This window comes from Furipterus horrens, unplaced genomic scaffold (genome assembly GCF_987537825.1).
Source record: "Furipterus horrens unplaced genomic scaffold, mFurHor1.1.pri manual_scaffold_9, whole genome shotgun sequence".
Taxonomy (NCBI): Eukaryota; Metazoa; Chordata; class Mammalia; order Chiroptera; family Furipteridae; genus Furipterus; species Furipterus horrens.
The window spans coordinates 78,725,499-78,797,587 of record NW_028327179.1 but is presented as its reverse complement, the minus strand read 5'-3'; the positions used below and the strand labels follow the sequence as shown (position 1 = coordinate 78,797,587).

General features: G+C 36.3%; 3 pseudogenes; all 3 read right to left on the bottom strand.

Moving 5' to 3' along the window:
• Positions 1-25,879: 25,879 nt before the first annotated feature.
• Positions 25,880-26,817, bottom strand: LOC150001993 (developmental pluripotency-associated protein 2-like; annotated as a pseudogene).
• A 16,145-nt stretch (positions 26,818-42,962) lies between these two features.
• On the bottom strand, positions 42,963-51,121 carry LOC150001992 (peptidylprolyl isomerase domain and WD repeat-containing protein 1 pseudogene; annotated as a pseudogene).
• A 3,242-nt stretch (positions 51,122-54,363) lies between these two features.
• On the bottom strand, positions 54,364-54,988 carry LOC150001991 (rho-related GTP-binding protein RhoN pseudogene; annotated as a pseudogene).
• Between the last annotated feature and the right edge of the window lie 17,101 nt (positions 54,989-72,089).

Below are 72,089 nucleotides of genomic sequence, written 5' to 3'. Positions count from 1 at the left end.
GTAAAGTAAGGTTAATTAACAAAATTTCAGGATTTTTTACATAAAATATTTGACTATACCAGTTTTTCAATTTTATAATAAAAGGATTGAGCATTAAAAATTGGGAGAGTTCAACATCTAAAAATTCCCACAAGAATAAAACTATTTCATATTCTTTAATAAATGTTGTTAAAAACACTTTCACAGAACTTAAAGATATTTAAGCAAGTCCCAAAATTTGCATGTAATAAAATATGGATATTAACATTAAAATGCCCTAAATTCCTTAAGCTAGCTTTATTATAAGTTTAATATCTGAAGATAGCCTTCCAAACTAAATAATGACATTTACAAGTTTTGGAAAAAATAAGGGAGGGGAAGCTGAAGATCTTGAGATAAGGGAAGCAAAACACATGCATAAAATAGTCCAGACTCATGGTTCTGTTACTGAGGAAAATATCATGGCAATAGTGTTCATATGGGTGACCATAAGAACTATAACATACTTTTAATAGTCTATTAGTGTTCATGGTTGCATCAACAAAGAGTAGTTGCCTTCCTGCCCACTCAGGAATCATTCTTTGACTTGACTCGGTGTTAATGAACTCAGTCTAAAGGAATAAATCATAATTGAAACCAGTCATAACCTTCTCGTCTAATTTTGTGAATAACTGTTCTAAGAGCTGGCATAGGACTTGATCTCAGTAAACAGGACAAACTGGGACATCTGCTGAGAACTTCTGCTCCATGACAAGAGAGGTATGGGAGTCATCATCCTGTCTCATTGCAGAACCTACTAACAACGCATATTTATTGAATACTTAACTATGCCATTAAGAAAAGAAGTAATTATCATGTTATAAACCAAAGGCAAATCTGGGGAATATTTTATGAAATGCAATACTCTACAGCAGTAATCTCAAGGTTTGACCTAAATTAGAACCACTTGTTAAGGACTTGCTAAAATACATGTTACTGGGTTTCACTGTCAAAAATTCCAAATCAGATCAAGGGTTGGTCCCCATAATTTGCATTTCTAACAAGTTCCTCAATGATGATGATAAAAATGTTGATGTTGGTCCAAGGACAACTATCAGTTAACAAACTTTTCCTGTTAAGGACAAGATAGTAAACATTTTAAGTTTGTGGATCATATGACTCTGTAACAACTTATCAACTTTGCCATTGTAGCTCAAAAGTAGACATATGCAATATATAGACAGATGAGAATGGCTGTGGTCCAATAAAAAGTTGCTTAAAAAATCAGTTGTGAAACTGGATTTGGCCCATGGCTATAGATTGCCAAACCCTTCTCTGGAGCAAAGTTTTTCAAGCTCATCACCAATGACATTGTGAATTGGAATAATTATTTGCTGTGGGGGCTGTTCTGTTCATTGTAGGATCTTTAGCATCATTCTCAGCCTCTCACCTCTAGATTCCCAAAATGCTCCCAGAATGTCCTCATACTTTGTTAAAGGTCTCTGGATAGGCAAAATCGCACTAAAGTTATTTATAATACACTGCCTTTTTACCATTATGTTAAGTGATTAACAAACCACCATATTACTTTACTAAGTATTCTGAATTGAAATATATTTACTTTTACCAGTGGGTTTTTATTTTATAGTTTTTATATTACTAATTAACATATTTTCACTTCAGCTTGAGGAACTTCATTCAGTGGGTCTAGTGGTGATAACTCCTTCAGCTTTTGTTAGTGTGAAAAAGTCTTTATCTCTCCTTCATTTCTGAAGGACAACTTTGTCAGGTGAAATATTTTTGGTGGGCAGTTTTTGCTTTTAGTAATCTGAATATATTACGCTCTCTACTGGCCTGGCAGTTTTCTGCTAAGAAACTTTCTGATAGCCTTATGGGGACTCTCTTGTATGAAAATGACATTTTTTTTTCTTCTTGCTTTTAAGATTTTTTTGTCTTAAGATTTAGAAAGTTGTATTATAAGGTGTTTGGGAAAAGGTATTTTGGGGTTGAAATTTTGGGGTAACTAATAAGCTTTATGGTCTTATATATTCATATTCTCCCCAGATTTCAGAAGTTTTCAGCCATTAATTCTTTAAGGAAGCTTTTTGTCACTTTTATCCTTTCTTCTCCTTCTGTGACTCTAATAATGTGCAGATCATTTCTCTTAATAATATCCAATAATTCACACAGGCTTTCTTCACTCTCATTCTTATTTCTCTGTTCTCCTCAGACTAATTTTAAATAACTTGTCTTCTACTTTACAGATTCTTTCTTCTGCTTGATTAAGTTAGTTATTGATGCAGTCTACTGCATTTCTTTCATTTCATTTATTGTATTCTTCAGCTTCAGAACAATACAATAAATTGTTATTTATATAATTTTTGTTTGGTTCTTTTATATAATTTTTGTATCTATGTTGAACTTTTGTGTGTGTGTGTTTATTGTCTTCCTAATATCATTAAATTTTCTCTCTTTTTTTTTTGTAGTTCATTGAACTCTCTAAAACAGCTATTTTGAAATCTTTATTTAGAAAATCAGAGATCTACATTTTTGGGGGGTTACTGAAAAATGATTGTGTTTCCTTGATGGTGTAATGCTCCCTTGATATTTATCTTATTCCTTAAAGTCTTGAATTGCTGTCTTTGTTTATTGTTTTTTGTTTTTTAACTTTTAAGGTACTTTATTTTTAAAACAGGTCACAACACAAAGCTTCTATCCTGTTCTGCCAATGTACAAACTATAAATGCTTCCTTGGCAGCTGAGGGACACTCTTTAGTAGGGTTTGAAAACTGAATAAAAATCCATATTAAACAAATATTCAAAGAGTTTTCACAGACGCTGTGACCCCCATCTCCTAGTCTTTTATAATGCTACATCTTTGCCAACCCTACTTACAAAGACATTTCCAAACTAACAATAATTGAGTTAAGTGGGCCCTGTGGAGAGCAGGACCAATAAAATGACATTGGTCCAATCAAGGTAGCACAAAGTATATAAAACAAAGTGAAGTCACTCATGTCAACTAAAATGACTTTCAGTGTGTCATGATACTTTGGTTCAAGAGTAAGACTGCTAAAGTCACTCTAAGACACATCTGGTAAGAGGACTAGGTATTCTATTTGCTTCTTGGATTCAAGAATCTAGCTCTTTACATAGGTTTGGGAATTCCGCATCATCTATTTTTTTGAATAGGCTCTATGTTCCCTTTCTCTCTTCTTCTGGTACACCTAATATTCTTATATTGCTCTTTCTGATGGAGTCAGATAATTCTCAAAGAGCTCTTTTATTTATTTATTTTATTCTGAAGTCTCTCTCTTCTTCCCTCTCTATCATCTTTAGATTTGTATATTTGAAATCACTAACCCTTTACTCCATCTGGCCTGCTCTATTACCTATGCTGGTTAGTTCATTCTTAATCTCTTTATTGAGTTCATCTCCAGAATTTCTATTTGGTTCTTTAAAAAATTATTTTTTTACAGATTTAATTTCCTTGGTAAAGTACACATATTGTCCATTGATTTGTTTTCTTAGCTCATTAAACTGCATGACTGTACTTTCTTTCATCTTGTTGAGTTTTTCCAGAACTGCAACCTTGAATTCTCAGGCATTTATGTTATATATTTCCAGGTCTTTAAGGGTGCTTTTTGGAGACTTTTCATTTTCTTTCTGAGCTGCTTCAATACCTTGGTTATTCAAGATATTTTATGGATTTCTTCTATGTCTAGGCATCTATGTATGAGTGGCACTTCTTTCGCAGATTAATATGAAGTCCTCTGTATTGTTTTCATATTCATGACACTGAATTACAAGTTTTTTTTTTCTTTTTTTTACTTCTGTGAAATTCCAGTGTGGTCCCACTGCAGCAGACACTGCTGCCAGGGTAACCATGACGCATGAAGGTGGGGTGGGCTGGGGAAACCTCTCAGCCTTCTGTTTTGTTTTGCTCTTGCCTTTCTAGTAATGATAACTTTGAAATTTAGTGGGGTCTCCCCTGTGCCAAACCCTGAGACCATCACAAATGTACCCTTTTCTCAGAGAAATAAGTGATTCTGCAGTACCAGTTCTCAGGCTTGCAGATAAAGTGACCTGGAATCCAACACTAAAGGTGAAGGTAGGTGAGCACTGGGAGGCCACAGGAGGCCCAGGATTTGTGGTTTTGTTTCTCTGTCTGGAATGCCAACTGCCAATGGCCACAATCACATACCCATGCAATGTCCCTTCCGTGGTTTCTGGTCTTAGCCACAGCTAGTACTGCTAACTCACACAGAAATACTCAATGCATCTCTACTATTTCCAGCTGAAGGGTGATCCAGCCACAACCTGCTGCCTCCCCTCTCCAAGTTGAACCCTGCTATGATTTACCTGCTGCATGGCTTCATCCATGGTTCAGCTCAGCTTTTCTTCCTTCTTGCCTTCCCCATTCATTTCCACTTGCCCCTTTAGATGTTTCATTATGTAGATCTCTCAGGCATGTTTGTGCACTGAGCAGGGAATCTTTTGTTGAGTTATAGCTGTTCAAATTGTTGAAAATTCAAGAGGAGAGACTGAAAGGTTCTCTTATACTTCCATTCATCTGATATCACTCTTTAATACATATTTTAGATTTTCTGGTGTGACTTGAGTAGTGCAGAATAAAGAAGGTATGCTGAGAGTAAATATTCATGAAAGCAGTGAAGCTCAGGTGTATTCTGGGCCCCAAGGGCAATCCATAGGTGATCCAAAAAAGAGAGATGGGTGTTGTTAGAAGGTCAGTCCTCATCTAGAGGCACCAGTCCTATACAAAGTGCGAGAAGTGCCTGGAAAAGGGTTGAGTGCTGAGCAAGCAGCATTGTTTCATTTCAGACCCCTCCCCCACAAACAGCGCCATGATGTGTGAAACTGGTCACCCTGTACTGATGAATCCATAAGGCTCCACCCCTTCCAACCTAACAGGAGTGACAGCTCTACCTAAGACACAGAGGCAAACAAACACAGGAGCTTGTCAAGATGAGGAGACAGAGAAGTATGGCCCAAAAGAGGGAATGGGTCAAGGTTCCAGTGGGAGAACTACATGACAAGGAGATAGCCAACCTAAGAGATGCAGAGTTCAAAACACCGGTGATAAAAATGCTCACAGTTTGACAGATATGCTTGAGTATGGCAGATGCATAAGGGAAGAAGTGAAGGCTATGCTAAGTGAAACAAAGGAAAATCCTCACAAAACCAATGGTGAAGGGACTGAAACCATGGTTCAAATCAATGATTTGGAACATAAGGAAGAAAAAAACAGTCAACCAGTACGGAATGAGGAAATAAGAATTGAAAAAAAAATGAGGAGTGGTCTAGGAACTTCTGGGACAACTTTAAACATACCAACATCCAAATCATAAGGGTGTCAGAAGGAGAAGAGGAAGAGCAAAAAATTGAAAACTTATGTGAGAAAATAAGGAAGGAAAACTCCCCAAATTTGGGGAAGGAAATAGACATATAAGTCCAGGAAGTACATAGAGTCCCAAACAAGCTAGACCTAAAAAGGACCACACCAACGTACATCATAATTAAAATGCCAAAGGTTAAAGATAAAGAGAGAATCTTTGAAGCAGCAAGAAAAAAGCAGAGCATTTCCCTCAAAGGGGTACCTATAAGACTATCAACTGATTTCTCAAAAGAAACTTTACAGGCAAGAAGGGACTGGCAAGAAGTATTCAAGGTGATGAAAAGCAAGAACTTACAACCAAGATTACTCTATCCAGAAAAGCTATCATTTAGAATGGAAGGGCAGATAAAGTGCTTCCCAGACAAGGTAAAGCTAAAGGAGTTCATCATCACCAAGCTATTATTATATGAAATGTCGAAGGGACTTACTTAAGAAAAAGATCAAAATTATGAACATTAAAGTGACAAGAAACAACTATCAACAACTGGATCTAAAAAAAAAAAAATCCAACTAAGCAAACCAGAATAGGGACAGAATCATAGGTATGGGAATCATTTGAAGGGTTATCAGCTGGGAGGGAGAAGTGGGAGAAATGGGGAAATGGTGTAGGGATTAAGAAGCATAACTGTTTGGTACAAAATAGACAGGGGGAAGTTAAGAATAATATAGGAAAGAGTGAAGCCAAAGAACTCATATGCATGACCATGGACATGAACTAAGTGGGGTGGGATTGTTGGAGGGAATGGGGGGTACTGGGAAGAGGGGAGTAAAGGGGAAAAAAGTGGGATACTGTAACAAAATCATCAATAAAATATACTTAAAAAAAAAAGTTGCCTTCTGTATGCACCATGACTAGGGATCAAGCCTGCAGCCTAGGTATGTGCCATGACCAAGAACTGAACCCTCAAATTTTTGGTTCATAGGATGACACTCCAAAAAACTGCACCACCCAGGCAGGGCAGGGCTCAATATAATTTTTAAGCTATCAATTTTTTAATGGGTTAGATGATAAGAACGTTTTATTACTGATATTTCTTGTTAGAAAACTAACTTTAAGGGCTACTTGCACTGTTATTTGCTCACTGTTTTCTTGTCTGGGAGATAATGACATAAAATCAATGAAGTGTTGGTTTTAGTTGCCAAAAGCCTAATGTGAGGGAATAAAATCTACTTTGTATAAAGTTGGCCCTTTTTCTGTTGTGGAGCTTTTATTTTTAAGCCATGTTATATATCTATGAGAGAAAAATCTAGTTTTGAAGAAGAATACAATGAGATTCTGTTTCCAAGTACTTATTAATATGAAAACGGTTATATAGAAAAATTAATATTTTTGCAAGAAACACATAAATAGGGATATTTTGATAAATTAACAGTCAAGAAAACTAAACAATTATAAAAAATGAGAGGTCTTCAAACATTTATGGCTAAAATTTTAAATTTCAATTCAGATAATTCAAACTAAGCCTTTAATTTTAAATTTCTTTTACAAAAAAGAAACAAAACATCTTCAATGTCCATTATTTTTATTACATATTTAGAAATACTAAATAGCACTTAAAAAGATAACAAATCATCAATAAATATCTTTATCTGCAATATACATAATAGTAACAAATAGAAAAGCAAATTATATTTTAAACTTTATTATTGTCCTGAAGATTTTTAAGCAGTAAAAATAAGAAAGAGAAATCACACAGAAAAAAAAATCTGTAAAGTTAGAGAACAGTCCCCAAGATCACACCTGCTCTTACTTCTCAGAAAAAAATGCAAGTGTAGGGAGCACCATGATTGCTCTCAGGTTTTAGAATTTGCTAAAAAAAGTCAGAGATCACTGAAAGCTGTCACACTTATGGTTACAATTTGTTGCAGTGAAAGGACACAGATAAAAATAAGCCAATGGAAGAGACACGTGAGGCAAAGTCTAGGAAAGTTTCATATGTGGAACTTCCAATTGTCCTCTCTGCATGATATCATGGACAATGATAAATTTCCATCGATTATGTGTGATGATGCATATGGACTATTGCCAAGCAGTGAAGTACATCAGAACCCAGATTCTAGTTTAACTGGGGCTTGGTCTTCAAAAATAGTTGGCCACCTACATGGCCAACCTCAATCTCTAGCCTTTACCATAAATCACACTGTTTCACTGTCTGACATGGTCTAAAGGTCCCAGGTGAACAAAATCAGTCCCATTAAGCATAAGATTCCAACAGATTAGAGATCATCTTCCAGGATCCAAGGACCTCTCTTTGGATAAGCTTAAATTTTTTACCACAGATATAATTTTTCTAATACTACACAAGTTCTGTATTTTGATTATTGCAAAACAAGGTCATATTCCAACTCTATTAATGTTTATCCAGTTTTATGCTCTTCTTTCTTCCTTCTCTAATAGCCCACATACATGCACAACTCAAAATGGAATACTTGCTTCTAACTGCTAATTTGATATTTAAAAGCTCATGTCTATTTTAAAAATATATGTTTGCCATTCATAGTACTCCCACTGTGCTAGAAGTTCACATCTATTCAGAAAAAGTGAATTTGAAAATATGTTCAGGTGTAAATTCCCTAGTCAGATACACAATGTCTCAAAACACTGTTGTTCAGCCATGTGGACATCAATGTAATGAGATAAAATATTCAAAATACATACTTTTAATACTCATCTAATCTTGAGAGTGGGCCTTTTAAATATTAAGCCAAGCTCTAACTGAGAGTAAATACTATTATAATAAGACTATGTGAAAATATTTTGGAAAACTTACCTTTTCATCAGTTGATTCAGACAATGTTTTTAAAGTTAAAGGAAATAAATAAGCAGGAAAAAGATAAATGATCCAAGTCCAGGAGCAACAAAGGTAGTGAGACAAAATATAATTGTTCCTATCTGTAAAAATTTCTGTATGAAATAAAGTGAAGCAGAGTTGTAACATATTGGGTACACAGTGTCCAAATGTTTTTGTTTGAGATGATTTGTCAAGTCATAAATATAAGTCACAACCAAGACTTGGAATAAATTCAATCAGTGGAAAGTGTTAGATGATTTATTTCACAATTATAAACTCAATTCTAAGTTTAAAAACTTTAGAATGATTCATGAAATATACTGTTCTTTTTGTAATGGGTATTACTTTGATAAAATGATGTTGAGCAGCACTTTTTCTAGTTAACCAAAGTTATTTCCTTTTCATTTTGAATATTTCTAAGCCTCAGGCAAAGATCCCATTGGTAATGACTGCTGTATGTCACATTCTACACTGATTTTGTGGACAAGTTTAGAATAAAAAAGAGAACCATTTGTCTCCTTTGAACTTAATTGCTTCAATTTTTCTTTCCTAAAAGGTGTCATTTGATAGCTCTGATAGCCTGTGCTGAGAGGTAATCATACAAAATTTCTTTCTTTTATAACAATTGAAAGAGTAAAATTGTTTACATTTCATTAAATGGTTAAAATTGTCTTATAAATAAGTTTATTTCACTTAATTTTTGCCATAAAACATTATTTAAGTTTTCGCTCTCCATTTGAAAGCAATACAATTGATGGTTAAGATCATCACTATGATAATATTACTGAGCATGTGTTATAGGCCAGACTTTATTCTAGGTACTTTATACATATTATGTCTTTTAATTCACATGATAGTCCTATAGTAAATGTCATGGTTATCCTTATTTTACAGATTGTGATATTGAAAAACTGAGTGTTTAATAAACTTGAGACTTAGGTAGTAAATGATGAGTCCAGAATCTGAATCTAGGTGTCCTCCTTCAGAACTTATGTTGTAAGTCAATACACTGCACTACAATACCTTAGTAATAAAAATGTACTATTTTTAATTTGCACTCTCCTCTTCTTTTTCAACTAGTTTTAAAAAATAAAAGTTCTAGTGATTTTTTCAATGTGAAGAGAATATTTATATAAGAATTAATAGTAGTAAATTGATTCAAATAACAGTGTACCCTCACTGTCTTCCATCACTGAGCTTCGTTAGATTGTGTCTCATTTAAAGAGTAGTTAAAATAGTCCTGACTGTTGTTGTTGGTTCAATTCCCAGTTAAGGCACATGCCTGAGTTGCAGGCTGGGTTCCCAGTTGGGGGTGTGTGAGAGGCAACCACACATTGATATTTTTCTCTCCATAACTTTCTTCTTCTCTTCTTTTCTCTCTGAAAATAAATAAAAATAAATATTTTTAAAATAGCCACAACTACTTTAAAACTGGTTTCTCTTTTCTATCCTAATGGCTTGGACAGAAAGAGCCCAGAGGCCTGAGAGGGGGGAAACCTAAAATATTTCCCTCAGTCCAAACTAAGTATAATGGGCAAAAGGGTTTTGGACAGGTGAGATGTACCTGGCATACCTTCCTCTAAAGAAACCCTTCTTTTCCCTAATGTGGGACATTGAAAAATTAATACCTGTCTTTTGTCATCTAGTGGTTATGGATTGAATGATGTCCTTTAACCCTGTTGCCCCCAGAATACAACAAGGATGCCAGCCTGTTAAACCAAGCATGCCATTGTCCAGAGACAGCCAACCAACCTGGAGTCTGCATGATCCTTCCCCTTGTGGGAAGGCCACCGTCCCCTCCACACCCCTACTCTTATTTGGGATTTCTTGACCCACGGGTAGGTAGGACGACGACCATGTCCAGCTTGAAGCAGCTAGAGGAGCTCGAGACCTTCGTCCATTGTCCTTTATAAGATTGTATAGGGTCTTAAGTCTGAGAGGGAGGGATTGTTATTTTTTATTGTTAAAATATTTAACTAATTAATTAATTATTTAAAAAAGAAGAAGAAGAATATATGAAAGGGTGAGCCATGGGCATGGACTTGGGGAGGGGATTGTCGGGGAAGTGGTGTGCTGGGCGGAGGGGAGCAAAGGGGAAAAAATTGGAACTATTGTAACAATATAATCAATAAAATATACTTAAAAAAATAAATAAAATAGCCACAACTAAAAAAAATAGATTAGTTAAAATAAAAGTTAGGGGTTAATGATGAAATACGAAGACCATACTACCAGGCAGGATCATTTTTAGAGGCTGATGTCTACTGCAGAAAAACACTCATTCATGTGGACTGAGAGATACATATGGGTGCCCATTGCAACATCATTTGAAGGACATGTAACTTCTGTCACAGCTACTCAACTTTTCCATGCAGCATGATAGAGTTTACAGACAACAGGTAAATGAACAAACATAACACATTGCAAAATAACTATTTCCAAGACACAATAAGGCTGAAGACCAGATTGAGCCTATTGGCCATGGTCTGCTGAACACTAATGTATAGCATAACTTTATATGATGCTTATTTAATATAAATTGTACTTTAGTGTATATACTCAATCTGCTTCTTCATTACATCACATAACTTGGAGAAATCTTGTATTAGTCTATATCACTATTTTTAAATTTTTGTCAGTAAGAATCTTCATTATTAATTTACTAGCTTATTTAGCCATTCCTGTCTTGGTCAATATTTGAGTGATTTTCATTTCTTTTCATTGTAAAAATGTTTTTATTACTGAAATTTTAATATGTTTAAATTTCAACTCATTCATATATGTTTTTCATGGCTTGTTCATAATCTAAAGTAAACCTTGAAGGCTGAGGCATAAAAATAGAAATAGTGTTTTTAAGTAGATATGTAGGTGGGTAGATATGTAGGTAAGTCATTATGTATTTAATTCATGAATTCCCAGGGGCCATATTTTACATGATACCTCTTTTTCTTCTCCTGAGGCTTGAAGAAGAGTGACCATATTTATAACTTCACTTTAACTGGACAGTTCAGAAAAGAAGAACACCAAGAATGTTTTCTACCAGGATTTTTCTGATAATGTGCTTAGCCTTGTTTATTAGTGAATTTTTCTTTCATTTCAGTAGAACTCATTCATTATTTTTTCTATATTACAATATACACTACAATTATATTTTACTAAAAATAAATGCTATTCTACTAGTTGAGTGTTTCAGACATTTAAGCAAGAAGCAGTGTCTTCTTTCTTTAGGTAATTTTCCAAATAATTAAAAATAATTAACAACTCTCGTCTATTAATTTTTATTGCACTATTTTAAAAATATATTTCAGCTCTTCCTTATACCATTACCTATTTTTTTCACATGTTTAAAGTAAGTTTTCAAATATAGTCAAAAGTTATATATCTTATACCTGTTTTTCTCAAAAATATAATTCCATATGAGATAGTAGGAGTGTGGTAGTTAATTTTATGTATCAACTTGGCTAAGCCAGAGTACTCAAATATTTGGTTAAATTTCATAGTTGTTTTGTGAAGAAAATTTTTTGGATGAGATTAATTATAAATCAGAACACTTTGAGTAAAGTAGATTGCTATCCATAATGTGGATATCTAAATAGTTGAAGGACTTAGGAAAAACATGCCTCCTTGTATACACACATAGACACACATACAAAACACACTTTTGGAGAACTGTGACTAATACATATTGGCATTTAACATATTAAATAGTAGGTATTAATGGTATGAACATCTGCCAGTCAGAACAGGTGCTAAAGTGTCTTAAAAATTAAACTTAAAAAACTGGCTTATTTAACTTCGAATAATATTCTACCATTCCATCCATGCTGTCACAAAAGGTAAGAGTTTCTTCTTTCTTTCTGCTGCATAGTATACCATTGGGTAAATGTACCAGTTTTTTGATCCACTCATCTACTGATGGGCCCTTAGGCTATTTCCAGCACTTGGCTATTGTAAATGGCGCTGCTATGAACATTGGGGTGCATAATTTTTTTTGAAATGGTGTTTCAGGGTTCTTAGGACCAATGGATCAAGAAGCAGTTCTATTTTTAGTTTTTTGAGCAAACTTCTTACTGTTTTCCAAAGCAGCTGCGCCAGTCTGCCTTCCCACCAACAGTGTTCCCTTTTCTCCACATCCTCATCAATATTTGTTGTTTATTGATTTATTATGATGGCCATTCTGACTGGTGTGAGGTAGTATCTCATTGTGGTTTTAATTTGCATCTCTATGATGGCTAGTGATGTTGAACATCTTTTCATATGTCTGTGGACCACTTGTCAGTGAAAGACAAATACCATATAATCTCACCTATAAAAGGTACCTAATGGGAGGCCTAGACAGACATGCTGGGTCTCCCTACACAATGAAGAAGGAATATAGCTACCTCAAAACTAGAGACAACCAGGAGTTCCACATAAATGAGCTTCATGGAAGTCCAACAAACAAAGGTATAAAGAAGAAATACTCATCCAGACAGGTAGGAGGGGTGGAGCCCAGGTGGAGAGGATGCGCTATGGTGGTGGCGGCAGTGGCAACAGTGGCAAGCCAGTGAAAAGCGCAGTCATATGCTTTAAAAAGTGGAGAGAGACACGTGTGGAGCATTCCAGCTCCTGACCAGATACAGAAGTGGGAGAAGTGACTGGAAAAGGGACAAGTGTTGGGAAGGTGGCATTATTACTTCTCAGACCCTTCCCCCAAATACAGCTCTACAATGTGGTGAAACGGGTCACCCTGTACTGATGAATCACTAAGGCCCCACCCTTTCCAACCTAACAGGAGTGACAGCTCTACCTAAGACAAAGAGGCAAACAAACACAGGAGCCTGTCAAGATGAGGAAAATGGAAATGGAAATAGGAAATGGATCAAAATTCCGGTGGGAGAACTAAGTGACAAGGAGATAGTCAACATAACAGACAAGAAGCTAGCCAACCTAGCAGATGCAGAATTCAAAACACTGGTGATAAAGATGCTAACAGGCTTGACAGATATGTTTGAGTATGACAGATGCATAAGGGAAGAAGTGAAGGCATGCTAAGTGAAACAAAGAAAAATCCACACAAAACCAATGGTGAATGGAAGTAAACCAGGGTTCAAATCAATGATTTGGAACATAAAGAAGAAAAAAACAGTTAACCAGTACAGAATGAGGAAACAAGAATTGAAAAAACATGGAGAGGCTTAGGAACATCTGGGACAACTTTAAATCTGCCAACATCCAAATCATAAGGGTACCAGAAGAAGAAGAGGAAGAGCAAGAAATTGAAAACTTCTGTGAAAAAATAATGAAATGAAACTTCCCAAATTTCACGAAGGAAATATACATACAAGTTCCAGAAAACACAGAGAGTCTCAAAGAAGCTAGACCCAAAGAGGACCACACAAAGACACATTATAATTAAAATGCCAAAGATTAAAGATAAAGAGAGAATCTTAAAAGCAGCAAAAGAAAAGCAGAGAGTTACCTACAAAGGGGTACCTATAAGACTATCATCTGATTTCTCAAAAGAAACTTTGCAGGCAAGAAGGGACTGGCAAGAAGTATTCAATGTAATGAAAAGCCAGAACCTACAACCAGGATTACTCTATCTAGCAAAGCTATCATTTAGAGTGAAAAGACAAATAAAGTGCTTCCCAGACAAGGTAAAGCTAAAAGAACTCATTATCACCAAGCCATTATTATATGAAATGTTAGAGGGACTTATTTAAGAAAAAAAAAGATCAAAACTATGAACACTAAAATGACAACAAACTCACAACTATCAATAACTGAATCTAAAAAATAGAAACAAAATTTAGCTTAGCAAACCAGAATAAGAACAGGATCATAGATATGGGAATTATTTGGAGGGTAATCAGCTGGGAGGGGAAAGGGGGAGAAATGGGGAAATGGTGCAAGGATTAAGAAGCATAATTAGTTGGTAAAAAATAGAAAAGAGGAAGTTAAGAATAATATAGGGGTGTGCAGACACCCCTAGCCAGCTCCAGTAGGTGCCAGGCCAGAGGGTAGACCACTTGCTCAGGCTCTGCTCATGCCCACCCAGGCGGGTGCGGAAACGAAGGGCGGTGGAGACTCTCAGACGCTCACTTCCACTGTGCACAAGTGTCCGAGGCTCTGTCCCAAGAGGCTAAAGACCAACTCCCGGAGCGTGGCTCAGCAGTCCTGAGACTAGCGCTCAGGCAGCCTTGCGAGCCCACAGGTGCGTGTGCTCAAGCACCCCAGCCGGCTCCAACAGGCGCCAAAGAAATGCTCTGGCCACCGCAGGCACACATCGCTGCTGCAAGAAACAGGAACCTCCGGCCTACTTCATTAGACCAGCTGTGGATCTAAAAAAAGAAGGAAACACACAAAGGCTGAACTGAATAAAAACTTTCCTTTTATATATTTTTTAAATTTTTATTTCTATTTTAGTTTTTTTATTTGTATTTTATTTTATTTTAACTTTTTTATTTCCTAATTTTAATTTTTACTTTCTTTTTAAATATTTTTATCCTTAAAAAACTATATCTTTAATTTGTTTCATACCGTCTCTCCTTCTCATCCTTCCTATTTAATTTTTATTTGTTTCTCTGTTTTGTTTAGTCTCCCTTTTACACTAAATAAATAGAATATAACTACTATGTAAATCTAATACTATACAATCCTACTTTCTTACTATATTCTGCATCCTTCCCTTCTTTTCCTTCATTATTATTAACATACAATGTAAATATTACCTACTGTATTGCATAGTCTCAAAACTACTTGCTAATATTATTAATCTATCACCCCTCTCTCAAATATTATATTTTTCTCTTCAAAAACAACTCTTGTCTATTCTTCCTATAGTATAAAAGCTCTAATCTCCCTATATTTATGTTAATACGGGCTCATTGACTGATGATAGCAGGATAGAGGGTGGGGGATATTTTTGAGGGCGTGGGTTTCCTGCCTGGGCTGTGTGTTTATATTTTTAACAGCATCTCCACAAAAGAACTCAAGACAAAGTGGACAGAGTGACTCTCAATCAACTAGCAAGAGGAAAGATCCTACAAAAAGAGCATCTGAAATATGACCAGACAGCATAAACGAATGACATAAAGGGTACCAGAAAAATATCAGGCTCAGGAGATGAAAGAGACTGCATCACTGAAACCCCCAGACCTCCTGTAAAGAATCTCATACCACAAAAGTGGGAAGTCAAAGCAGAGAAATCCAAAAAACAAAAACAAACAAGAAGAATCCAACATGGTAAGACACAGAAACAACCTCTCAATGAAAAGAAAAGAGGAATTCCCAGAAAGAGAGGTAGATGAAATAGACATAGCCCAAATGTCAGACATGGAATTCAAAAAAATGGTGGTGAAGAATCTCAATATACTCGACAACCTCAAAAACAACTACAACAACCTCCAAGGAAGTTACCAACAGCTCCAAGAAAATTACAGGGAACTTACAGAGAACAACACCAGCAAAAAAAAGGACATAAAAACTATTAACAAGAACCAGGAAGAAATGAAGAATACAATCTCTGAACTGAAAAATATAGCAGAATCAATCAAAAGCAGACTAAACAAAGCAAGGATCAGATCAGTGAGTTAGAGGACAATGTAGAAAAAAATTCCCAGACATTACAACAAAACGAAAAAAGATTGAAAAAATATAAACAAGATGTAAGGGAATTACAGGATAGCATGAGTAAAAACAATATCAGGATATTGGAATAAGAGAGGGAAAAGAGGAGCATGGAATAAAAAAGCTGATAAAAGAAGTATTGACAAAAAATTTTCCCAACCTGTTGAGAGAAAAAGTTATACAACTTCGAAAAGCATAGAGAGTCCCAAAGAAGAGGAAACCAAAAAAAAAAAAACCACTTCAAGGCACATCATAATAAAAATGGCAACATTCAAAGACAAAGAGATAATCCTAAAAGCAGCAAAAGAAAAACAGCAAATAACATACAAGGGAGCTCTGATAAGGCTATCGACTGATTTCTCAACAGAAACACTACAAGCCGGAAGGGAATGGTCAAAAATATTTCAATCAATGAAAAACAAAGGCCTACAACCAAGAATACTCTACCCAGCATGGCTCTCTTTCAAAATGGAAGGTGAATAAGGAGTTCCCCAGACAAAGGAAGACTAAAAGAATACATCTCCACCAAACCAGCATTGCAAGAGATGCTAAAGGGAATGTTTTAAGAAAAAGAAGAAAAAAAGAGGAGAGGAACAGAGGTAAAAATGGAATGAATAAATACATGTCAATAATAACCTTAAGTGTAAATGGATTAAATACTCCAATTACAAGATATAGGGTAATGGAATGGATAAGAAAACAGGACCCACATATTTGCTGTCTACAAGAAACACACCTTAAAACAAGATTTACAGAGAATGAAAGTGACGGGATGGAAAAAAGTATTCCAAGCAAATGAACATGAAAAAAAAGCTGGAATAGCAGTACTCATATAAGACAAAATGAATTTCAAAACAAGGACAATAAAAAGAGATAAAGAAGGACATTTCATAATAATTAAGGGAACAATCCATTAAGAAGATATAACACTGATAAACATACATACACACCATATAGGAGCACCCAAATACATAAAGAAAACACTAGAAGACCACAAGAAGGAAATTAATAGCAACACACTCATAGTTGGGGACTTTAACATTCCATTATCAACAATAGACATATCTTCGAAGCAAAGAAACATCAAGGATATACAGGCATTGAACAACACACTAAACCACATGGACTTAACTGATATATATAGAACTTTTCACCCCAAAGAAGCAAAATATACATTCTTTTCAAATGCACATGGGACATTTTCAAAGATAGACCACATGATAGGACACAAAACAAGCCTCAACAAATTCAAGAAAATTGAATTCATAGCAAGCATCTTTTCAGACCACAATGCCTTGAAACTAAAACTCAACCTCAGAGAAAAAAATCAAAGACACCCAAACTCATGCAGAATGAACAACATGCTATTAAATAATGAACGGGTTAACAATGACATCAAAGAAGATATCAAGAAATTTCTGGAAACTAATGATAATGAACACACAATAGCCCAAAACCTATAGGACACAGCAAAAGCAGTCCTAAGAGGGAAGTTCATAGCAACACAGGCATATCTGAAAAGGATAGAAGAATCTCAAATAAAAAATCTAACCCTAAAACTACAAGAACTAGAACAACAACAAACATAGCCTAGGGCAAGAAGAAGGAAGGAAATCATCAAGTTCAGAGCAGAATTTAATGGCATAGAGACCAAACAAACAATTCAAAACATCAACAGAATGAAGAGCTGGTTCTTTCAAAAAATAAACAAAATCGACAAGCCTCTAGCCAGGCTCATCAAGAAAAAAAGAGAGAAGACCCAAAATAAACAAAATCAGAAATGAAAGAGGAGAAATCAGGACTGATACCTCAGAAATACAAACAATTGTAAGAAATTACTACACACAACTGTATGGCAAGAAATTTGACAACCTAGAAGAAATGGACATATTTCTAGAAATATATAAACTTCCAAAACTGAATCAAGAAGAAGTAGAAAGTCTCAACAGACCAATAAAAAGAAGGAAAATGAAACAGTAATCAAAAATCTCCCTGCACACAAAAGCCCTGGACGGGATAGCTTCACAGGCGAATTTTACAAAACATTTAGGGAAGAACTAACTCCTACCCTCCTCAAACTATTCCAAAAAATCCAAGAAGAGGGAAAAATCCCAAACTCTTTCTATGAAGCCAATATTACCTTAATTCCAAAACCAGGTCAAGACACAACAAAGAAAGAAAACTACAGGCCAATATCACTGATGAACAAAGATGCTAAAATTTTCAACAAAATTTTGGCAAACAGAATCCAGCAATACATCAAAAAGATCATACACCATAATCAAGTGGGATTCATCCCAGGGATGCAAGGATGGTTTAATATTTGCAAATTAATAAATATAATACATCACCTAAACAAAATGAAAGACAGAAATCACATGATTCTGTCAATAGATGCAGAAAAAGCATTTGATAAAGTACAACACCTATTTATGATGAAAATGCTCAGCAAAATGGGAATAGAGGGAGCATACCTTAACATAATTAAGGCTATATATGAGAAGCCTGAAGCCAACATCATACTCAATGGACAAAACCTGAAAGCATTCCCCCTGAAATCAGGAACAAGACAAAGATGTCCACTCTCTCCACTCCTATTCAACATAGTGTTGGAAGTCCTAGCTACAGCAATCAGACAAAAATAAATAAATAAAAGGCATCCAAATTGGGAAAGAAGAAGGAAAACTTTCATTATATGCAGATGATATGATAGTATACCTAGAAAACCCTATAAACTCCACTAAAAGACTACTCGATATAATAAGTGAATTTGGCAAAATAGCAGGGTACAAAATAAATATACAGAAATCTAAGGCATTTCTGTACACCAACAATAAAATATCAGAGACAGAGGCAAAAAAGAAAATACAATTTACTATAGCAACAAGAAAAATAAAGTACCTTGGAATAAACTTAACCAAAGAGATAAAAGACCTGTACTTTGAAAATTACATAACATTGAAGAAAGAAATTAAGGAAAATACAAATAAATCGAAGCAAATACCATGTTCTTGGATGGGAAGAATCAACATCATCAAAATGGCCATGCTACCCAAAGCAATTTACAGATCAATGCAATCCTTATTAAAATACCAATGACATATTTCACAGACCTAGAACAAATACTCCAAAAACTCATATGGAACCAAAAAAGAGGCTGAATAGCAAAAACAGTCTTGAGACAGAAGAACACAGCAGGAGGAATCACAATACCGGACATCAAACAATACTACAAAGCCACTGTGATCAAAACAGTCTAGTACTGGCATAAGAACAGGCATATAGATCAGTGGAACAGAATAGAGAGCCAAGGAATAAATCCAAGAACATATGGTCAACTAATATTTGCTAAAGGAGGAAGGAACATAAAATGGAGTGGGAAGAGCCTCTTTAACAAAAGGTGCTGGGAGAACTGGACAGGAACGTGCAAAAAAATGAAACTAGACCACCAACTTACACCACAGAGGAGAATAAACCAAGATGGATCAAAGACTTAAATGTAAGTTGTGACACCATAAAGGTTCTAGAACAAAACATAGGCATGAAAATTTCAGATATCCCACGTAACAACAATTTCATGGATACATCTAAGGCAAGAGAAATAAAGGAAAAAATAAACAAATGGGACTACATCAAACTAAAGAGTTTCTGCTCAGAAAAAGAAAACATCGGCAAGATGAAAAGGAAACCAACCATATAGGAAAACATATTTGCCAATGATATCTCAGACAAGGGACTGATCTCCAAAATATATAAAGAGCTTATACGACTCAACATCAAGAAAACAGACAACCCAATTAAAAAATGGGCAAAGGACCTGAACAAACACTTCTCCAAAGAGGACATACTGAAGGTCCATAGACACATGAAAAAATGTTCAACATCACTAGCCATCAGAGAGATGCAAATAAAAACCACAATGAGATACCACTTTACACCAGTCAGAATGGCCATCATCAACAAATCAATAAACAACAGGTGCTGGCAAGGATGTGGAGAAATGGGAACCCTACTGCACTGTTGGTGGGAATGCAGACTGGTGCAGCCACTATGGAAAACAGTATGGAATTACCTCTAAAAACTAAAAATGGAACTGCCTTTTGAACCAGTGATTCCACTGCTAGGATTATACCCGAAAAATCCTAAAACACTAATTCAAAAGAACTTATGCACCCCTATGTTCATAGCAGCCCTGTTTACAATAGCCACGTGCTGGAAACAGCCTAAGTGCCCACCTGTGGATGAGTGGATCAAAAAACTGTGGTACATTTACACAATGCAATACTATGTAGCAGAGAGAAAGAAGGCCAGCTTTTTTCAGTACTTTCACATCGTGCCAGAGGAACTGTTGGCGTTGTCTTAAAGTGTTCATTTGCTACCTAGTGATGACAATTACCTGTCTCCTCCTTTTTCAGAATCTTGATCTCTAAACTGAAAATTCTGTCAGCCTAATTTATAGATATCCTTATTTGAGGCAAGGACATCATATCCAGAGATTATGCTGATTAGAAATCCTGCCAGCAAACCAAGCCCATGACATAGAAAGTAAATAACACAGGAAGGTGCCCAACAGGAACAAAGTCAAGTGATGGCTGCCAAGAGATGGTTGCTTGATAAAAGGCAATGGACCAGGATCTCATGAGCAGGTTTGGACTAAATGATTAAACTGCTGGGTTGGAAAGACTCACTGGGATTTCAGCTAAAGTCCTGTGCCCTAGAGGGAGCCTTATAGACTGAAGCAGCTGCTGCTTCTGCTGTAAACCTTTATGCCAGCAACACACAGGCTGAATTCACTTTTATTTTATCCACTTCCTAATTAACACTGTGAAACACAAAATATTTTACATACACTGTGTTTCATCAAAACAGAGTTGGGAGAGAATTCCGGTCAAGATGGAGGCCTAGACTGACATGTCCATCTCCCTCCACAATTAACAAGGACTACAACTACTACAAAACCAGAAATAACCAGAAGTTCTAGAAAATAAAGCTACATGGAAGTCCAACTTATGAAGTTATAAACAAGTGGTGCTCGTCTGGATAGGTAGGAGGGGCGAAGCTGGGGTGGAGAGATCAACCTTTGCTGGAGTGGCAGCAGCGGTGGTGGCAGCAGGACAGCTGTAAGCACAGACACCTGTATTTAAGGAGAGGCAAGAAGCCCCAGGAGAGCACCCTTGGCTTTAGTCCAGACCTGTAAGCTTGCAATTCCAATACCAGGGAAGGCAGACCCTCATTACCTTGGATTGTGAGGCCCAGAGGGCATGGGGATGAAGGAGGTGGCTCCCATTCTCTCAGTGGAGAGTGAACAGCAGGAATCCATTTTGGACCCCTGCCCCCACACAAAGCACCACAGCATGGTGAGAAGGGTCGGCTGCTAGTGATGAGTGCACGGGGCTCCACCCCTTATAGCATAGGTGTGACAGCCCCGCCGAAGAAGGAAAGGTAAACAAACCTGCCAGGATGGCAGGGATAATGATAAAAATACCAATCATGCAGCTGAGCAGACAGCAAATACACAAATTAATGGATGAACAGATAGATAATCTTTCTGAGGCTCGGTTCAGAGCTATAGTATGACAGCTTACAGAAATAATAGCAGGACTTAATCCAGACAGGGAAGGAATGAAGGCTAGTACTGCTGAAATGAACAAAAACACATACAAAACAAGTGGTGAGGGAAGGAAAACCAGGGATCAAATCAACAAATCGGAACATAAGGAAGGAACAGTCAAGCAGTGCAGAAAGAGGAAACAAAATGTGAGGAAAATGAGGAGAAGCTCAGAAACCTCTGGGAGAGCTGTAAGAGAGCAAATATCCAAATTATAGGGTTGCCAGAAGGTGAAGAAGACCTAGAAATTGAAAAATTATGTGAAAAAATAATGAAGCAGAACTTTCCTCACTTGGGGAAGGAAATAGACTTACAGGTCCAGGAAGCACAGAGAGTTCCAAAAAAACTGGACCCACAGAGAACCACACCAAGACACATTATCATCAAAATGTCAAAAATTAAAGATAAAGAGAGAATATTAAAAGCAGCAAGAAAGAAGAGAATTATGTACAAAGGGGTCCCAATTAGACTATCAGCTGATTTCTCAAAGGAGACTTTACAGTCAAGAAGGGACTGGCAAGAAATATTCAAAGTAATGAAAATCAAAAACCTACAGCCACAATTACTCTATCCAGTGAAGCTGTCATTCCGAATAGAAGGGCAGAGAAAGTGCTTCCAGCACAACATAAATTTGAAGGAGTTCATTAGATCCAAACCACTGTTATATGAGATGTTAAAGGGACTTGTTTAGAAGAAGGAGGATCAAAACTATGAACATTAAAATGAAAACTATCAGAACAACCAACAACAGAAGCTAGGGAATTGAAACAAAGACAAACTAAGTAGGCAATGAGAGTGGAAAAAGAATTATAGGTATGGGGAACATATAGGGGGGAGGTCAGTGGGGGGGGAAGAGAGGAAAGGGAGGGAGATGATGCAGGAATTAAGAAGCATAGTAGGAGGGAGTGGAGTAGACAGGAAGAAGTTGAAAAGAACTATATGCACAACCAATGGGCATGGACTAAGGGGGGGGCAACTGGAGGGAGGGGGTCACTGGGTGGAGGGGAGAAGAGGGAAAAGAAATTGGGACAACTGTAACAGCATAATCAATTAAACATATTTAAAAAGAAACATAGTTGGATACTACATTTTTCCCTTGTTTATAAGCATCATTTTAGATGTTTTTAAGTACTTCTCAATGTCACGTTCTCAACAGCCTCCCTCTCTCCTCCATGTGGAGTAGAGGTGAATTGAGTTCCTTTCAAGCTGCCTTTCATACAAGGCTTTTAAGGTTGAACTCTAGTCTCCCCAGGTCCCTGTGTCCTTCTGACTGGCATAGGACAAGCACCTTTGCACACAGCTCTTCCAGTCCGTCTGGAAGAGCAAGGACCATCACAGTTTAGGTCCCTCTTTGCTTTCCCAAGTTTCCCTGCTCTGATAGTTCCATTTCCAGCTGCCCTTTCTCTGCTCTAAAAGAAGACTGTATTTCTAGCATATGCCTGTACAGTGGTTGGCAGTTTTCAAAGTGTTATCACCTATATTGTCTCATTTTTGCTTTAAATTTAAATATGCTGTGAATTGGAAAGTGGTTGTAAGTTTAACCCTTGAGACTGGAAAAGAAGGCTCCAAAGCTTAATAGATTACCGTTTAATAAAACTGTGGCACCTAAGGCTGGTGTTTATGCCATTCAGACATGTTCCCAATTTCCTTGGCTCTCAATTGCTTTGTGTAATTACAGTGTCTCCCTCTCAGGAATATAAGTTACAAGGGTCTGCATCTCACTCAACTCTTAATTCAGCAAGACACACTTAGCATATGATCAAAAACATAGAATATCTGAATTACCATTCTTAAATACAGTGTTCCCTCACTAACCACAGGTATTACATTTTAGACACACACACCCCCGCCCGCAATAGGTGAAAATCAGCGAAGTAGGAACCTTACATTTATTTTAGTGTTTATATATTTTTTAAGGCTTTATAAATCCTTCCCACACACTTATAAACTGTTCCCAGTCCCTTATTAACTTTTCCCACTCCTTTATTAACCTTTTTCCACACTTTTATAAACACTACTTAGGTTCTTAAACATATTCTACACTCTTAAGCCTATGTAATTTTAACAACATACGTATACAGTACCGCAAAATCCCATGATATAGCAAGAAATCCATGATAAGTAATTAAATATAATGTTTTTAAAAATCCCGCAATACAGTGAGGCCATGATAAGTGAAGTGTGATATAGAGAGGGACTACTGTACTATCATATAGTTGAAGAAATCCTCCCTAGGTTTAATAAACATAAAATTTAGTTTCCAATGGCATATGCGATATTACTTGACAAAGGCAATATTATTTCAAAAGAGGCAAAGTTGGTTCTTGTGGAGGGAGAAACATACCTTAAGTATTACAGTAGTTTATGGCTCAACCTTATGTAAAAAACATCTTGTTCTTTAGCATTTAGTTTTTATTCATTAGAAAGTATGTTATTTAATTTTAACATTTCTCTTTAGAAGAATAATAATGAAAACATATTAAGAGAGAAAACTACAACATTAGTAAAAAGTAAGAAGCTTTATTTTCTTTTCTTTCTTAATAAATATAATAATAATAATATAGCAATTCCCTGATTATCTCAAAACCAGTCTTAGGATTTCATTTATTCAGTAGCTATTTATCAAACAGCTACCAGGTAGGTGTCTTGGTCTCAAGTATTATTCTGAAATGTACATAAAACATGCTGTGGACAACAAGGGATGATTCAAAGGAGAAAAATACTTGATCTCCACTCTTAAGTAGTAAACATAGTTTTAAATTGGGGAAGAGAAAATAAAAGAAACTATTACCTATTATGTTTATGCTATGTAGCAGTAATGTGATGGGGAATTTAACTTAATTCATTTTGCACATGACAAAATTTATGAAGTATGTAATGGTTAGAAAATTAGTCTTATTCACTTAGCTAAATATAGAGTTACTAGTTTACTGTAGTCTTCCCACAAATATCCATTTTAATCTGAAAGTCCTGGACCTTAGGGATACCTTCAGAACCAGGTAAACTAAGACAGTAGGTCACCAACTCTTAAGAGTCAGAACTGAATTCATTAAACAAACAAACAGACAAGCCAAATAAAAAACAGTCTGTTCTGTTGAGCATTTTATGCTGCCTCCTTGACCCAGCTTATTTTCATGTTCAATCTTTTTTGAAATGTTTATTCTCTAGTCAATTGATTAAAAATTATAATGTAATAATCAAATAGGTTATAGGCAAGGAATGGAAGACTCAACAATTAGGCTCCTGACCTGACAGTGTGGTTCAGTCTATTGGAGCATCATCTTGTACACCAAAAATTGTGGGTTCAATTCCCAGTCCAGGCACACACCGAGACTGCATGTCTGATTCTCAGTCGGGCTGCATATTAGAGGCAAGTGATCACTGTTTCTTTTTCACATCAATGTTTATATCTCTGTCTCTCTCGCTCTCTCTAAAATCAATAAACATATTTTTAAGTGAGAATTTAAAAAATAGTCTCCTAAAAAATCACTTGTTGGTGATCACTTATGTTAGTGTTAATGAATTTGAGATTAAGAGAGAACAAATGTTATCTGAACTATTTGGTATGTCTAAACACAATGTGAAAATATTCCTTCTATAAAAGATCTCATGTGTGTGAGATAAAAGTAAGATGATATTAGTGGGGGGAGGAGGATTTTGCAAGAACCCTGAAAAGCTAAAGTAGTAAACAGTTGCTGTCAACCATGAGTCCCATATTCTAGTATCACAACACGATGCTCTTTGTCTTAAGAGCAGTTGCAGCTATGTAGATGTCACACTAAAACCGCCATAAATATAGCTGTTCCCCATTAATCAGTATGGTCATCTGAAGCAATTACTCACACAGAGAATAATGATTTAACAGCTATTCACACTAGAATAACACTTGGGTAAAATTTTGGAAAACAGAAAGAATACACCTAATTTTGATAAAAGCACCAGGATATATGATATATTATTTTCCCCTTTAAAAATAAATACAAATTATTGCTAGTGAAAATATATAACAAAAGTGTATTGCCCTACAGAGTGTCCACATCTGTTAATATCTGTTGAAGTGCATTTGGTTAATCAATTTAACAACCACAAGATGATTAGTTGTTGCTGTTGTTATTTGTTTCTCTGAAAATTTCTCGTCTAATTCTAAACTCATGTCTACTCAATGAATAATTTTAAAGTAATGTGTGACTTCTCTGCATGTAAATGCTTTAATGGTCTCTACCTTCTTGTTTAGGCTTGATGTCATTGTTTTAGAACACAGACTCAAAAGCCTGACTCAAGAGCAATGCACTCAAATTCCACTCAGCGGCTGTGATAGCCATGTGATAGCTTCATTTCCTTGGGGGCTACTCTTTATTAGAGCCCTTCTTTTTTCTGAATCTTTCTTCCTTATTATATCATTTCAGTATTTTAAATGTTTTATATATATATATATTTTAGCTATGAACATTCCACCATTTATTCTTTATTGGAACATGACCCATCAAAAAGGAATTATGTGGGTGTGTTCAAACAAAGTTTCTCTTTCTTCTTCTTTTTAATTAATCTTTCCATCATCCTTTTATTCCTCTTAACACACTCAGGGCATAACATATTATCTTCTAAGTCTGAGGATGGGAAAGTGCAGGCTGGTAACAAGAGGAGAGATATCATCTTCTTGGGAGTGTTGGGCACCCAAACCTGACCGGCATGGAACTGCAGGCGAACCCACTCCTCCTTGTCTGCCAATAAAGGTCTGCCATGGACCACACACCACCTGACACCAGATGTTTGCAGCAGAAAGTTCTCAGCAGGAACAGGAATGGAACAGGAATTCACAGCCTTAGACTGCACAGCTCTTACAGCAGTTCTTGACCATGCTGCCAACATGGCCTCCTGAGCTGAATTTGTCACTTTAACTGTATTGGTCTATTGCCCTCTCTTGCTCATCTTATAACTTTTATTACTCCTTGCTTTCTTGGTCACCATCTTGCATTTCTTCGAATATGGTTGCAATGTAGCCTCCTGTGGTGTTTCAGCAGTAAACTTTATGTTGTTTCCATGTTCCTCACTCACTCGTTTTTCTTCAGAGTAAGCATGCTCCTGCAGCCTCATATGAATAACTATTTTCTTGCCTTTGGTACTCAAATTAATTTGTTGGCACCAGTGCCTCAGAGTGTCACGACACACTTTATTAATTGAAGGCAAAATGGTTGGCAAGGGAAAAATTGGTTTTGGGCAAGCTTTGAATTGTTCATTCATTTGAGGAAGATGAGCTGTATTGTTTGTCCAAGGCATCTTCAGGTTGGCTCCTGAGGTTGAAGAAACACTTGGTTCCATTTGATGTTCTTCATTATCTTCCTCATTAACTGGAATGTGAGGATCACACTTTCTTCATCTAATTTATCTTCAAAGAAATACTTTTTGTTGCTATCCAAAGTTGAGCTTGTCATTTCTAGAAACCTCAGGGGAAGGCAATGCCAGCAATGCTGAAGGTACTCACAGTTTTCTCCTTTTAACCTCTAAATGTTCAATATTTTTAATATGTAAAAAAAAATCCCTCAAAGATTCAACTCATGCCCTTTCCCTTGACATCTATTTTTTTCTCTTTACAGCCAAACTTCTGGAACTGTTTTACATTCATTGTCTCTTCTTCCCTACCTCCCTTTCACTCCCCATATCAAGTTTTTCCCCAAATGCTTCACTGTCTATAGGAAACTTCCTTGTATTTTAATCAAATGGATAATCTTGTACATTGATTTTTCATGTAGAATCATTTGGCAAAACTTTGATTCTGTGACTCTGAACCAGTGTCTTTGTAAATCCCAAATGTACCTTCTAATCCATCCAGTGTTTTTCTCCTAAAGAAAGTTCAAGATGAGGGTGCTCCTTGAAGTTGATTTCCCTAATGTAATTTTGGTCTCATTTACTCTCACAACTCCACTGCCCTTCTAAACATGGACATAAGTCTCTACCTCCCACCAGATTGCTTTCTTCCACTCTTCACATGTTTTTTTTATAGCCACTTTAAATTTGAGGAAACTCAGGATAAACATTTATGAGAACTGTGCCTTTAAGGTAATCTCAATTCCCAGCATTTGGGTCTCTGTCCACAACCACTAAAATATCAAGTGCCATTTCTTTTAATACCTATCACCAAAAAGCCTTTGATCCCACCAAAACCTTTAGTCTTTTCATTGTCTCTCCTCCAATGCATGTTCACTTTTTCCTTCACACAGTTGCTTCGATTCAATGACCTGTCATTATACCCACTCCATTACCGTATACCCTCCATTATATTCACCTTGCTAAAGCCCATTCCACCTCCTCTATCTGAGTCAAGGCAAATGAATACACAATGTTAGAGAAAACTAAACCATGAACGTAGGTATCATTCTATATTTATGGGCAGTAACATCATATAGGTCCTTAAAACATATCTATTGCATTCATGTTCTACTTTCCCAGAGAAATATTTTACTCTTTAATTAAACCTTTATAAATCTCTCTTACTAAGTTCAGGAATCTTGACTTCTATTTCTCAGAAGATAATTTCCACAGATTCCCAAATCATATGCACTGTCCTCCCTGTAGCTTCAACCATCAGTTCAGCCTTTGTCATGTTATTCTGGATGCCTTATTCAACTTTGTTTCTAAAGGCAGTTACTCTATTTTATATAGGACACACCCCCTCCTAAACATTAAAGGGCAGTAATTGTCTTCTTATATTCCTAATTTATATTAAATTTACCTTGAAGTTAACATACACAATTTTATTCTATCTTCATTGACTTCTACACACCTGCCTTTAAGGATAATGTGATTTTCTTTGTTCTCCTTTAAAGTAAAACTACTCAAAAGATTTACATGTATCAATTCTCTTCTTTTCCTCTAATTTTTTCATTTGCCCAAATCAGACTTCCATGACTGGCCTACATGTATCCAAGTGCAGTGGTTAACCAAACATCATCTTGATTAACAACAATATACAACATTTTATAGTGGTGCTGAATTTCCTATGGCAGATGCAGCCCTGATCATGAACCTGTAACTTGGCACTCCGGGCAGGCATCATTTCACTACACCCAACCTGCCCAACTGTAACAAGCAGCCCTGAGAACATACTTTCTTAGTTCCCTTTTGACTTTATTGCCTGCAAGTTTTAAATGTTTTTCCTTCTCCATTTATGCTAGTCCCTTAGGTAACCTCATCCAATCTCATAACTTAAATACCATCTATATGTTGATAGCTACAAAATGCATATCTCTAGGTTGGGTCACTATTGTCCTTGAAATCTAAATTGTATATGCAACTGCCTATCTGATATCTTGATTAGCAGATCCAACAACTACAACACAAATATATTATACCCAAAGTTGATTCCCTCACCAAATCTTCCCCCTTCTATATTCTTCATGTCAAAAAATGATAACTCAAATCTTCCATTTTCTCCAGCCAAACTTTGCCTCTCTCTTAATATCATACACTATTGACTTTACCTTCAATAAACTTTTGAATTTAACTTCTCACCTAACACACTGATCCAAATCACCATTCTGTGCAAGACAAGAGACCATTACAAAAATCTTTTCTCTTATTTCTATTCTCCTGTCCTTAGCTCAATAATCTGTTATCAAAACAAAAACCAGAATAATCATCAGATTATTCTCAAAACATTCCAATGATTTTTCTTATAAGAGTAAAATACAAAGACTTTGCCATCGTTTACAATGCAATACAAAGTCTGAAAATTGTTTGTGCTGTTCTAATACCACTAATTCCCTTAAAAATTCTTACACATGAAAAGCACACCTCTAACTTAGGGTTTTTGAACTGGCTGTTTTCTTTGTCTAGAACTTCCCCTTACAAGTGTCCAAATGGCTCCCTGCATCACTTACTTCAAATCAGTTGCTGTTGAAACACCACCTGAGTGAGCTTTCCTGTTTCCAAGCACACAGTTCTCCCTGCCTCCATTCGTATTTTCCATCCTCATGTTTATATTCCCACAACATAAAACAGTGCTTGACATGCTATGAGCATTCAATAAAAAATGTGTGAAAAGGAGAACAACAATGGTCAGGAGGTGGCGATGCCTCCATGGCCTTAAAAAGTCTCATCATTCACAGTGTCTTTTTTTTCTCAAAGTCTAATGATGACACCAATATAAATAGATTATTGACAGTTACATTAATAATATTAATAATTATTTTCCAGAAAAATAAATTGCTGGCATTTACACTCCTTCATAGAGGTGAGCTCTGGATCTACAATTGGCTGGAAATACAGTCTGCCCAGGACAAGTTATATAATTTCATAGCTAAGAATTTTCTCCATAATCAAGTTCCAAAGCCACACACATTTTCCCACAATTAACTTTGCAAATTAGTGTCATTTTGATTGTTGATTATTTAAATGACACATATATTTCATTTCTCACTGGATATAAAATGGACATTTTTAGCTTAGTCTGTTTAGCTAAGCATTTGAAATAATTTTTATACAATAAAGCTTTTTGATATTACAATCCAGTTTTGGCCACAAATTATTATGTGCTAATATATATAGAAAATTATACACATCTTAAAGCATGTATCTTTTCTTCTTCCTCTGTAATATCCAGTATTGTGCTAGTAAACACGTCTCTCTCTTTTTGAAGAATATGGTTCAGAAAAATTCAGAGTGAAGAGAAAAAAGTGAGAATATTTATCAGATAACCCCATATAAATATTGCTTTATAATAACTGCAAACTCATTTTCATTGGAATATCCCAGACAAATGTACTATCTGAAATAATTTCTGTTTCAATAAGCTTTGTTTAATAATAAAGTACAACTTTCATGGCATTCAACCATTCTTAGAGTTTATGAATGATTATATGTTTTGCCAGCATAATTCCTTTGAGGCTTACATAATTTATTTTAAAACTTGTATTCTTCTTTTTACTCCTGATTCTTGAGAAACTTACAAGGAGAACATAGGATGTCATGCACACATTCTTTAGACACTGCACAACAATGTAATGGAGACATTGCATAACAAATATGCCTGAACAAGAGCAAATAGTAGCCATTTTTGTGAAATCAAAATCAGTAAATTTTCATAGATAAATCTCTGTTTCTTCCCCAAAATTCTAAATATTATATGCATGTTTTTTCTCACCAGTCTTAAAAGTGCAATTGTAACCACCATGTTATATTGTGTTATTTATAAAGTGTCTGCACATATACATGTTTATTTGACATAAATTGAAAATAATTATAAAATAAATGATTCCTTATATTGATGAATAATTACAGTATTGAGAAATAAAAAATTTTAAATGAAACGCTGAAGATTACAATCAGTCACCAAATATTAATACAAAAGCAACATGCCAGTCTCAGTGAAAAAATTATGTAGTTAGAAGCATATAAATTTGACATAATGATGGAATGTATACAATGACTTTTTGAATTATTTTTAAGTTCATTGTTTGATTTGTCATTGTGTGGCAGAATACACAAAATATAACAGTTACCACATTAACAATTTTTAAGAGTATGAGTACAGTCCAATAATTCTAAGTATATTTACATGGTTGTGCAAAAATTACCCAGACCTTTTTCATCCTGTGTTTAATTACTGCAGGTACCTCATAAAAGTGGAATAATACGGTATTTGTCCCTTTGTGACAGTCTTACTTCACTTAGAATAATGTCCTCAAGGTTTGTCCATGTTGCAGCATGTGTCTGAACTTCCTTTTTAAGATCTTGAACAATATTTCAAAATGTATATAAAACATTTTACTTATCTATTTATCTGTAGAAGGACACTTGAATTGCTCCTTGTATATTCATGCTAATAAAAACACAGGTGTAAAATATGTCTTTCAGATCTTGTTTCAAATTAATTTGTATATTTACCCTGAAGGAGAGAATGCTGTTTCAGATGGTAATTCTATTTTTGAGTTTTTTAGGAACTGTTATATAGTTTTCTATTATAGCTGTACCATTGTAAATTCCCACCAATAGTGTATAAGTGTTTCAATTTCTCTACAACCTTGCCAATACATTTACAGTAGCCATCCTAAAGAGTGTGAGGTTTTATCACAAATTAAATATATATATACAGGCTTGTAGGTACAGAATAGTTGAAATAATCTGGTTGAGGAAAATTGACATAAAACATAGGAATACAATGGCTTTTTAAGAAAAATATAATTTAAAAAATGAAAAGAACATAAAAGAGCCACTGTAATCATTACTAGGGTGTTTTTAATATGATGAGAACATAATCTTTTAATGACAGTTATAAATTTATTCTATAAACTTAAGCATCTCAAAATGAATTGAACTCTGAGAAAATTGGACTCTGATGGTTTCCTGGGCCATCAGAGATGACCAAAATGTGAGATTATTTAAATATTGCTAAAACAAAGAACTTTTTTTTCTTTAGTCATAAAAACTGAACATTACCTTGGTTGTCAATATACCCTGTGTGATATCTTAAGACATGACTTTGGGAAGGGGTTTAATAGTGTTTCTATATAAGCACCAAGCCCCGTCTTTACATGTGCTATAATAGCACATCTGATAGCAGGAATCAGCAATTATAGCCATCACATTTTTGCTATAATTTTTCCTGAAATATATTATCTTGCTAAAACTAAATAGGTTAAAAATACCAAATAAAGTTGAGTTGCAAAAGCACTCCAATGAGAAGACCATTTCATAAAATACACTCTACTGTAGGTGGATAAAGAAAAGACCTTTGCAATAATGAATTGATAGGCTATGGAAAAAATGAGGCCAAATTAGAAGACTCATATAACTTTTTGTAAATCATGTGTGTTAGAATATAGTTTTAGCTCTTTAAATGAAGTTGGATGAAATAGTTCTTACAAATGTGTGTTATTTTCAATGGATTATCTACCAGGGTACCTTTAAACTGCTATTACTACTAAAATAAAGAAAAAGTCTGAAGAGTAGTAAAGTGACAATAATAACAAACTTTTAATTTTAGTCTAAATATTTTCTGTTTTCTAAACTATGAAACTGGCCAAGGAGCATTTTAAAGCAGCACCTGAAAAGTGCTGCAAAACACCTGGACAAAGATAAATACTTAACTGAAAATACACAGAAAGAAGAGGATAACAGTTTTCAGTGAAACAAAAAGAAAACTATAGGAACATTATTATTCTTAAAGAAAAAAAGAAAATTTCTTTTTAAATAAACACAGAATTAGAATTATAAGTATTAAATTATAAGCACACTTAGCTAGTGTGTACCCAAACCAGATTTTTTTCACTCTGTAAATGAAAATTTTTTAATTTCAGCTTCCCAAGACCTATTACCTTATTATAGATATTTAGACTTTTAATAGAAGTTATTGATGTTAAATTTAAAAATTATGTCTTTTAGAGTTTTTAATATTATACAAATTATACTAATGAAGTACTTCTCATTCAATGATATATTAGAAATTACACATGACTTTTAAATCTTAACTGAAGTTTGTATAATTCATCTTTCTTTGTAAAGTTCATTGACAATAATCTTGGCAATAATTTTTGGGGGTATGACACCAAAAGCACATTCAACAAAACAAATAACAACAAAAACAACAAAAAACGGTGAGACCACATAAACCTAAAAATCTTCCAAACAGCAAAGGAAAGCCAACTAAATGCAAAGATAACCTACAGAAAGGGAGAAAATATTTGCAAGTGACATATCTAGTTGGGGTTAATATCCAAAAATATATAACAAAATCATATAACACAGAAGCAAAAAATCAAATAAACTAATTTTTTTAACTGGGCAAATAATCTAAATAAACATTTTCCCAAAGAATAAATGCAAATGTCCAACAGATATATACATATACAAAGGTGCTCATTATGACTAATCATCAGAAAAATGCAAATCAAAACCACAATGATGTATCATTGCACAACTGTTAAGAAGCAATTATCAGAAAACACTAGATAACAAGTGTTGGTGAGGTGTAGAAACTTTTGGTTGGAATGTAAGATGCTTCAGGCATTATGGAAAATAGTATGGTTGTTCCTCAAGAAATTAAAGATAACATACCATGTAACCCAGCAATCCCACTTCTGGGAAGGAAATCAGTATTTGAAGAGATTCTTGCACTATCATGTTGATTGCAGCACTAGTCACCATAGTTAAAATATGGAAAAAACCTAAGTGTTCATTTATGGGTGACTGAATTAAAAAATGTCAGCCTATTCCATGTTTCCATGCCTCTGGTTCAATTTTGCTTGTTAGTTTATTTTTGTTCATTAGGTTCATCTTACAGGTGAAATCATATGGGGGGAGGAATGGGAAAACCATAATATAATAACAATTAAAAATTTAAAAAAGTAAGTCAGTCAGAAAAAGATAAATACAATATGATTTCACCTATATGTTAAATCTAATGAACAAAAGAAACTAACAAACAAAAAAGAAACAAACTCATGGCTGTCAAAGAAATGGGGTAAGAGGACTGGGTGTAAAAGAAAAAGAGATTAAAGGAAATAAACTAACAGAGGGACAACAGTGTGGTCGTTACCGGAGGGAAATGAAGGTGGGGGAGTCGTAAGAGGGTAAATGGGACATAAATGGTCATGAAGACATGACTTGGGATGGTGAAAACAAAGTACAATATATGGATGATTCTTACAGAATTTTGTACCTTAAACCCTATATAATTTTTCTAAACATTGTAACCACAATTAATTCAATAAAAAGAAAAGCACCTTTTGAGATCACAAAAGATTTAACAATTAAAAAACATGATACAACACTGATAGAGCTTTTATATTGAGTCATATAAAATAAGAAAATCCTACCATTTGAAACAGCATTAATGAAATTGAAGGACATAATTCTTTTTCTTTTTTTAAAGTATATTTTATTGATTTTATTGTTACAATAGTTCCAATTTTTCCCCTTTGCTCCCCTATGTCCAGCAACCCCCTCCCTCAACCTCACCCACCAGACCATGCCCACGGGTCATACATACAAGTTCTTTGGCTTCACCCTTTCTTATATTACTCTTTTTTTAAATTAATTAATTTTTATAACAATAAAAAATAACAATACCCCCCTCTCAGACTTAAGATCCTTTATAATCTTATAAAGGACAATGGGTAAAGGTCTCGTGCTCCTCTAGCTGCTTCAAGCTGGACATGGTCATTGTCCTACCTACCCTTGGATCCAGAAATCCCTAATGAGAGTGTGGGTGTGAAGGGAAGGGTGGCCTTCCCACATGGGGAAAGATATTATAGATTCCAAGTCAATTGGCTGTCCCTGGACAATGGCATGATTGGTTTAACAGGCTGGCATTCTTATTGTATTCTGGGGGCAACAGATTTGGCAATAGGGTTAAAAGGCATCATTCAATCCATAACCACTAGATGACAAAAGGCAGGGATTAATTTTTCAATGTCCCACGTTGGGGGAAAAAATGGCTTCCTTGGAGGAAGGTGTGCAAGGCACCTGACACTTGTCCAAAACCCTTTTGCCCACTATACTTAGTTTGAGCTGAGGGGAATAGTTTAGGTTTTTCCTCTCTCAGACCTCTGGGCCCTTTCAATTCAAGCCATTAGGATAGAAAAGAGAAACCAGTTTTAAAGTGAAGCCCACAGACTACCCCACTCCTCCCCAACCCAGCCACGTAGTTCAGCCAAACCATTGAGTCTCAGGAGGCAGCGATGCAGATAGGATTAAGTGAGGCCTATACATACAGACAATCACTCAGGTAATGGGATCATAGGCTTATGCCCTTTAAAAACAGAAAACACAGGTTAATTTATGCAACATAACCTACAAACCAGTCTCTAAATCTGTATAACTGTCTTATTGGAAAGACATCCAGCTGCAAGGCATTTGACATTCCTCTTGCCTGTAAAGTAAGCATCTTTGCTGATGCCACAGACATAGGTTAACTTTCAAATGAAAAAAACTTTAAGTGAGAAGAAACTTTAAAGACAGTTAACTGCACTAATTTATAGTATACCACTGAGCATTGTGATTTTCCTTGAATTATGATTTTTCTACTTAAGATTGCTCTCCTCATCATTAAAGGGAATGTTAAGTCAATTTTAAATTTATCCTGTTAATTTGCATAAACACAACAAGAGCATCAAATGATCGTTTATGATCTTTAAGTCTGCATTCCTGGAACTTACACAACGAACATTTATGGTGACCTTCAATCTGCCCTTCAGGGCACAGAAACTGAACCACACACCTGGCATTCAGCCTTGCCTATAAACACCCGTCTTTTTCAAGTCCTTCAGTTTTTCCATTGTGCCTTAAGGTCTCTTCTATCCATCTTTCCAGAAAGCAACGTTCATTCCTTCCCTGGTGTGATTGCCATGGACCGCACAACCAACCAAGGTATCAGGTTTTTTTCTCGTGGGCTTTAATTACCTTTGAAAGTCAATCCTAGTTTCTCAGGGATTTTTGGTAACAACCAGAGCCCAAGCATGACTCCTTTAGGCATGACATTCCAGTCAAAGTATTGGTCAACAAAAACTTTATTAACAACTGTTCTTATTAGTTCTATGCAAAGAACCTTATGTCATTACTTACTTCTTCAGAATGCCAAATACTGGAGGGATCAGATAGGGAGAAATATATACAGTGTGAAGGAAAATCCTTGTCCTTCTAATATTCACTAAAATTGCATTTCCATTCTTTATATTTTCTTTTTTCCCCCATTAAAAATTTTTGTTTGTTTCTTTTTCTATTACAGTTGTCCCACTTTTTTTCCTATTGCTTCCCCACACCCTGCCCATGCCTTCTCCCAGAGTCAGTCCCCACCCATTTGTCCATGTCCATGGGTCATTTATACCTGTTCTTTGACTAGACCCTTCTCCTTCTTAGCCCCTTCTCCCTGGCCCCTTTGTCACTGTTAGTCTACTTCTTGTTTACATATGTCTGGTTCAATTTTGCTCATTTGTTTGTATTGTTCATTAGTCTCCTGTAATATGTGATAGCATAACGTATTTTTCTTTTGTTGCTTGATTTATTTCAGTAAGCATAATTCTCTCTAGTTCTATCCATGTTGTTGCAAAACATAGAAGTTTCTTCTTTCTTTCTGCTACGTAGTACTTCATTGTGTAAATGTACCACAGTTTTCTGATCCACTCATCTATTGATGGGAACTTAAGTTGTTTCCTGCACTTGGCTATGGTAAATAATGCTGCTATGAACATAGGGGTGCATAAGTTCTTTTGAATTGGAGTTTCAGGATTCTTCGAATAGAATCCTAGCAACAAAATTGCTAGTTTAAAAGACAGTTCCATTTTTAGTTTCTTTGAGGAAATTCTATACTGTTTTCCATAGTGGCTACACCAGTCTGCACTCCCACCAGCAATTTACCAGGGTTCCCTTTTCTTCACATCCCCACCAGCACTTGTTGTTTGTTGATTTGTTGATGATGGCCATTCTGACTGGTGTGAGGTGGTATCTCATTGTGGTTTTTATTTGCATCTCTCTGATGGCTAGTGATGTTGAGCATTTTTTCATATCTCTATGGACCCTCTGTATGTCCTCTTTGGAGAAGTGTCTGTTCAAGTCATTTGCCCATTTTTTAATTGGGTTGTCTGTCTTCTTGGTGTTGAGTCATATAAATTCTTTATATATTTTGGAGATCAACCCCTTGTCTGAGATATCATTAGCAAATACGTTTTCCCATATGGTTGGTTCCCTTTTCATCTTGCTGATGTTTTCTTTTGCTGAGCAGAAACTCTTTAGTTTGATGTAGTCCCATATATTTATTCTTTCCTTTATTTTCCTTGCCTTAGGAAATATATCAGTGAAAATGTTGCTGCGTGGGATATCTGAAATTTTCATGCCTATGTTTTCCTCTAGGACTTTTATGGTGTCATAGCTTACATTTAAGTCTTTGATTCATTTTGAGTTTATTCTCGTGTATGGTGTAAGTTGGTGGTATAGTTTCTTTTTTCTTTTATTTGCATGTCCCTGTCCATTTCTTCCTATACCATTTGTTGAAGAGGCTCTTCTCACTCTATTATATGTTCCTTCCCACTTTGTTAAATATTAGTTGACCATATAGACCTGGGTTTATTTCTGGGCTCTCTGTTCTGTTCCATTGATTTATATGTATCTTCCTATGCCAGTACCAGACTGTTTTGATCATAGTAACTTTGTAGTATTGTTTGATGTCCAGTATTGTGATTCCTCTTGCTGTGTACTTCTGTCTCAAGATTGTTTTTGCTATTCGGCCTCTTTTTTGGTTCCATATAAATTTTTGAAGTATTTTTTTCTAGGTCTGTGAAATATGTCATTAGTATTTTAATAGGAGTTGCATTGAATCTATAAATTACTTTGGGTAGTATGGACATTTTAATGATGTTGATTCTTCCCATCCATGAACATGGTATTTGCTTCCATTTATTTGTATCTTCCTTAATTTCTTTCTTCAGTGTTATGTAGTTTTCTGTGTGCAGGTCTTTTACCTCCTTGGTAAAATTTATTTCTAGGTACTTTATTGTTCTTGTTGCTATGGTAAATGGGATTTTTCTTTTAGTTTCTATCTCTGACATTTTATTATTGTATACAGAAATGCCTTTGATTTCTGAATATTGACTTTGTACCCTGCTATTTTGTTAAATTCACTTACTAGGCCGAGAAGTTTTTTCATGAAATCTATAGAGTTTTCTATGTACACTATCATGTCATTTGCAAATAATGACAGTTTTATTACTTCTTTTCCAATTTGGATGCCTTTTATTTCTCTTTTTTGTCTGATTGCTGTGGCTAGAACTTCCAAGACTATGTTGAATAGGAGTGGAGAGAGTGGACATCCTTGTCTTTTTCCTGACCTCAGTGGGAATGCTTTCACCTTTTGCCCCTTCAGTATGATGTTGGCTTCAGGTTTCTCATAAATGGCCTTTATTATGTTGAGGTATGCTCCCTCTATTCCCATTTTGCTGAGAGTTTTCATCATAAATGGGTGTTGTACTATATCAAATGCTTTTTCTCATCTATTGATATGACCATGTGGTTTTTGTTTCTATTTTGTTTATGTGGTGTATTACATTTATTTATTTGTGAATATTGAACCATCCTTCCATCTCTGGGATGAATCCCACTTGATCGTGGTGTATGATCTTTCTAATGTGTTGCTGGGTCCGGTTTGCCAATATTTTGTTGAGGATTTTAGCATCTATGTTCATCAACGATATTGACCTGTGATTTTCTTTCTTTGTTGTGTCTTGACCTGGTTTTAGAATTAGGGTAATATTGGCTTTATAGAACGAGTTTGGGGGTCTTCCCTCTTCTTGGATTTTTGGAATAGTCTGAGAAGGATAGGAGTTAGTTCTTCCCTAAATGTTTGGTAAAATTGACCCGTGAAGCCATCTGGTCCAGGGCTTTTGTGTGTCGCAGATTTTTAGATTACTGCTTCAATTTCACTAGCTGTTATTGGTCTGTTCAGGCTTTCTGCTTTTTCTTGATTCAGTTTTGGCAGATTTTATGTTTCCAGAAGTTTGTTCATTTCATCTAGGTTGTCAAATTTCTTGTGATACTGTTTTTCATAATAATTTCTTACAATCCTTTGTATTTATGTGTAATCGGTTGTGATTTTTCCTCTTTCATTTCTGATTTTATTTATATGGATCCTCTTTTTTTTTCTTGATGAGCCTGGTTAAAGATTTTTCGATTTTGTTTATCTTGGCAAAGAACCACCAGCTCCTACTTCTGTTGATCTTTTGAATTGTTAGTTTAGTCTCTATGTCATTTAATTCTACTCTGATCTTGATCATTTCCTTCCTTCTACTCACTCTGGGCCTTGTTTGTTGTTTTTCCTCTAGTTCTTGTAGCTTTAGGGTTAGATTTTTTATTAGAGGTTCTTCTGTCTTTTTCAGGTAGACCTGTATTGTTATGAACTGTCCTCTCAGGACTGCTTTCGCTTTATCGCCCAGGTTTTGGGTTGTTGTGTGGTCATTATCATTTGTTTCCAGAAACTTTTAAAATTCTTCCTTGATGTCATTGTTAATCCATTCATTATTTAATAGTATGTTATTTATTCTCAATGAGTTTTATTTTTTTTTTCTGTTTTTTCCTTGTGGTTGATTTCCAGTTTTAAGCAATTGTGATCTGATAAGATGCTTGATATAATTTTAAATTTCTTGAATTTTCTGAGGCTTCTTCTGTGTCCTACTATGTGGTCTATCTTTGAAAATGTTCCATGTCACTTGAAAAAAAATGTATAATATGCTTCTTTGGGGTGAAAAGTTTTATATGATCAACTAAGTCAATTTCATCTAGAGTGTTATTCAATATCTCAATATCTTTGATGTTGCTTTTCTTCAAAAATCTGTCCACTGTTTACAATGGGATGTTAAAGTCCCCTACTATGAGTGTGTTACTGTCTATATCCTTCCTGAAGTCTTTCAAATTTTTTCAACATATTTGGGTCATCCTATGTTGGGTGGATATATGTTTACAAGGGTTATATCTTCTTGATGAATTTTTCCCTTAAGTATTATGAAATGTCCTTCTTTGTCTCTTTTTATGGCCTTTGTTGTAAAATGTGTTTTGTCTAATGTAAGTATTTCTACCCCAGCTTTTTTTAAATATCCATTTGCTTTAAATTTTTTCTATCCCTTCACTTTCAATCTGTGTAGATGATTTTTTTCTAAGGTGGGACTCTTGTAGACAGCATATATGTGGGTCATGATTTCTAATCCATTCAGCTACCTATGTCTTTTGATTGGTGCATTTAATCCATTTACATTTAAGGCTATTATCGATAGGTACTTATTCATTGTCATTTTCCCCCTTTGTACTTATGTTTCTCTCTGTCTCTTTCTGTTTCTTCATCTTCTTAAAGCAGACCCTTTAGCATCTCTTGCAATGCAGGTTTTGTGGAGATGTATTCTTTTAGTCTTCTTTTGTCTTGACAACTCCTTATTTCACCTTCCATTTTGAATGAGAGCCTTGCTGGGTAGAGTATTCTTGGTTGTAGGCCTTTGTTTTTCATTGCTTGGAATATTTTTTGCCATTCCCTTCTGGCTTGTAGTGTTTCTGTTGAGAAATCTGACAATAACCTTATTGGAGCTCCCTTGTATGTTATTAGTTGTTTCTCTCTTGCTGCTTTTAGGATTCTCTCTTTGTCTTTGAATGTTGGCATTTTAATTATGATGTGTCTTGAAGTGGGCCTGTTGGGTTCATCTTCATTGGGATCCTTTGTCCTTCCTGGACTTGTGTGACTCTTTTTCTCATTAATTTAGGAAAGTTTTCTGTCATTAGTTTTTCAAACAGGTTTTCTATGCCTTGCTCCTCTTCTTCTTCTGGAATTCCTATGATACAAATATTATTATGTTTAATGTGGTCCTGCAGGTCTCTTCATTCTTTTTCAGTCTTTTTTCATTTTGTTGCACTCTCTGGGAATTATTTTCTATATTGTCCTCCAGCTCGCTGATCCAATATTCTGCTTCCTCTAGCATGCTTTTAATTCCTTCTACTGTCTTCTTTAATTCAGAAATGTATTTTTCATTTCCTCCTGGCTCTTATTGATAGCTTCTATGTCATTTTTCATGGTGGTGTAATTCTCAGTAAGTTTCTTGTTGTTTCCCTGGAGGTCCTTGTAGTTTCCCTGGAGTTCTTTGTAGTTTATTTTGAGCTCGCTGATCTCATTGAGCTTTCCTATAATCCACCTTTTGAATTTCATATCTGATAATTTGCTTCCTTCTATTTTATTTAGCACTCTTTCTGGGGATTCTTCCTTTCCTTTTGATGGTTGTTGTTTCTCTGTCTCCCCATTTTTGTGACTCTTCTTGTTTGTTGCTGCTTCTTAGATTGATCTGCACTTCTTGGATCTACCCCTGGTGGTATCAGATAGTGTACCAGTCTGGGCCTAGGCAGCCTCTTAGAGACTACCAGAGATCTACTGCCTTTGTCTCCTTTAATTGTTAATCTTCAATCTGTGATCAGCCATCAGGCTTAAGGGCCGATGGTGTGGCACCTCAATTCCTGTAGGCAGGGCTTTTGTTTCCCCTCAGGCTGATGCCACTTGGAGGGGAATTGTCTGCCTGCAGTATGGGGAATGAGTTAGCACTGGGACCCGGTTGGCTGCTCCCTTAGTTCTCCCCTCAAAGCCACCGCCCCAAATTCTCCCCAAGAGTCCTAGTCCTCTCTGCCTTTTCTCTGCTTGAGCCCAGGGTAAGTGGGTGCCAAAATATTTTCATACATGACCTGCTTAAAAACTCTTTTTATCCAGCTGTTTCTCTCAGGCTAGCAAGAAACCCTGTGGCTTTTAGCTTTTCACAGCTAAATACTATTTTACTTTCTGCTTTGTTGCTGTAGGCTGGGAATCCCAGCTGGGGGTTTAAACCCTGCCCTTCTTAGGGGGAACTCCCATCTGCTGAGCTGTTTCTCAGTCCCTTCAGTTGCCACCTGTGGGACCCCAGCCAGCCCTTTCACATCTCCACACTTTCTATCAGTCATATAGTGATCAAGTGGCCTTTTCTGTCTCTCCATGGTTATAAGACTTCTCTCCAGCTGGTGTTCAGTTGGTTATCCCTGATGATTTCTCCACAATTAAGTTGTAAGTCCAGATTGGTCCTGGTAGGAGGTTAGTGTAGCTTCCCATTACTCCTCCGCCATCTTGGATCTCCCCTGGAGCATGCTGGATGGTCCCCTGGCTCAACAGTGGGCACTTTCAGATAGAAACATGGTTCTTTTCCAAGTCATAGTATACACTCCAGTGAAGAGCTGCCATTGCTGATGCCTGGGTTAAGCTCAGGAGACATGGGGATCTGGAGAGCCAATTCCCCTCAAAAGAACTATGTGGGCCAGGGAATGAAGGATCAGGGCCCACAGTTGCCCCAGTAGAGCAGCAGGGACCCCAGCGCATGGGACTCAAGCTTGTCTAGAGCCCTCTGTCCACAGCACAGGACCCTGACAGGGTCAATAAGCTTACCTCAGATTGCTTTTCCCCAGCCTACAGACAGTGTCCTCTTCCACCTCTGGGAAGCCAACCCTTTGCAGTGGGGCGGTGGGAGGGTCTCGCGGGGCCCTGCGTGGGAGGGAACCCTGAGAAGCCAAATGGAAGGTATTACCACCTCTCTTCCCAAACCTCTTGCCCTCTGGAGGACATCATTCTGAGTGAAATAATCCAGACACAGAGAGACAAATACCATGTGATCTTACTCATATATGTGCAATTTTAAAAAGTGAAACTTATAAAACAGAAAGTAAGTAGAACAGTGGTTGCCAGGGTTGGGGTGATGGAAGAATGGGGGTGTTGGTCAAAGAATACAAGCTTCCAGTTATAATATGAACAAGTTCTTAGTATCTAACATACAGTACGGTGACTATTGTTAATATTATATTATACGAGAATACTTAAAATTTGCTAAGGAAGTAAACCTTTAATATTTTCACCACTCACACACACACACACACACACAAAACAGTAACTAATAAGATAACACAGGGAAACCATTTTTAATATAATTACTGTTGAGTTTGATTTTTCAGCTGTTTTAGACTTAAACAGGCAAGCTGATTTCAAAACTGCAGTTAGTTTTCTTATGGCATGTCAAGTTTTTCTCTGCAGCTTACCTTTTTTTTTGAGTTTTAAAAATGGCCTTTAATGAAAAATATAAAAATACAATACTGCAATCTTTGAAACATGATTTCTGTGTTCAGGAAGTCTTAAGATATTCCCAAATATTACTTGACAGTAATATTTATGATGCTGACATCCTCATAGGGCTTGTCTGTTTTGGGATTGATTTTGACATTGGAGATCCTTTGTACAACTTCCATTCCTTTAGTCACTCGTCCAAATACCATGTGCTTATTATCAAGTCAAGGCGTTTGAACTACTGTTATGAAAAACTGAGATCCGTTAGTATTTGATCCAGCATTAGCCATGCTGAGTGTGTATGGTCTGTCATGTCGTAATGTTGAATGAAATTCATCTTCAAATTCTCCTCCCCATATACTTTCTCCTCCCATACCGGTACCTGTTGGATCTCCCATCTGAATCATGAAGCCCTTAATTATACGGTGAAACGTATGTCCATTATAATAACCATTTCTGCTGTGAACACAGAAGTTTTCCACCGACTTAGGGCACTCAACAGGAAAAAGTTTGATGTGAATGTCTCCCATGCTTGTGTGGATAATGGCACTGTCTGAAACTCGTTTGGGTCCTTCAGCCTGAGTAGCAGCCATGACTTCTTCTTTAGAAGGTTTCTCATTAAAAACATCTCGGTCAGAATCTGCGCTTTTTGTGTCTTCTGGTTCTCGTTTGGTAAACATGTAAAATCTATTCTTTTTGAAAGATGTACAGACTATTGTTGGATCAGCTTGAATATTTTGCAGAACAGGGTTTTCAGAAGCTTTCATTTCTATAGTAGTTGCAGCACGATGTTTTTTGGCTATTCCTTGGAACAAAGCCAGCTGCATCACCCTAATATTTTCTTGCTTGCCTAAGATCCGCACACACCGGTTTGTTTCTACATTTATAACTTTAATGCCCAGCATTGTTCCATATAGCACAAAGTGTCCAGTTTCATCAAAAACTATGTTAATTAATCTCACTGCAACCACCTTCTCCAGCTCATGTTCTACAGCCATCCGTCGGCCAAATTCCATGTCTGGCAGCTGTTGCCTCATCTGCTGTAGTTCAGTAAACATCTGTGTGGCCATATGCAGTGATTCTGGTTAATAAATGCCAAAAGATACTTCACACCATCCAATTAAGTTTCTTGTCTGTTAAACTAGGACTCTAAACTGGATAGAAACTTCCTTCTGTAACATGGAACCAAGCTTCAGCATACTGATCATGTCAAAGTTCACTACATCAAACACCTTCATTGCTTTATCACCACCCACAGAACAGAACAATGCTCCCTCAGAGCTAACTGCAATACTCTCAATAACTCCCAGGTGACTGCGAAAATGTTTAACAAATTCAATTCCCTCTTCTACTTTTTTCCAGAACTTAATATGTCCATCATGACTGGCAGTAATAACAAAGTCTGTCTTGGTGTACACCACATGGGTGATAATATCTCTATGCATGTAACTGCACTCGTACATGGATGCACTGGGGAGATTATCGAGATAGACTCTTTCAAACTCTAGAACTTTCCTCTTCTTGGCCAATGTTGCCTCCACAGGTAAAGACCCAACCCAGCGCTCTTCATTATCCTCTTCATTCTCTTGGGCCACTGCTACCACCACAGGCAGCTCTCTTTCTTGGAGTTCTGTTTTTTCCGGTTCCTCCAGGTCCCGGTGACTCCTTCTTCTTCTCTACAGCTTACCTTAATGCGACCACTCTAGGCTGGATCAAACCTGGGTCGAGGGAAGCACTAGTGCTCTCCTATTGGCTTAGAGCAAATTTCCTCAAGTGGGGACGGGTGGGGGATGACCTTGGAGACCAGCAACAGGTTCATACTTGTCGAGGCTATTCAGTTACACATGAGATAGTGTGGTGAGAGATTGTGTGCCACTCTATATAGTGAATCCTATTCCAAAGGGTAGTCCAAGTTCTTGTTCTTGTCTGGATACAAGGAGTTAGTAGAATTTATTTTTTATTTACATATGGACTTATTTCCTTTCCTTCAGATCATGTCCGCCTCTGCTATTTCTCGTCGTAAGTGCCTAAGCAATGCTGATTCATTTTGTTCTATCTGTGGCTGTTTCACCATTCCCAGTCAAAGGACAAACATCAACACATTTGTTAGACAAGCCTATTTTACATATTTTAAAGTAAAACTTGGTGATCAAAATGAGTCTTGGGCCCCTCACAAGGTGTGCAAGCAGTGTGTTGAGAGTTTACAGATGTGCACGAAGGGAACATGTGACAAATTGTCATTTGGTAAACTGATGGTTTTGAGAGAGCTCAGAGATCATTCAAGTGACCGTTACTTTTGTAGAGTGAAATCATCAGGATATAATAAGAAAAATAAATGTGAAATAGAGTATCCTAGTCTACCATCAGCTATACACCCGGTGCCTCATTCAACTGAAATACCAGTGCCAGTTTTTATTGAACTAACTCTTTTGAAAAACAAGAGTATGATGAAGAAATAAGTGACAGCAACAATGAAGATTTTGAAATTGAAGATGACTCAGTTTGTAAGGGATTTGATCAGCATGAGTTGAATGATTTGGCACGAGATTTGGGACTATCCAAAAAGACTTCAGAACTCTTAACATCAAGAATGCAACTGAATGACAACTGTTCATTGATAGCTCAAAACAGAGATTGAAGTGTGTCCTCCTCCACAACGGCAATTTATTTGGTGCAGTCCCAATTGGCCATTCAGTTTGTTTTTGTGAAGAATATGAAGACATAAAGAGAGTCATTGATCTGTTGCAATATCACAATCACAATTGGATCATATGTGCTGACTTTCAAATGGTCTGCTTCCTTCTTGGTCAGCAACATGGATACACCAAGTATCCCTGTTTTCTGTGTATGTGGGACAACAGAGCTCATTAGAAGCATTTGGTGGAGTCAAATTGGCCAAGATCTGACCTCAATCCTGGTGATCTAAACATTCTACATGAGCCACTTGTTGATAGAAAAAACATTATATGCCCACCTCTGCACATAATACTGGGTCTCATGAAGCAATTTGTTAAAGCTTTGACAACTAAAGGAGACTGTTTCAAGTATCTCATTTTGACATATCCTAGCTTGTCATTAGAAAAGATAAAATACCATGAAATGTATGTTTGGTAGCAGAACTTTACTACTTGTACACTATTTGACTTACAGTAACAATATATAGACTTTATTTGAGTAAAATAACTCTAAATAAACAGTATATTCAGGTAATTTATTTATTTATTTTTCTTTGTATGTATATTTTGTATCATTTTGGGGATAAAGGGAGGGTATCCTGTACCTTAAAAAGTTGATGTAATAGAGAAAAACTAATAAAGTCTTTTGGTTCAGATATCAAAACTTAGTAAAAAAACAAGTGTCAGAACTAACTCAACATAAAATTATGTCCCCCAGTGTAATACATGTATGAATTTGTGGTAATGTATGCATATTAAATCATCCTGCTACACACACAAAATGTATACAATTTTTATTTTTATTAATTACACCACAATAAATCTGGAAAATATATATTTAACTAAACTTTTAAAAATTATTAAAAAAGAATCTGTCAAACAATTATTAGATGTAAATAAATACAACTTGTCAACACTGGGCATGAGAACAGGCAACATGGAACCTATATTCCAATGAAGAAGTAAAAAAAAACAAAACAAAGAAGTTGATAAACTAAGGCTGTCTCCAATGCCCTGGCTTGGTGGAAACTCCCTGTCCAGCAGAGGCTTCAGGATCATGAATGAGAGCAAAATTACCCAGGACACTGTCTTTTGTCTGAAAGAAGAAAGATGGCAAATTTCTCTAGTGGAGAAGAGCTCTGAATGCTTTCTCCTGGTCCTTTTAATTGAGGAGTGGATTCAGGAGATACAAGGTCAAGACTTATGAATCATCAATAAGCTTTAGGTGCTTGGATTACATTTGATAGTTACTGATTACTGATATCAATGCAAAGAACACAGTGATCACTCTATGTCAGGGTCTGTTGAACGTCCCAGTGCCATAATGACATCAGGTTGCAAGGATTCACACATTCTTTGCTACACACTGTTTATAGTTAACTAAGAGATAAAAAAAAGCAGAGCAAGCTCTAAAGCATAATATGCATGATTTAAATCCAATTCCCATGGGAACCTTTTGAGTGGTCTTCGAGTCATGTCAGCCTCCGACCTTCCTGGTGTTCTGGTCAAGTCTGACAGGGCTCTTAGGAGCCTGGCTTGTGTTTTGGGCTATAATTCTCAAAATCACACAGAACAGTCCCCTACAATAAACATTAACTACATAATTACATTTTATATTAAATTAAAAATAAAAGTAACAATTTGACAAAGTATATTAAATCACTGAATTTAGGGGGCCTAATTTCCACAGGATTGTTATGGAATGCCTCATGGAGATTAAAAGAGTTTTACATATGAAGTAAGTGAGTGACCAGAGACATAGTCTAAAAAGATGCTCTTTGTGAGGCAACATTTTCATTATTTGAAGTAGCATGCATAACGGTCTGGGGCAGGAAAGAGTACAGACCTTTACAGGAAAATAAAGTAATGGGAAGTTGCTGACTTAGTGGTCACTGGGAGAGTATGAGATGAGGTTAGAAAGAAAGTTAGGGTTAATATTGAAGTCTAATACACTTTGGTAAGAAATATGACTACCATTATAAGTGCACTGGGAACCACTAACGTTAAGTGGAGAAGTGAAGTGATATAGTTGAGGTTGACCACTTTTGAAGCCTGCTGCATGAGTAAATAGATTGAAGAGGAGGGCAAAGGGAGAGAAAAGGCCATTTAGGAGGTTCTTCCGATAGTTTAAGATCATAATAGACTATGGACAAAGGAATGATAGTGGGTAGGGAGCAATATTTAAGATATATTTTGGAGGTAGATTGAACAAGATAATAAATAAAATTCATGTGAAAGTGGAGGAGAGAAGGAACACAGAGTAGCTACTGGTGCATGCCTTTAAACATTTGGTGATTAATGGTAACATTTACTATGAAATATATTTGGGGAGGAGAATGTCATAGAAAGTGGACACATGAATAAGGGTAAAATAAGCTTTTGGGAGAAATTTACTCACTTCTACCTACGCACCCAGCACCCCCGCTCCCCCTCCCAAAAGCTGTCAGCCTGCTCTCTATCTATGGGCTTCTCTCTATTTTCATGGTTAGTTAATTTTGTTCATTAGATTCCACATATGCACAAAATTTCTGACTGGCTTATGTCACTTAGCATAATGCTCTCCAGGTCCACCCATGCTGTCACAAATAGTAAAAGTTCCTTCTTTTTTATGACCAAGTAGTATTACATTGTATAAATATGCCACAACTTCTTTATCCACTAATTTACTGATGGACAATTGGGCTGCTTTCAAATCTTGGCTATTGTAAATAATGCTGTAGTGAACATAGGGCACATATATTCTTTTGAATTAATATTTTGAGTTTCTTTGGATAAATTCCCAGAAGAGGAATCACTAGATCATAAGGAAATTCAATTTTTAATTTTCTGAGGTAACTGCATACTGTTTCCTACAGTGGCTGCACCAGTCTGCATTCCCACCAACAGTGCACAAAAGTTCTCCTTTCTCCACATCCTTACCAAAACTTTTTGTTTGTTGATTTACTGAAGACAGCCATTCTGACAGGTATCAATGATATATTATTATTGTTTTAATATGCATTTCTCTGATGATTAGTGATGTTGAGCATCCTTTCATGTGTCTACTGGTCATCTGCCTGTCCTCTTTGAAGAGGTGTCTACTCAGGCTTTTTGCCCATTTTTTGTTGAATTTTTTTTTTTTGTGTGTGTGTGTGTGTGTGTTGTGTTTTATATTATACAAAATTTCTTTGGTACTTTTATTTTGAGAAACTCTTGTGTTCTAATTAAGGTTCTAAGAGACTAGAAATCAGGTCTGGAAAGGTTTATTCAGATGGAAATCTGTCCTTGGGTTTCCATTGTCTCATGCTACCCATCCCACCATAGAAAAGTCCAACCTGTCCTCAGTAAGGCCAAAACAAAGACCAATGTCCAGCATTCCTGCTTCATATTAAAGCTTAGTTCTATGGAGCTTGAAGGCATTTGCTAAGCAGCCTCAGTCCCAATCCAGGTAGCTTAGTTTGTTTCTGCCTGCTTCAGTGGCATGGCTGCATCCAAGCAAGTTTTGGAGTCAGCACGGCTGCTGGCTGCTAAGGCCACACGGCTATGGAGAGAAATTGTGCAAGTGCACGGGCGAGTAAAATCAGTCCTGAAATAAACAAAACATCTAATTACTATGAGTAGAACTTCTAGATTACTGATGAATGATAGCTGTGACTTTTTCTCTGTTTTATGTAATTTCCTGTAGTGTGTTGATTCTTAATCTGTTTTGGTCATTGAACCCTTTGTGTTTTTTTTCACTTTGTTATAATTTTTCCCATGTGAACATACATTCACATTTTAGATAATCTATAAATTAACATACAGATTACTTACAAATTATAATGCCAATGTCAATAGAAAGAAGCCATCATATTACCACCTCTTTAAAAAATAAATTGGAATGTTCTAATGATATTACAATTTAATACTAGTATTAAAATATTTACAATTATTTTATTTTAACAATAGTTGGGATTTGTTGTTAGGATTATAGGAGCAAGACAACAAAATATTTATTAACCATACTATACTTAGAATATTTTAAAATTGAAGCCACATTAAATTTAACATGTAAAATGAGAAAAAAAATCACCATATAGATTGTGATAAGAATCAAATGAAATAATATACATGAGATTGCTGCATAAATTTTAAAGGTCTGCTGTGTTACTATCATATTATGTATCTCTATTTCTTAGGACTTTCCTTCCATATGTGTAGTGATCAGTATTTATCGCTCTTTTTATTCTTACTGTGTTTTTTTATCCACAGAAAGTTAACTTAAAAGTTCTTTTCCAGTTGTATAATTTGGTACAATATGGCTACGTAATTAAAATGTTAGATAAATAGAATTGAAGAGAGATTAAAAAAGAATTCTTTGGATATGCAGGATTTTTGTGATTCTATATGAATTTTAGGGTTTTTTTGTGGTTATTTGGAAAATAGCATTGGATTTTGATAGGGATTACATTAAAACTGTAGATTATTCTGGGCATTATGGTCATCTTAACAACATTAACTCTTCAAATCCATGAGCACAGTACATCTTTCCATTTGTCTTTACTTGCTTTCATCTGTTTTATAATTTTCATTGTGCAAATCTTTCACTGTTTTGGTTAATTTTTACCTCTTAAGAATTTAATTTATGGATGCTATTGTAAATAAAATTTTCTTCATTTACTTTTCACAAAGTTCATTATTCCTGTATGTAAATATACACCATGAATTTGATATTGATATTGATTTTGTATTTTGAAACTTTACTGAACTCAATTTTTGTGGAGTCTTCAAGATTTTTACATATCATCTTCAATCACATACATATTTTAAAAGAAACATGTGTTCTCTGACATGAGTCAAGGAATGTGGGCAATCTTTTAGAAGCTGAGAGTGTCCTCTGGCCAACAGCCAGAAATGAGAGTACTATATTACAAGAAACTAAATTTTTCCAAAAGCCAGATGAACTTGGGAGTGAATTACTCCCAAACCTCTTGTTTTCAGCTAGTGAGACACTAATCAAAGAACCTAACTGAGTCCACCAAGACTTCTGACTCTAGAACTATGAGATAACAAATGGGTATTATTTAAAGCTGCCAAGTTTGTGGTCATTTCTTATGCAACAATAGAAAACTGATATACTGTTTGATTTTTTCAGAAGATAGGGAGAACAGATCTTGTTAAAAAATAGAAAAGGAACACCCTTGTTTATAATTATATTAACAGATGTTTTTACTTTTATTATTGAATTGGAAGGAATTTTGATGTCATTTTTCCAAAAGAGTCAAGAACATTATAAGAGGACTCCAATAAGAACCCCCAACTTCTGCCCTGAGGGTACATTAAAAAGAGTAACAGAACAACCCATTTTTTCCCTGTAGCCCTTTACATGGTCAAACCTGACTGCTTTACTATACAATGCAGGCAAAAATCTCTCTGTGTTCAGTCACTGTAACCAACAAGTTGTGATCTGTCTGCTTGAGATCTAGAACAGTTAGGATCATTGATGAATCCCATCTTAACAAAGTTGAAAAGATGGTAATATCTAAATATTGCTTGTCATTGTACTGACAGAAAATAGGAGATTGTTAAACATTTGGGCTAATTGCTGAAATTTTCATCTCCTTTGGATTTAAAGAAGCAAAATACAAGCCTCTAGTGACTAGTGACCTCAAGGTTTTCCAAGGTTTATTACCTCTAGGGTCAACAATCTTGTTGTAATGTTGTTTTCTCAAAATGGGAAACCAGGTCTACTCTATTTATTTGCAATTATGAACATTCTTATGGTGAGATCATATTACTTTCACCTAGTAGGAAACTGACTTATGAATTATGCTACAAAAGTTTTTCCTGCACAGGAAAAAAAATGTTAGAAAAATTTAATGGTGATATTGTGAAACCTGCTAGAACTACATTTTGTTATGAAATAAAATAATAATTTAGAACATTATAATATGGCCACAACAGTAACGTAAAGTAATGTGGAAACTGAAAAGATGCCTACTTGCAAGAAACTAGATTATGATAGATGTAGATCTGTCAATAAATGGAAAAAAATTAAGATATTTAAAGCATAGTTTTAACAGGGGAAGAAAGAGGTTATTTGGAGAGCTTTAGATGTTGGCAGGCAGGTTCAGAAGGGATGAACCAAAATAACATTATTCACAGAATATGAGGGAAGGGGAGACACATGTTTTCTTGCTTGCCTTAATGCTGAACTTATTAATGGGAATTAGAGAATTGAAATTTATATGGAATTAAACTGTTGAATATATTTTGCCTGGTGGTCATATTGAGAGATGTTAAAGAAAATAAAAAGTTAGACCCAAGGAAAGAACATGAGGAGGCACTTATAAAAAATGTTGGAAAAAAAGGATAGATAGGTGGTAAGAAAACCAAGTAAGTAAGTGGTAGATTGGTGTTTCTAGAGATGACAGTCACACTTCTAAGTGTTCTTGTAAATATAAAAATGTGTATTTATACATATGTAAATATTTGTTTATTTAAAAGAGAGTGGTATATGTGTTTTCAGAAGAAAATTTGTCTCAGGTATTACCTCAAATCTAGATATTATCTTCCATTTCAAAATATTTTATAAAACTAAATTATATTCACTCCCTGCCTTTTCATAGTTTGAGAACCATGATATAAAGTAGGATATCCTAAGGATGACCTCATATTCTCCTTAAGTGATAAATCATGTATACACAAATACAGTAATAGAAAGCAAAAGTAATGGGAGGTAGTAGGTTATATTTAATAAGAAACTTTAATGTGCTGATACGAGGCTATAAAAACAACTGTAATCATTAGAAATGGGGTATCTTTCATACAATCTTCAGGTTAGATCTTCAGGTTGTACCTTAGGATACACAGAACATATTGGAAAAAAGCACTCTAACTTTGTTTTCTGTGTCTACAGCTGTTTGTGCTTCTACCTTTATATTTTTTACTGTAAAACTTTATTTTATTTTTAAGTATAATTTATTGATTATGCTATTATAGTTGTCACAACTTTTCCCTCTTTGCTCCCCTCTTTCCTCCAGCAATCCCCCCTCTCAGTTCATGTCCATGGGTCATGCATATAAGTTCTTTGACTTCTCCATTTTCTTTACAATTCTTGATATTCCCCTGTCTATTTTGTAGCTACAGTTATGCTTCTTAATCCCTGTACCATTTCTCCCCCTACCCCCTCCCAGCTGATAACCTGCCAAATGATCTCCATACCTATGATTCTGTTCTTATTTGGTTGTTTGCTTAGTTTTTTTTTATTTTTATTTTTTTAGGTTGTGTTGTTGATAATTGTGTTTGTTGTCATTTTAATGTTCATAGTTTTCATCTTCTTTTTATTAATGAAATCCCCTTAACATTTCATAAAATAAGGGCTTGGTGATGATAAATTCCTACAGCTTTACTTTGTCTGGGAAGTACTTTACCTGTCCTTCCATTCTAAATGATAGCTTTGCTGGATAGAGTAATCTTGGGTGTAGGTCCTTGCTTTTCATCACTTTGTATATTTATTGCAAGTCCCTTCTTGCCTGCAGTTACTTTTGAGAAATCAGCTGCCAGTCTTATGGGAACTCCTTTGAAGGTAACTCTCTGCTTTTCTCTTGTTGCTTTTAAAATTCTTTCTCTATCTTTAACCTCTGGCATTTTAATTGTTGCGATCCTCTTTGGGTCCAACCCATTTGGGACTCTGTGCTTCCTGAACTTGTATATCTATTTCATTCACCACATTAAGAAAGTTTTCCTTCATTATTTTTTCAAATAAGTTTTCACTTTCTTGATCCTCTCTTCTCCTTCCGGCATTCCTATGGTTCAGATGCTGGCACTTTTGGACATGTTCCACAGTCTTCTTAAACTCTCGTTGTTGTTGTTGTTGTTGTTGTTTTGTTTTGTTTTGTTTTGTTTTGAAATCTTGTTTCTTCATTTTGTTCTGGTTGAATGTTTATTTCTTCCTTATGTTCCAAATCATTGATTTTAATTTCAGCTTCCTTCCCTTCATTGTTGATTTCCTGTGAATTTTTCTTTGTTTCACTTAATCTAACTTTCATTTCTTTCAGTATGCTTTTGCCATATTCAATGAGATGTCTGAAAATTCTACTCAGCGGTATTCTGAACTCTGTATCTGATAAGTTGGCTATCTCTGCTTCACTTAGCTCTTTTTCTAAGGTTCTGTTTTATTCCTTCATTTGGACAATATTTCTTTGTTTGTTCAATTTGGCAACCTCCCTGTGTTTGTTTTTGTGTTCTAGGTAGAAAAGGAGGAGCTAGAATTGATGGGTATACCGGGAGAGGGTCTTTTCAACTTGCTTTTTAATTTAGTGCATGTTGCCTAGAAGTTAGGATAAGTGAGAAAAGCTCTAAAAGTGACAGGAGAGGAAAGGAAGGGTCATGGAACAGACACTTTCCTTAGGGAAGGAAGCCAGGGCCAGGATATGGGGACTGGCAGTAAAGAGGGAAGGCACCCTTCATATACTGATACTCAACCAAGGTCACTGCTTGATGCTAGCTTCCTCAACCCCACTGCCCCATTCTAGCTCCTGGCCCATATTATTTCTTTGCTAGCTCCTTCATCTTCCTGTGTAGAGGAGAGGAATGAGGATGAGGGGGATGGTAGCACCTTCTGCCTAGGAAAATTGCTCACTCAACTTGTCCTGAAGTCCCAGCCACAGTCAGGAGGTCAGAAAGCCATGTACAGGAAGAGAAACAATTCTGCCATTCACAGTCCTCTGGACACACTGCCCCTGCCAGGTTCCTCACATGAGGTTGCAATTCTTGGCTCAGTTCTTCTGTATCTTGCCTTTGTTATTGTTACCTTAGTCTGGCTGTCCTACAGCTGGGAAGATCACTGCAGTCTCTATTGTGAATCAATATGGTGCAACTGCGTATGGCCATAGCCAAGGGAGGCTGATATGGCCACATGGAAGACATCCCTGATGCTACACTCAAAGGATCAAGAGGAGCACTCCGTGTACTACACAACTTACACTTACTTGGCCAACACAGTGCCCTGCTCAAGTGTAACAGGGATAAACCTCTGCTTGGACATCTCTTTCAGTTTGTCTAGGTTGGTCTGTATGTCCACTTTACAGAGAACCAGCACAACCTTGGTATTAGGGCAAAACTCCTGAGACTCCCCTTGCCGTATTTTAAGAACACTGCCCAGTGTTTCTGTTTGGCTAATGACAAAGCAAATGCGCATAGCCTCTGAATAAGGATAGGCCAGGGGCTGGATATTATTGTAAGAGAAATCTGAAGTGTCCCACATGTTGAGCTTAATGCTAGTGTTTGTCTATCACAAAGCTAGAGGTACAATTCTCCACATGCTGGGGACATAACTCCCAAGTAAGCATCCTTGGAAAACACCTGCAGGAATGCCATCTTGTAACCGAACACCAGTGGGGTCCTGCCCCTCTGTGACAATAGGCAAAAATAGTCTGGAGACAGAGTCTTGTGAAAAGGAAAAATGAATTTTTTAATTTAAAATATATACAACAGGTTTATTGATGGGGGGCACGCCCTCACTCACCAACCTGCCAGAGGAGCACCCAGATGGCTTGCGAGTGCAGTGCTTCCCATAGCTTTGCACATGGGGGAGAGGCATGGGGTTTGCCGTCCAGCTGCACTGGCTCCTAGGGCCCACTGGCCCAAGCCTACACTCCACCCTTAGCAGCCTAGTGCCTGGTGTGGTCCTGGTCAGGCCCAGAACTCTCAGTGAGGGACGCGGGGCCTGTTTCCCAGTTGCACTGGGTTCCTACTGACAGGTCCACACTGATATGGACCAGAAATAGGCAGCAGCCACCATGGCGTCTTCTCAGGGAAAGGGTCATGGGGCTTGCCAGGCCTGCATGGGAGTCATGGGCCACAGGCGGGCGGCAGCCACTGCAGTTTCCCATCTGTGGAAGAGGTGTGGGCAGCCCCTACTTCCTGTCTGATGAAAGGGAATGGGTCTTACTGGCCAGACATGTTCCCTGAATCCCCCACCTGAGCCTCCCCCACTGCCCTCTTACCGGACCTGCTGTGCTCCTGGCCAATCAGGTCCTAGAAGGTTCAAGCAAGGGCATGGGAATCCTCCTAGCGAGGCCCACTTGCTTCACCCCCCACCCCGCGCCACACACATACACAAACACATCAGCCTGGAAACAGGGGAGCAAAAGTGCCCAGTGTTTCTGCTCACTATTCTTTTAAAGACCTCCACATAATCCCCTGCATGGCGGAAGTAGATGGGAGAGTATGTCCCTCCCATCCAATCACCTCCCTAGCTTTTGGTGCCAGCCCTGGTCTCTTTTTGCTGCATCATGCTCATGTCCCAGATGCTGGGGCGATGCACGCATGTGCTGTTTTCATTACTTCTCCACCCCTGCCCATACCCGGGGGTTGGGGGGAGTCCCCCGATTTCGGGGGCTCCACCACCACAATCTTGCAGCTGCTCTTTTCCCCCATGGTCCTGGCTATACACCCTTTCCCTTACCCTATGCAGCCGCCCGTCCTGGGCCTTGCTGCTGCCTCCCACCACTTAAGCTTTAGCTTCTCAGGCCACAGGTATCTCACAAGTCACGTGGAGCTCCCACCCAGGGTCATGGCCCTTCTCTTCCTTGTTTCTAACCCCTTAAAATTTTTCTCCCTGCACACCAGTATGCTTGCCGTGGCACAATGGTTGAAAATCCCTGCCATAGGCAATTCAATTGCAAAGTCAGGGATAAACACTCATGTCCTAGCACGATGCCAAGGACTCAACAAATGAAATATTGGTTAATTAAACATGTAGTTATAGAATGAAGAGGCATGAGGAGAAAAATTTCACATAGGTATAGCACATAACTGGTGACACCTATCAGCACATTGTGTCTTGAATAATGAGCCTAAAGGAAGAATATGATACTTTCTAAAATTGTTAACGTTTATTATCAACACCATTATAGGCTACCTGCCAGGAATATCAGTATGAAATTTTTCTTTTTCAGCTTGGGAACTAATAATTAATGGTAAAAACTGTATGTTTTATAACAATTAGGGGAATGAAATTTCAAAAGAATTAGTTCTTTTTTATATTTGGAGCTAGTGCACTGATCTGCACAGTGTGCGCCATTCACTCTAACATTTGATGACCATGCTTCAAGAGAACAATCTAAGAAGGTATGAATCATATCAAAGACTTAATATCAAGATCAAATACAACTTTAATTACTCTTACACAGATATGATACAACATTATTTCTTGCAAAGGCATAAATGGTTAGCTCTTTACATAGAATGTTGAATACGATTTTGAGATTTTAACATTATCTCATAATTAAAACAAGCCTCCCAGGGTTAGGTTGGGGAAGAGGTGGTTCCAGAGTATGTGAGTGTGAGGCTTCTAAAACACCCTTTCATCAGTAGATTTCCTTAGCTCTGTACTCTGGCATTTTGACTAGGAACTTTAAAAAACAGCTGTGTCTTTATAAATGTTTGCAAATAGTGAGTTCAGTGGAAAGAAAAAATTCTGAAAGTAACACTGAGCTGGGCAGCGACTGAGAGAAAGAAATTGCCTGGGCCATGCGACACTGACTTTTACAAGATGTGAGCACTTGTTTCTGCTCCTGCTGTTTGGCAGCTGCCTGGAGGAATGAGGAGGAACCTGGCAGGGTCTGAGCCAATACAGTGCTCTAGGCTCTGGGAACTCACTTGGTCAAATGTTACCTTATTTCAGTTCATCTACACAACACTGGCTTTAGTGTTTCCATTTTACTAAAGAAGAAATTGAATATCTTGCCCTTTAATTTACACAAGGACATATTGACAGGATGTCACACAGCCAGAATCTGGATTAGGATTATTCAGCTCCAAAACTCAGCACATTTCATGACCACGCCGACCACGCCTTACTAGGTCCTGTTCAGAGAGTGTTTCAGAGGACCTACTGGGGAATTATAGATGAACCTCTGTTAGAACAGCAGACAGAGGATGGTACCAGGAAATCTGGCTCCTTGAGAAGTAATGTCTTGCCAGTGTAAAGCATCCTTGAGTGAAAAAAAAGGAGCCCCGAAGTACCTTAGCGCTGTTCTCAGCATTTCACAGCATACTGCTTCCTGGTGAAGTAGGCTCAATGCCTGTTTCTACACAACTGCCAACTAAGAATGGTGTGCTACATACTTAAAAGTTAAAACACACACACATACACACACACAAGAATATATGACCAAGAACATATATTACCTACAAATCCTAAAATATGTTCTAGAGAATGTTGACCAACCCATGGACTACCACATTCTGTACCACTCAGAAAAGAACAATTTGCTATAGGAAATCTGGTAAAGTTGAGATTCACAAGTCAAGATGACAATTGAAGTCATCTATTCTAAACAATGAGCTCACTATCAGGTAGTGTTTCAGAGTTGATTCATTCCTTTTCTAATCCTCTTTATTTCAAAAGAGGATTATGCATATATAAGACAAACATACCATCATAAGTAGTTGAACAAAGGAAAAAATGAAGGAAAAACAATAAGGTAGGCTACGGAGAAGATGGTGGAGGAGTGAGGGGAGGCTGCACTTTCTGGCTCCCGAGACTCGTCTGTAGTTTGGACCAATTGTAGACAGAACATCTCAGTGAGCAGCTGGACACTGGCAGGAGTCAAGCCTTGGCACTGCTGGATTAGAGAAAACCATCTGAGAATGACCTGTTTGATGAGGATAGTGGAGGAAAAAGAAACAAGATGGGATTTCTGACTGTGTGGCTCCCCGAGCAGCGGCTGGAAGTACACAAAGGCTTTTTAGCAACCACAGGCTTCCCCAGAGAGGAATCGGGAGGAGAGTGGATCCCTGCCCGCTGGCAAAGCCAGGACTGGGCAAGATGGCATCTGGTGCTGAAAGACAAGAAACGGCATACTGCTGTGCATGTGAGAACATAATTCTCCTTTATATTTTTCTCTTGTGTACTGCGGAGAGGGAAGGAAAGTTTGGGGGTGATAGGACATTCTTGAGGAGCACAGGCGCAGAAGTGCACTCGCCTACTCCCCAACCCTCCCCTTGGGTCGTGCAGGTGCACAAAGGGAAGTGCCCTCATCCACTGGCCCAGGCGCGCAGCCAGGTCGTTGGCTGCCCATCGGGGTGCCCCTCAGACACACCCCAACAGATATAAGATCAATGCCCCAGTGGGCGCAGTGAGGGCCTGCTGGGCACGCAGAAGACAGGGCGCAGACACCCCTGGCCAGCCCCAGTGGGCACGAGGCTGGAGCACAGACCACTTGCGCGGGCTCTGTTTGTGCGCGCCCAGGCGGGTGTGGGAATGGCAGGTGGCTGCGGTGCGGGAACAGTGGGTGGCAGCGACTCACAGACGCTCTCTTCCACCATGCACAAGTGTCCAGGGTGCTGCCCCAAGGGACGAGAGGCCAACTCCCGGGGCATGTCTCGGCAGGCCTGAGGCTAGCACACAGGCCACCTTGAGCGTGCAGGTGCGCGTGTGCACAAGCACCCCCAGCCGGCTCCAACAGGCACCAGATGAAAGCATGGGCCACAACACGCGTGTGGGAGTAATGCAGGTGCACGACCAACACCGCATACAGGTGCACGCTGCTGCTGCAAGCATCAGGAACCTCTGGCCTGCCTCATTAGACCAGCTGTGAATCCAGAAAAAGTAGACGACACACAAAGGCTGAACTGAGTAAAAACTTTCCTTTTGTAATTTTTTAAATTTTTATTTCTATTTTAGTTTTTTATTTGTATTTTATTTTATTTTAATTTTTTTAAATTTCTTGTTTTTTATTTTACTTTTAATTTTAATTCTTACTTTTATTTAAAATTTAAAAAAAAACTATCTCTTTAATTTATTTCATACCATCTCTCCTTATTTTTCCTCTTTAATTTTCGTTTATTTGTTTCTCTGTTTTGTTTAGCCTCCCTATCACACTAAATAAATAGAACAAAACTACTATATAAATCTAATACTGTACAATTCCATTTTCTTATGATATTCTGCATTCTTCTCTCTTTTTCTTTTATTATTATTAGCATACAATGTAAATATTATCTACTGTCTTGCATAGTCTCAACACTACTTGCTCCTATTACTAATCTATCATCCCCTCTCACAAAAATTATATTTTTCCTCTTCAAAAACAACTCATCAATTCTTTCTATAGTAAAAAAGCCCTAACCTCTCTACGTTTATATTAATACTGGCTCATTTGCTGACGATAGCAGGATAGAGAGTGGGGGATATTTTTGAGGGTGTGGGTTTCCTGCTAGGGCTGTGTGTTTATGTTTTTAACAGCATCTCCACAAAAGAACTCAAGACAAAGTGGACAGAGTAACTCTCAGTCAATAGCCAGAAGGAAGATACCAACAAAGAGCATCTGAAATATAACCAGACAGCATAAACAAATGAGATAAAGGGTATCCCAAGAGCATCAGGTTCAGGAGATCAAAGAGACTGCACCACTGAAACCCCCAGATCTACCATAAAGAATCTCATACCACAAAGGTGAGAAGTCAAAGCAGACAAATTCAAAAAACAAAAACAAACAATAAGAATCCAACATGGTAAGATGCAGAAACAATCTCTCAATGAAAAGAAAAGAGGAATTCCCAGAAAGAGAGGTAGATGGAATAGACATAGCCCAAATATCAGACATGGAATTCAAAACAATGGTGGTGAAGAAGCTCGATATACTAGACAACCTCAAAGACAACTACGACAACCTCCAAGAAAGTTACCAACAGCTCCAAGAAAATTACAGAGAACTTAGGAAGAACTACACCAGCATAAAAAAGAACATAGAAGCTATTAACAAGAACCAGGAAGAAATGAAGAATACAATCTCTGAACTAAAAAAAACAGTAGAATCAATCAAAAGCAGGCTAAACGAAGCAGAGGATTGGATTAGTGAGTTAGAGGACAATGTAGAAAAAAAAATCCCAGACAATACAACAAAATGAAAAAAGATTGAAAAACTATGAGGATGTAAGTGAATTACAGGATAGCATGAGGAAAAATAATATCAGGATGATCGAAATAAAAGAGGGAGAAGAAGAGGAATGAGGAATAGAAAAGCTGATAGGACGAGTAATGAAAGAAAATTTTCCTACCTGATGAGAGAAAAAGTTATGCAAGTCCAAGAAGCACAGAGAGTCCCAATGAAGAGGAACCCCAAAACACCCACTTCAAGGCACATCATAATTAAAATGGCAACATTCAAAGACAAAGAGAGAATCCTAAAAGCAGCAAAAGAAAAACAGCAAATAACATACAAGGGAACTCCGATAAGGCTATCGACTGATTTCTCAACAGAAACACTACAAGCCAGAAGGGGATGGTCAAAAATATTTCAAGCAATGAAAAACAAAGTCCTACAACCAAGAACACTCTACCAGCAAGGCTCTCATTCAAAACAAAAGGTGAAATAAGGAGTTTCTCAGACAAAGGAAGACTAAAATAATACATCTCCACCAAACCAGCATTGCAAGAGATGCTAAAGGGAATGTTTTAAGAAAAAGAAGAAAAAAAGAGGAGAGGAACACAGGTACAAACGGAATGAATAAATACATGTCAATAATAACCTTAAATGTAAATGGATTAAATGCTCCAATTAAAAGACTTAGGGTAACAGAATGGATAAGAAAACAGGACCCACATATTTGCTGTCTACAAGAAGCACACCTCAAAACAAAAGATTTACACAGACTGAAAGTGACGGGATGGAAAAAAGTATTGCAAGCAAATGGACATGAAAAAAAACTGTGGTAGGAGTACTCATATAAGACAAAACGGATTTCAAAGCAAGGGCAATAAAAAGAGACAAAGAAGGACATTTCAAATACTTAAGGGAACAATCCATCAAGAAGATATAACACTGATAAACATATATGCACCCAACATAGGAGCACCCAAATACATAAAGAAAACACTAGAAGGCCTCAAGAAGGATATTAACAGCAACACAATCATAGTTGGGACTTTAACACTCCATTATCAACAATAGACATATCTTCGAAGCAAAGAAACACCAAGGATATACAGACATTGAACAACACACTAAACCACATGGACTTAACTGATATATATATATAGAACTTTTCACCCCAAAGAAGCAAAATATACATTTTTTTCAAATGCACATGGGACATTTTCAAAGATAGACCACACGATAGGACACAAAACTAGCCTCAACAAATTCAAGAGAATTGAAATTAAATCAAGCATCTTTTCAGACCACAGTGTCTTGAAACTCAAAATCAACCTCAGAGAAAAAAATCAAAGACACCCAAAGTCATGGAGAAGGAATAACATGCTACTAAATAATGAACGGGTTAACAATGACATCAAAGAAGAAATCAAGAAATTTCTAGAAACTAATGATAATGAACACAAAACAGTCCAAAACGTATGGAACACAGCAAAAGCAGTCCTAAGAAGGAAGTTCATAGCAATACAGGTGTATCTGAAAAAAATAGAAAAATCTCAAATAAAAAATCTAACCCTAAAGCTACAAGAACTAGAAAAACAACAAACAAAGCCTAGGGCTAGAAGAAGAAAGGAAATCATCAAGATCAGAGCAGAATTAAATGACATAGAGACCAAACAAACAATTCAAAACATCAGCAAAACTAAGATCTGGTTTTTAGAAAAAATAAACAAAATCAACAAGCTTTTAGGCAGGCCCATTAAGAAAAAAAGAGGGAAGACCCAAAAAAAAAACAAAATCAGAAATGAAAGAGGAGAAATCATGATTGATACCACAGAAATACAAACGATTGTAAGAAATGACTACAAACAACTGTATGGCAAGAAATTTGACAATCTAGAAAAAATGGACAAATTTCTAGAAACATACAACCTTCTGAAACTGAATCAAGAAGAAGCAGAAAGTCTCAACAGACCAACAACAAAGAAGGAAATTAAAACAGTAATCAAAAATCTCCCTGCACACAAAAGCCTTGGACCAGTTGGCCTCACAGGCAAATTTTACAATACATTTAGGGAAGAAATAACTCCAAACCTCCTCAAACTATTCCAAAAAATCCAAGAAGAGGGAAAAATCCCAAACTCTTTCTATGAAGCCAGTATTACCTTAATTCCAAAACCAAGTGAAGACACAACAAAGAAAGAAAACTACAGGCCAATATCACTGATGAACATAGGTGCTAAAATCCTCAATAAAATATTGGCAAACAGGATCCAGCAATACATCAAAAAGATCATACACCATGATTAAGTGGGATTCATCCTAGGGATGCAAGGATGGTTTAATATTCACAAATCAATAAATATAATACATCACCTAAACAGAATGAAAGACAAAAATGACATGATCATATTAATAGATGCAGAAAAAACATTTGATAAAGTACAACAACCATTTATGATGAAAACACTCAGCAAAATGGGAATGGAGGGAGCATACTTTAACATAATTAAGGCTATGTATGAGAAAACTGAAACCAATATTGTACTCAATGGACAAAAACTGAAAATAGTTCCCCTGAAATCAGGAACTAGACAAAGATGTCCACTCTCTCCACTTCTATTCAACATAGTGTTGGAAGTCCTAGCCACAGCAATCAGACAAGAAAAAGAAATAAAAGGTATCCAAATTGGGAAAGAAGAAGTAAAACTATCACTATAAGCAGATGACATGATAGTATACCTAGAAAACCCTATAAACTCCACTAAAAAACTACTTGATATAATAAGGGAATTTGGCAAAATAGAAGGGTACAAAATAAATATACAGAAATCTAAGGCATTTCTGTATACAAACAATAAAATATCAGAGACAGAAACAAAAAAGAAAATACCATTTACTATAGCAGCAAGAAAAATAAAGTACCTAGGAATAAACTTAACCAAAGAGATAAAAGACCTGTACTCTGAAAATTACGTAACACTGAAGAAAGAAATTAAAGAAGATACAAATAAATGGAAGCAAATACCATGTTCTTGGATGGGAAGAATCAAAATCATTAAAATGGCTATGCTATCAAAGCAATTTACAGATTCAATGCAATTCCTATTAAAATACCAATGACATATTTCACAGACCTAGAACAAATACTCCAAAAATTTATATGGAACCAAAAAAGAGGCTGAATAGCAAAAACAATCTTGAGACAGAAGAACACAACAAGAGGAATCACAATACTGACAACAAACAATACTACAAACTCACTGTGATCAGAACAGTCTGGTATTGGCATAAGAACAGACATATAGATCAGTGGAACAGAATAGAGAGCCAAGAAATGAATCCAGGACTATATGGTCAACTAATATTTGATAAAGGAGGCAGAAACAAAATGGAGTAAGAAGAGCCTCTTCAACAAATGGTGCTGGGAGAACTGGACAGGGACGTGCAAAAAAAAAATGAAACTAGACCACCAATTTACACCACACACAAGAATAAACTCAAGATGGATCAAAGACTTAAATGTAAGTTGTGACACCATAGAAGTCCTAGAGGAAAACATAGGCATGAAAATTTCAGGTATCTCACGTAACAATATTTTCACGGATACATCTCCTAAGGCAAGAGAAATAAAGGAAAAAATAAACAAATGGGACTACATCAAACTAAAGAGTGTCTGCTCAGAAAAAGAAAACATCGGCAAGATGAAAGGGAAACCAACCATATGGGGAAACATATCTGCCAATGATATCCCAGACTAGGGACTGATCTCTGAAATATATAAAGAGCTTATATGACTCAACATCAAGAAAACAGACAACCTGATTTAAAATGGGTGAAGGAACTGAACAAACACTTCTCCTAAGAGAACATACAGAAGGTCCATAGACATATGAAAAAAATGTTCAACATCACTAGACATCAGAGAGATGCAAATAAAAACCACAATGAGATACCACCTTACACCAGCCAGAATGGCCATCATCAACAAATCAACAAACAACAAATGCTGGCAAGGATGTGGAGAAACAGGAACCCTACTGCACTGTTGGTGGGAATGCAGACTGGTGCAGCCACTGTGGAAAACAGTATGGAATTACCTCAGAAAACTAAAGATGAAACTGCCTTTTGAACCAGCAATTCCACTGCTAGGATTATACCAAAAAAAATCATAAAACCCTAATTCAAAAGAACTTATGCACCCCTAAGTTCATAGCCGCACTGTTTACAATAGCCACGTGCTGTAAACAGCCTAAGTGCCCATCTGTAGATGAGTGAATCAAAAAACAGTGGTACATTTACACAATGGAATACTATGCAGCAGAGAGAAAGAAGGAACTCCTGCCATTTGCGACAACATGGATGGAACTAGAGAGAATTATGCTTAGTGAAATAAGCCAGGCAAAGAAAGAAAAATACCATATGATAATCACCTAATACAGGAAACTAAAGAACAATATAAACAAATGAACTAAGTAGGACAAGGAGCAGAATAACAGTCAATAGGGAGATGGGGGAGGGAGAGAAGGGGGATAAGTAAGGGAAGGATTTAGTCAAGGAATATGTATAAATGACTCATGGACATGGACCACGGACAGGGATATGATTGTGGGAGAAGAAGTGGGCTCAGTAAGGGGGAGCAATGGGGAAAAAATCCAACAACTGTAATTGAAAAACCAAAAAATAAAATAAAAAAAAAACCAATAAGGTAAAATCTGGTGGTCAAGAAAAATATTATGGTATATTAGTAATTGTACTCCTCAATCCTGCAAATGTACTGATGCACTATAATCATATTCAAATTCTGAGAAATTGAATGGTTGATATAAACGTTTCAGGAGATGTTAACTGCTCCCAATTACTTAGTATTATCAATAGATACCTTTAAAGGAGTATTTGTTATTAAAATGATTATAAATATGAGGTCTGTACCGAAAAGTTGAGCCATTGTTAATATAGTGAGAATGGTTTGTGCAATATCTATGTAACCTGGAAGCCAAGGAAATGGAATGCACATGTGTGAATAATGGTGACTTCACTGTACTGGTCAGTGGGGGCACTGTAGAGTGAGCATGTGTACTGTGTGGCCATCTCATTCAAAATGACTGAGTGAGTAGAGCAACAAATCTGCATCAAATTTTGCATTAACTATAGTTTGCAAAAGCTATTAAGATGGTTCAGAAGGCTGCAGCTATGGGTAGCTGGTGACTGACAGGTTTATCATGACAATGTGTCCACTCATGCATCATGTTTAATGCAGAATTATTTGGTGAAACATCAAATCATCCAGGTGACTCAACCCCACTACTACCCAGATTTGGCACCATCCCGGCGATTTCTGGCTTTTCCTGAAACTAAAATCACCTTTGAAAGGGAAGAGATTTCAGACCATCTATGAGATTCAGGAAAATACAAGTGGGTAGCTGATGGTGATTGGTAGAACTGTGTGAGGTACCAAGGTGCCTACTTTGAAGCAAACTGAGGCATCATTGTCTTATGTATAATGTTTCTTGTATCATGCATCTTCTTTAATAAATTTCCCTATTTTTCATATTACATGGTTGGATACCTTCTGGACAGACCTTTGTATATATACATTTTTGTGAGTTGGGTTTTAATTACATAGTATATATAATTGAAAAGAAATTATCTTCATTGATATCATGATTTTTGTTTCTCCCTTTCAAGTTTTCTAGTTCCCTGTGATCAAAATTTGCTATTATAGACTACATTTTGTTATATGAACTAAGAAGTGAATGTTGATCTAAAAATAAAATAAACAAATTATTAAAAAATAAAAAAGAAGTGGATGTTGAGACTACCAGGTGTAAGAGATCTCTAAAATCTGAGACTGTAGGAAATGAGGAAAATAAAACTAATGTCTTGAAAACCAGGGTATCAGGAGAAACAAGATTTTTTATTTTTGTAGAGGGGCTGCACATAGACTCTATTCCTCTTTGAAACACTTAAACAGATGTAGAACATGTTTTATTAATTTTGCTATTGCAGCAGAAAATTTTTCCCAATTAACTCTCATGATAAATCTTGTAATAGTAAATACAATAATGTTAAAGCGTATTATGTACAGAGAAATAATAAACAAGATATCCAAACTCATTGTAAGATTCAGTAAATCATATTTATCAAGCAACTTTTCTTGAATATAAGACAACTGTGATTTTATTCCACCTTATGGATGTTTGCTAGTGTTTGATAGAAAAAAGAAAACATACAAATTTTTTTAAAGTCATAATATAGTGAGGAAACCATAGATAGCAAATAAGTGAATCATTTAAAAATGAAATACACAATGAGTTACTATGAATGAGAAGAAAGTAGACCACATATAGCTGCACTTTATAATAAAATAAGAATAAAAGAAGGAATGCTGTTATTCCTGGTGAGTCACTGCCAAAGTAATGTTACCATATATTCTGAGTCACTGTTAGTCAGTTACTAACATCTTGTAGAGTCTTCTTCTTGCTACTTGATAAGTAAGTGATATGTCTATAGATAACATATAGTAAAATAAATAACAAGATACTCTAAGGAGATGAGCAAATAATTGCTTCCAAATTTGAATAAAACTTTTGTTCAAATGGATTAGTGGTTCTTTGGGTTTTCAGCCTAGTGTCTGGAAAGACCCTGGTAAAGATTTAACAAGATCTGCAATGGAAGAGTGTCCCAGAGCTAATCCCATTCAAGGTGTTTTTAGCATTTTGGTCTCTTGGTCACCTTTGCCAATATCAAAAGTTGTGAGTCTTTGGGAGCTTCAAACTGGACTCTTTATAAATTTAAACTCTAGCACACATTGAACTTAATGTATGTCCTCTGCGAGACTTGGAATATTTTTAATGGTTTTATTGTTTATTTCTTTAAAGAGATGATGATTTACCCTGAAGACAGTTTATAAAAATAATTTAAAAAATGCCTCTCAATCTTGTTAATATATGTATTTTATAAATATGCCTAGTGCCCTATAAAGCCCCCAAGCTAGTCTTCTGTTGCTTATATGTGCACACAAAGAATGTTATTATTCTTATATTAAATGCTATACTGTACAGCAGATTTTTCGCTATATCGCGGGATTTTGCAGTACTATATACGTATGTTGTTAAAGTTACATAGGTTTAAAAGTATAGAATATGTTTAAGAACATAAGTAGTGTTTATAAAAGTGTGGAAAAGGTTAATAAGAGAGTGGGAAAGGTTAATAAGAGACTGGGAATGGTTTATAAGTGTGTGGGAAGTGTTTATAAAGCCTTAAAATATATATAAATATTAAAATAAATGTAAGATTCCTACTTCGCGAATTTTCACCTATCGCAGGGGATCTAGAATGTAATACCCGAGATAAGTGAAGGAATACTGTACTCTCAAGAGGTATGGTTTCAGATTTCTCTGGAAACTGATTGAATTTATCCCAGGATCACTAGTTCTCTTTGGTGGCAAAATTGCAGGAGTCCCTATTACTTAGAAGAAAGCTGAAGCACGCACACATTCCTTGTCCTCAAGAAAGTTCTATTTCTTTATCTGAACTACAGAGCCAGAGCATTGTCAAAAATGGAATCTGATTGTGCCTCCTTGTATCCATCAAGAATTAATGATGACAGTGATGTCAGTAAGGAAATAATGGGGTGTGTGAGGGAGCCAGAACTAAGTTTTTTGTTTTTTGTTCTAAATCAAATTCAGATTTCCGTTACCTGTAGACATCACTCTTTCACTTAGGCTTTTCAACTGCTACAGATGTTTAGTCTTTATTTCTCATACAAAATTAGAAACAAAGAATGTAAAGCATATTCTTTTGGACATAAAGCTCTGGTATTCAGAATAAAATCTGTGCATAAATAATACTCGAGTTATTTTTAAATGATGCTGTCAATATGTAAAGTATAGTTAGTAGCACACACATTTAATTTCTTCTGCAGAGATTTTACCATTGTCTGTTACCATCATATATTTTGTGCCCTTGTTTAATTATTTTTATTCACTTAATAAACTCTTAAGAGATGATTTGGGCTTTGAAAAACAGCCACTGTTTGTCAAAAGAATTATGTGTTCAGTTAAGAAAAAACAAGGTATCATACCAATTATTTGCTTAAAAAAGGTTTCGTTTTTGTTTGTTTGTTTTTTGAGAGAGAGAGAGATTGGAAGGGAGCAAGAGAGAGGAAAAAAACAAAACAAAACAAAACAAAATGTAGATTTCCTGTTCCACTTATTTATGCACTCATTGGTTGATTCTTATATGTGTTCTGTCTGGGATTGAACTTGAAACATTGGCACATCGATATGATGTTATAACCAATTGAGCTATCCAGTAAAACTTAACAAATATTTAGGAGAGTTACTAAATACCAAAAATTGAGCCAGGATTTTTCACATCATACTTTTTCTAATTTTATTACAATATTCTTCAGAGACAGATATTGTGTTTATTCTGTAAAGAAACACAAACTCAGAGGTAACTTTATTACCCTAATAGGTGGTTTTGTCTGAATTCAATGACAAATTTTGAAGTCTAGTTTTCTTTTCATTGTTAAATAATAATCCACAATAAATTTAAAAATATTATATTACTGCAGTTTTTCCAAGTCCCATGTCTCTACAGGAAAGGTAAGTGTTTAAATTTCCCAGGGGGAGAAGAAAGCTTTTCTCTTGATTGTCCTTTAAAGAGAGAATAAAAAAGTAAGGAAAATTTTGTTGCATGACCTAATGAATATTTTACAGTCAAACCCTTTCAGGTTGCAGAGCATGTATCAAGTCAAACAGGGCCAAATAAGGCTTCTGAGAGCAGAGGCAAGAGAATGCAGTGAAACTTGATAAGGTAAAATGGCAAACTTTTAATAACCATGAAGAGTGTTATCATCAGGGAAGGTGAGAGGTTGAGTTGTCACAGCTGGTCATATTAAAAAATGAGTGTCATTTGTGTAGCCATAATCATTACCCTGACAGATAGACCAGGGTGTAACCATTCACGGGAGACAGTTAACAGTTGTAGAGGAGAGATCTGCATCTTGCTTTCCCCAAGGTACACCAAAAGGCTGTGCAGAGCTCCCAGTATATTCAGAGAAAATGTGATTCTCAGTTTAATAGCCCTTGTGATATTATCCCATGATATATCACAGCAATTTTCAGAAATAATTAATTGCAGATGTTACTACATACATATCTCTGAGAATATAAGAAAGGAAGAATTTTCCAGAGCTACTAAGCAATGTATAAATCAAACATGTTAAGCTCTTTCATGTGTCCCAGTTCAAGGACCTTCCTGTTGCTTCCTGGGCATCAACCACAGTCTGGTCAGCAGGATCCTACATGAACTCTCTCTGCTGAAATATGTTTTAGCTTTAATGGATTTGTTCAATTCACTGCTGGAAAAAAACTGAAAAGTTGATAAAAACTTTTATTATTTTTAATTTTTTAAATGGCTTTTAGGTTCATGATAATAAATTTTGAAATCATAGTTCATAGGTTTTTGTTTAAGCTCATAATTCTTATTTTGTTTACTCTCTCAAGAGTCTTAGTATAAAATACTACTTGCATAATTCTAGACCCTTATCTGTCAGCTTGAATTAAAGGTAGTTTCCTTTTTAAATATTCTAAGATAAACCTCTAGTTTAGAAGTACTAAACAAGCCACAAACCTATTGTTCACATGTTTTTAAAACATGTACACAGGAGGATAAAACACAAGAAACCAAGAGTATATTCATTACTCTACATATGGCTAAATGAAAAAATTTAGTTATAAATAGTGCTATTGATAACAATTATGGAAAATACTTGTGAGAGGGCAATATGCTGTAGCAAAATGTGCAATTACAGACTTGGATAATTCTAGACAGATTTTTGTTAGCCCTTGATTATGGGCCTCAACATACTAATTTGTATTTTAATTTTCTTATAAAATGCAAATAATAACACCTTTGTGGTATTATTTGCTAATTTAGTAATATTTTATTTATTTCTACAAAAGAAATATGTAGGAACTTCATGATACTATTTACATAGAAACTTTGATTATTTCCTAATCAGTATCAGTGCTAATTAACATGATAATTTAAATTGAGTAATGAGAAGAACTTTAGCTTTAGTTGCTATAAGTTCATGGTAAATCAATGGCATTCTGTGATGTTGCATTTACAGCAGTGAGGGTCTGACAAAGCTTACTTGCTCTATGCTGGCCAGGCCTCGTGTAGGGGACTGTATTTTCTCTTTATGTTTGAACATCTCAAAAGGCAAAACAAAACTAAAAAATACTAGTTCCTAACTCTTCCCTGGCATTTTTGGATGTCTTACTTTTAGCACATCCTTTATTTTGAGCTGATTTTTTTCTTCTAGTCACTTGGTACAATTCTGTCCATTGGTGCCACCTAGAGCAATTCAGACTTCCTTTTTATATGTTACTTTTTATGTACTTAAACATAGTGACCTGCCCTGGCTGGTGTGGGTCAGTGGATTGAATGCCAGCCTGTGTACCAAAAGGTCATTGGTTCAATTCCCAGTCAGGGCACAAGCCTGGGTTGTGGGACAGATTCTCTAGTTGTGATGTGTAAGAGGCAACCAATTGATGTATCTCTCACACATTGATGTTTCTCTCTGTCTCTCTTTCTCCCTTTCTTCCTTTTTCTCTGAAAAAGTAAATAAAAGCTCAAAACATAGTGATGCTATTGCCTCAACTCCAGTCACATATTCAACTATTCCTACTTCCTACTGGGTTTCTAGTGTCATCATCATTTTGTCAACATACCTTTGAATAATCTGGTTTTACACAGCTACTTTATAGTTTAGAACTGGACACAACACTGCTAGAATTGTGGTCCGGCTATCAAGAGCAGAATAGGGCTGCCTTTTCCCTGGCTCTCTTGCCTACAATTCTGTTAATGCAGCTCAAGCTTTCAATGAATTCTTGTAGGATTTAGAACTGACACTTCACTGACACACATTCTGTTTTGAACTCATCAAATATTTAATGACTCTCTACTGAATACAAGGCTCTGTTGTAGGCAAGCAGACATTGAACAGTAAACTCACACATTTTTAGTAAAACTCATTTAATGAAACTCCTTTATTCTTTTTCATACAAGCTCTCATTAAACCATAGTCTTCACTTGGGAATTATGAAGTGTTTTTTAACCATGTATAGATATTTACATTTTTTTTAGTGTTATTTAATCATGTATAGGTCTTTACACATTTTCTTGTTTGATTTTTCCTTGTGAGATTTTGTTTTACTAAAATGCCCACTCCAAAAATTGTGTATGTTGTGTCAGCATTTGAGGAAACTTGCTGCCTGACTTCATTGCATTTCAGGTGCTGTTGTATTAGGCATTCATCCATTAACCTTCCCTTGAGGATATCTTTAAGCTACAATGGAATCAGGAGTAGTAAATTCATTTGGCAGTCTCAAAATAATATTACTGACTTCTGGGTGAAGACCCAATAGAATGACACTGACATGAATTGTTATTTATTGGATCTGGACCATGGGAATCTGAGGCTTCATGGTCTATTTTTTCTATTTGTGTATCTCTAATATTTGTTATAATAAAAAGTGGTAAAATGAAAATATTCAACTCCTAACAAGTGATAGAGA